This window comes from Notechis scutatus, chromosome 2 (genome assembly GCF_049901735.1).
Source record: "Notechis scutatus isolate UNSWTSFEM ecotype Mainland chromosome 2, rNotScu1.2, whole genome shotgun sequence".
Classification (NCBI taxonomy): Eukaryota; Metazoa; Chordata; class Lepidosauria; order Squamata; family Elapidae; genus Notechis; species Notechis scutatus.
Window position 1 is genome coordinate 67075254 of NC_142010.1, and position 72089 is coordinate 67147342.

The window sequence follows — 72089 nt, forward strand, 5'->3', positions numbered from 1 at the left end:
TGTACATGCACGTGCGTATATGTATAAAATTCTACCCAGGAGAATTTTTTTTGAATTCTTTTTCCCTTTAAAAAGATGAAATAACAACATTTTTTAAAATAAAATTGAATGAAAACTAATAGAAAAAAAAATCAGCACTCACACAACAGTGGTTAATTTTTTTTTCTGGAACACTATTGCAGAAACTCAGTTTTTTTTCTTGCAAGGCCACAAGGACAGCAATAGTGTTGAAATAGGTTTATTTTTCTTTTTCTGTCTCTTCATCCATCTTCACAACCACCTAAGTCACTAATGTAACTTTTCTAGGGTTAAGAATCTTCAGAATCTGAGACTAGTATTTTTTTTTGAAGATGATCCAGGACCATGAGGCCTAAGGGAGATATTTTCCCAAATCACTAAGAAAATGGTGTTTCTGAATTGTGTTTGACATTAGCAGTAAAGAACTGCAGTTACATAGTACTATTATTTAACACGACTAAGAGCTCTTGGAATCATTTCTATTTTCAAAATACATTTAAGTCCTATTTGCCGTTTTGTGACCCATCATTTCTAAAGCATTATTATAATGCTTTACTTCATTGCAAAACAACTTCATATTTTTTTTTTAAAAAAATAGAAATTTGTGTAAGGGAGAAAGAAAACCCAAGCACAGCAAATTGTAGAATATCTGAGATTTGTTCCAACTTCCAAACATTTTATGTACAATATTTTTTCAGACTACATAGGTGAGTGGAAATGCTTTGAGACATAGCAGCAGAAGTCTCTCGAAAGGAAGAAAAGGTGAAATAAATAATTATAAAAAGCCCTTCTACTGTTTCTGGACTCATCAAAGCTTCAGATGGCCTGATCATCTCAAATTTTTCTCACTTATGGGACAATTTAGGGGCAGCTTTACCCAAGAATGTAAAACTGAGAAACTGGATTTAAAAATTTGCGTTGCATTGTCACACGTCTACAAGGCAGTTTTAATGCCTAATGACTAGTATGTCTAAACTGCTGCCCAGTCAAACATCATGTCACTCTCACTCCCCACACCTTCCTTGGGATTGTTCATTCCAGTCTCATTTAGATTAGGTAGGGATAGTCACAACCTTTGAAACTGCTTTGAAACTGCACACCAGATAAACTGCTTATGCCTCCCTCTCTCTTTCTCTCTCTCTTTCCTCCCCCCCCACCCACCAGCAAAATTTATTGCCCACCCAATTCCAGTGCACTTGGGAGTATTCCAGACTTGGTCCTCACATCTCAGCCCAATCCAGCTTGCTATATTACTTTCACATCAGCACCTGCACCTTTAAGTTCGCTTTTCTACAGAATAACAAACAAAAGAATGATCAGGGCATTTTTTTTTGGAAAGGCAGATAATTCCATGTTTACTGATAGGCTGAGAATGGTATGAACATTCTGAGTGCCACACAAATTGCTTGAAAATGAGCCAAGTGGCATCAGACCCTTTTTTTTCTTCCAGAATTACAGTTGAGCTTTTGGGGGCTAGCAACTCCCATCCCCAACCGGATTGACATAGGAATCAAATGTTGGTGGAAGATAATCTGTTTAGCAGGAAGAGTGGGAGACATAATGTACAATTCAAAGCAGGGCAGCTGGTTTTCTTCACATACCAAATGAGTAATCATGATCGATTACTAATCAAAGATCCAATATCTGCATGCTTTCCAGAACAAGAGAGTATCCCCATAACGTTGGCTCACAGCAAGGATCTCCTTTGGACTGCTCTTTCTCTAGAAAGGGTCTCATCTCAGGCAAGTGAAAAATCCTCTGGGGCCTTGACTAAATACAGGTGGGGGGAGGGCAATTTCTGCTGTTTGGTTCCTCTGCTTTTGCATCACCATCACTATCACCACAACAACTTGAAACTTCTTCTCGTACAAGTTTATGCCCAGAAAATCTAAGTCAGAAATGAACTCTGGGCAAGAACAGCCCTGTTTGTTCCATCGGAGGATAAATCTTGTTGGCCACCCAGGAGGGATGGACTACATTCATCAGTCAACAGTCTGTTAATAAATACATCAGGGGTCGCTTTGTTTTTCTGGAGACAGAGCACACACCGTGGCTACTTAAGCACAGTTATGCTTGGATAAGGAAGGGAGAGGAAAGAGGGCCAACGTCTCCCTCCAGGGTTTAGACAGGATACATTGTGAGAGGCATCCAAGTGCTCTCCTTGTCAGGAGCCGACAGAATATCAGTGGAAAAGCTCCAGAAATAAAGGACACTTAGAGATCCCTAGGTAACAGTTTGGTAGCCATTGGATCCTTGCAGAAAATAACTTTGTTTCCCGGTGAACTCTGCCTGTTTTTTTTTTTTCTCACTGGTCAAGGATGTTCAGGATGTGGCCTCTAGTGCACTTGGTCCCCTGGAGGCTGCTACCTTCGTCTTTGGTTGTGTATTATGGACAGGCCAAGAGTGCAGAGCTTCCCCCATTTCCCCCAGGTTCTGTTGCTCTCTGTCAAGAGTTTGAAGAGTAGCAGCTCTGCTACTAGAAAGGGTCTCAGGCTAGTGGGGAAAAAATCACACCAACATTACCAGTCCCCCTACAAACTACAGGAGAAGCAGCAATCAGGAGTATGGGGCTGGTCTGCCAGGATGTCCTTTCCACCCAACCACAGAAGCCGTAAAAGATCCTCCTCTTTCTCTTCTGCCATCCCTACTCCCATACTCCCACCCTGCTTCCCTGGCCCTTCCCAGCACAGAGGTTTGTATAAGTGGGTCTTATGCAAAGTCACCAGATATCTGTGCTCCGAGGAGCCCTTTCTGCCCGGGGCACTTCATGCGTTCTTCGGCTGCGGGCTTTCCGTTTTTCCTCCAGGTGTTTCCATTTCTGACTTTTAGATTTGATGTTAAATAAAGGGGGCAATGGAGGGGGCTTTTTCTTGGGCTGGTGGCTCTTGTGGCTCCACAGTTGCTCGCACACCTGGTCCATGGTGCTGAGATTGGGGTGGTCCACCAATTGTAAGAAGTCCTGATACCAAAGTTTGCGATGGAAAGGTTGCGTGGATTCTTCTTCCCGAGAGAGGGAGAGAGAGTCAGCCTGCTGGGCATGGATCACTTCAAGCTGGAGGTGCAGCAGGCCCTGGGTAAAGCCGTGCTCCGTTGCGTGGCAATAATAGAAGCCGGCATCTTTGCGTTGCACGCTGCGCAACAGGATTCCCCGCTCCATCCTGATGACCCGACTATCCAGCAATACCTGGAGGTTAATGAAAGACAGACAAATGAAACTGGAATGAACGATCCAAAAACCAGAGGAATTTTAAGTCTCACTGTGAGATCGTCTTGTTACTGAAATCTGTCCAAAAAGATCCTTTCAGGACATTGATATGATTGGAGTGCCTGCCAGAGAGAGAGAGGAAAGCATCTCCTCTAATGTTGCTCCAAAATCATGGAATGGATTCCTTCTAATAATGCAAGTCCTTCCACTCATTTTACTTCTAGAAGAGATGACGATAGGCCTCTTAATTTTTGGGTGTTCCATTTTTAATGCCTTAAAGAATGATTCCAGGGGACTTTATTATTGTATTAGCAATAGCAATAGCACTTAGACTTATATACACAGTGCTTTACAGCCCTCTCTAAGTGGTTTACAGAGTCACCCCCAACAATCTGGGTCCTCATTCTACCCACCTCAGAAGAATGAAAGGCTGAGTGAACCTTCAGCCTGGTGGGATTTGAACTGCCAAATTGCAGTCAGCTGGCAGTCAGCAGAAGTAGCCTGCAGCACTGCATTCTAACCACTGCATCACTGCAGCTCATATTGTTTAATTTTAGATTTGCTCTGCCTTGATCATTTTTTTTAGCAAAAACAGTACATGTATTTAGAAGGCTGAAGCCATATCAACAACTTAATCTGAATTTCTTAGCCTTGTTTCACATTTATTCCAGTAAAAGTGGGATCATCACTAGCATTCAAGATGCAATTCAAGGTTCTTCGCTGTCCCCTTTAAACCCCTAAATGGCTGAGGCCCTAGATATCTCTCAGTTGGTCTGCTTTGGGTTAATTCTATTCATCTAGTAAGATCAGGTGGAGAAGGCTTGCTGAGGATTCCCCCCCCCCCCATGGAAGGAATGGCACCTGCAGAGATCCAACAGCTAAACCTTCATGGCGATAGTCTTCTTTTTATGGAAACAGCTTTCCTTTGGATATCCAGACCACTCCCTCCTTGTTATTTTCTTTTTTAAAAAAAGACTTCTATAAAACATGACTGGCTAAGAAGGCTTTGAATATAAACTATACTATACTACCCTGAAAGTGGTGTAGCCAATTCAGTTCCATGTTTTTGGATCATTTTGTAATGATTTCCCACCTGTTTCTCTCTGTATGGCCTTGATGTAAGCTAGTCGTTATGAATGGAGTGTCATACAAGTTGGGATACATGAATGAAAGGTTGAATAAATAAAACACACTATAACTTATACAGATAGTCCTTGACTCACAACAGTTCATTTAGTGATGGTTCAAAGTTACAATGGCACCAGTGGTGGGATTCAGTTTTTTTTTACTACTGGTTTTGTGGGGGTAGCTTGGTGGGCGTGGCAAGGGAAGGATACTATAAAATCTCCATTCCCACCTCACTCCAGGGGAAGGATATTGCAAAACCCCATTCCCTCCCCACCCCATTAACCAGCTTTTCAGCTCTGCAACAAAAGAAGACCCAGCCAATCAGCTGGGATTCGGGAGGCAGAGAATAGATGGGGGCGGGGCCAGTCAGAGGTGGTATTTGCCGGTTCTATGAACTACTCAAAATTTCCACTACAGGTTCTCCAGAACTGGTCAGAACCTGCTGAATACCACCTCTGGATGGCACTGAAAAAAGTGACCGATGCCTGTTTTTCACAGTGATAACCTTTACAGCACCTCCTTGATCATGTGATCAAAATTCAGACGCTTGGCAACTGGTTCATACTTATGACTGTTGCTGTGTCCCAAGGCCATGTGATCACCCTTTGGGACCTTCTGACAAGCAAAGTCAATGGGGAAGCCAGATTCACTTAACCACCAGGTTACCAACCTGTCAACTGCAACGATTCACTTAACAACAAAGGCAAGAAAGGTCACAAAAATGCGGCAAAACTCACTTAAGAAATATCTCACTTAACAACAGAAATTTTGGGCTCAGTTGTGGTTATAAGTCAAGGGCTACCTGTAGTGCTTTATAGACTAAGCCAATTATCCAAAAATAGCTAACGAGGACATCCTCTATATTGCTTCAATTGTAGCTGGTTGATGCTATCAGTATGCTTTTTGTCATTAGCAGAAAAATGTGTGCACTCAGCAGTTAGGTTTTACCTCCTTCTGGGGGTCACTTCTAGTCTTTTGATAAGTCCACACAATCTTGGCCTGCAATGATTTTGGCAGACACTCTAGGAAAGTGCTGCTGCCTTCCACTCCATAGATTTTCCTTTCCGGTACACTGGTTTTCTGCGGATCTGTACAAAATCAGAATAACAAGGAGAATAAAAAACCAAATTGTCTATCAGTTAAATGATGAGGAGCCCATATGCACATGGGGCCCAGTCCAATAGCAAAGCCAACCATCAGGAAAGAAGCATAAAAACATTGTTGAAACTAATGAGAAAAGAGAATGGTTCCTTGAAGCACCTGTGAGGGCAGGATATGTGGGTCTAGAAAAAAAAACAACCTATGCAAAATCTATGTGAAAGAAGTTATTTCTGCCTAGAAGGATTGATGGATATGAACATTTAAATGACTGGAAAGGATGGATTCTGATAAGATATCCTATCAATCCTCTGCCATATTTTTCTTTTGTGTTGGGTTTTCTAAGAAGAGGGAAGATACTGGATTTAGGCAAGCATTTGGAAAACGGTTTAAGTAAATTTTCAGATTTTTATCCTTGATTTCACACCTTATAGGTCTGGTAAATGTATAATTGTTGGATTCTCTCTTTTTTTTCCATGTGATTGTTGGATTGTGTGTGGGTAGAGAGGCAAGACAGAAAAGAATAAAACCAAGAACTGTCCCAATTCATTAGTTACAAATTGTGAGAGATTGGGGAGAGAAGCTATTTATGGACAAAAAACAAACAAACATAGATGGTTGTAGGGCATCACACCCTTTGGTCCCACCTCTTTCTATCAAAATCTGATAGAATCTGATAGAACAGCTCCAGATTTTGGATGAGAGAGAGAGAGACAGGTGGGGATGTGCTGTGCTTCATAAGAATATTATCTCACTCACCAAAACACCTGTTTGCACTAGGCAAATTACAAGGACCTTAACTTGGAGTTAATTCCATAAAATAGTCTTGGTATACTGTTGGTTTACTTTCTGCTCTGCTGCCAAATATCCTTAATGGCTAAGGCATTGATAGCAATCCTCGGAATTTCAACACTCATTCAGTGAGATTGATTTATATTTCTAAACCAGAATTTCATAGCTTTCATGGCTGCCATGTATCTACCGCTGGACCCCATGATCAAGATTAGATCTAATCCAATAACATCATTGCCCTCCTGCAGGGATGGGGAGTCAATTAAAATGATCCTGCCATTTAGAGTTACAGAACTAAATTGATTCTTTAAAGGGTTTCTGTAAGTCAGAGTCCAGAGATGCTGTTCAGACCCTTGTCTTATGGAATGGGGAAAGAGAATGGGCCACTGATATTCTCTGGCACTGCAGAGACCAGGCTTCAGTGTAGTTTTCTTGGAACTTACGTACAATAAACATGATTCAAATAGATTGAAAGTGATAAAGGGCTCACTGTGCAGCCAACCATTGAGGCATTTATTAATTTGTATTTGTGGTGATGGCTGTGAAGATGAATTTATTTGCTGCTTCCATTACAGCTTCCACTATATGTCCAGATTCAACTTTTTATGGCAGACAAGAGCTTACTATTATGGGGCTCAGATAATCCAATGTCAGAGCCCTGTTCACCTATGAAGGATAAATTTAAACCATTTTTCATTTTAATGCAATATCATCTAAGCTGACACCAGCCAGATTTTAAAATAAATGAAGAAGCTGTACAAAATCAGAAAATGTGGAGACAGCTGGGCCATAGAATTGCTGAGAATCAGTCCCGATTGAATGGATAGCATCCTTATCATCCTCATCTCGACTTCTCAAAACTGTATATTAAGTTAAAAAAGATAGTCGCCTTCAAAGAGAATTCAATTTCTGGGAGCAACTTTGAGACATTTCTGTAACTTTTGATATGCCAATGTTTTGTTGTTACTATCTTCCAGGATAGTAAAGACAGAAAAGAATAAAACCAAGAACTGTCCTGATTCATTAGTTACAAATTGTGAGAGATTGGGGAGAGAAGCTATTTATGGACAAAAAAAACCAAACATAGATGGTTGTAGGGCATCACACCCTTTGGTCCCACCTCTTTCTATCAAAATCTGATAGAATCTGATAGAACATCTCCAGATTTTGGATGAGAGAGAGAGAGACAGGTGGAGATGTGCTGTGCTTCATTTCCAAGTCTAGTCAACAACCCTGGAATTTCCATCCAACCAACCACTGATCATATTTCACCTTCCTTAACTTTTCAAGATCAAGCTTCTTGTACAATATAAATATATCAAGAATTTTAGCACTCTTTTGATTCATGCATTGAATGAATGTTGGATAGATGTTGACATCTATCGTAAGTAGGCCCGATTTTCTGAATATTGATGCAGTTTGAAACATTTAAAAGTAAACAAATATTCATATGTTGTACAGGTAGTCCTCAACTTACAATTCATTTAATGACCTTCAAAGTTACAATGGCACTGAAAAAAGTGACTTATGACCATTTTTCACGCTTATGCAGCATCTCCATGATCATGTGATCAAAATTCAGGTGCTTGGCAACTGACTCATACTTATGACCGTTGCTGTTTCCCAGGGTCATGTGATCACCCTTTGGGACCTTCTGACAAGCAAAGTCAATGGGGAAGCCAGATTCACTTAACCACCCTGTTATCAACTTATTATCAACTGTGATGATTCACTTAACAACTGCAGTGAGAAAGGTCATAACATGGGATAAAACTCAATAAACAAATGTCTCACTTAACATAAATTTTGGGCTCAATTGTGGTCATAAGTTGAGGGCTACCTGTATTAAAGAAAGTGCAAATCTGATGTGTTGCACTAGGATTAATAACTGGCAAAATATATTCATTGGAAGAATAGTACATAATTTAGATATGCATTTCTTGGGTGGGAAATGAATGCAGAAATAGCTGGGAAAAGGCAACAGTGAAATTAAATGTCCTCCTTGCTCACAGCTCTAATGTAAGTACATCAAGAACTTTAGTACTCTTTTGATTCATGTGCTGAAGTTTAAATATTTGTGCATGGATATGTAACATGCTATGCTGAATCAAAGGGCCCATATATATGTTTTGGTTTAATGCAATCCCTTGGCTCTCATACCATGTAAAGACAACAGGTTGCCCACAAAACAGTGAGCACAAAAGCCCCGAGCTTGTTTCAGCCCAGATTTGTTCAATTGGGTGAGCAGATTTAAGAGCACTCACATCTAGAACACAAGATACTGGGATCTCCATTCCTCACATCCTGCCGTCGGAATCGCCTGTTGGGAGAAAGCACGAAAAGATTTGCCAGGTCTGCATAACCACCCTTCACTGATTACATCCAGGAACCATGCAAATAGGATTGGCCCAGTGGTGGGGTTCAAATAATTTAACAACCAGTTCTCTGCCCTAATGATTTCTTCCAACAACCAGTTCACCAAACTGCTCAGAAAGTTAACAACCGGTTCTCCTGAAGTGGTGCGGACTGGCTGAATCCCACCACTGGATTGGCCCCCAAAGGTTACAGGGCCTAATCTATAGGCTGATCCTTGGCCATACCGTTTGGTATTCTGCAGGTATCGAGTGCAGGTGGTGCCATCCCAGGCACAATAGGGGTCCCTCGCTAGGCAACATTCTGCGCAAGCTTTGCCATACATCTCACAACGGTGCAAGGGCAGTTGTGAAATGGAAGTCCTTGATCCCAGGTACAGTTGTTGCTGTTGGAAGACAAAGTCACAGAGTTTCCTTAGGGGCCACTAATATCTGGATGGAAAATAACCTCCTGCTTCTAATGGGTTACTGTTTTGAGAAGCTGTTTATGAGGCCTCACCTAGGCTGCCAGGCACCACTTTAAGGAATGTACTGTAATAAGTGTGAGAAGTAAAAAAAAAAAAAGAAGAAGAAGAAATAATTATTCCTGTAAAAGAAAAATGTAAATGGATCAATATATTTCTCTTCTATATGTTTCTCTTCTATATAACCGTAAAAACCCTGGTGAAACATTAACACAGACAGAAGTGCTGATGAGATGAAATCTATTCAGCATAAGTTCTATTAAGCAGAAGTCCATTTGAGGATAGTTGTCATGCTGACCCAGAAGAGAAGCTAGTTAGTGTAAACAGAGCAGGATGTAGCAACTGCTGAACAAATGATAAGTAATGATTGATTGCTAAACATGTCACTGTGGCTAGATTGTGAACCCAGGCATAATTTTAAAAATCATCCTAGAATCATCTGATATTAATTTCAACAATTTTAGCCAATGGGGCAGAAGACAAAAGTGGGAGGTGGTGGGTTTTGATGTGTATAAAAATATGTCAAATGACATATGACATATGTCAATATGTCAATTAAATATGTTTAATTGCCTTGGTGCCTCTACCCAGAAGAGGACTGAGTGCCATCAAGTCAATAAATCCTGGCTTTGTTCACAGTGTCTTCTGTCTGTTGATTTAGCTGAGACTTTGGAATCCCACATAAGTGAGAGGAAAATGGAGAATGGATATGATCGGAACTTTCTACATCACAAACGAGGTATCTAGCAGGGATCCATAACCTGTATAGATACGTAGGCAGCAAACAGGAAATTGAGCAAACTACTACTTTCCAAACATGAACATTTTGCTTATTTTGTTCATGGGCATCTCAAGGAAAAGACATGTGAATGCAATATGATGTTCTGAAAGAGTTGTGAAATAAATAATAATAATAATAATAATAATAATAATAATAATAATAATAATAATAATAAGAATCATCATCATCATCATCATCATCATCATCATCATCATCAAAAAATCTCCTGGAAAGAAGAAATGCATACATATAATCATCCCTATTTTGATCATCTTCCACTACCAGTTTCTCTCCCCACCTGTAATTATTTACTTTAATTATTTATGAATCAATGCACTCAATGCAGAAGTTTGCCTCCTGGTTTGCATAAGATCGCTTCCCCAAAATTTTCCCCCCTGTTGCGCTACATACCCGCTTGGATGAGATCTGCATGCTGGTAATAGGAGAGGAATCCTGTCAAGGAGAAATGGAAATAATTATGAGGGTGCTGAACTGCTAATTTAAAAAGCTACTACCTTTCAGGTAACTGCTAGTAAGGGGTAGGAGGAGTAACGTTGAGGAACAACAGGGTTGTAGTTACAAGCAAACAAGACAACAGTCAGCAGATAAAAGAAATCTGAGTCCAGGGCAGACTGAGAATTGAGAAAGTGTCTAGACAGGACTCTTCCTACTTCTTAGGAAATTAAATGGAGGGAAGAGGTAAGCACATCCAGACTTGCAAGAATATGTTACTGCAATCTTATACTAAAAGGAGTATTCTTCTGTATGTTGACTTTGGTTTCTTTGTCTGGTCTATGTTGAAAGGGTGACACAGCCTTAGTTTCTCTGGTGGAGCCTTGCACTATCTCAGCCTGAAGCTGGAAAAGTAGAAGCACCTAAGATGGCTAGGACAGTGCCTGACTTAACCCAGTCATCCCAATCTCGATACTTGCGGTTCTGGTGGTAACACATGGTCACATCAACTGGTAGGGTTGTGCAGTGTTTTGAATTGCAGAGGTAAAATATTCTGCGGTCACAAGAATTTGAAAATAACATTCATCATTACTTTTGCCAGGATGGTTTGGCTGCTCTCTACTGTTGCAGCCTGATCCTGGGAAAATAACTTTTTGGTTGAAGGAATTGCAACTAGATGCTAATATGAGTATGAGGCACTCTGTGTCAGGCATTATGCGCCATCCAGTGTTTAGACTCCTAGCAGCTAGATAGGGAGAGATGGAGACAGAGGCAGAGGCAGAGGTACAGCTGCGGTGGTGGTTAGAGTGCAGGTACTGCAGGCTACTTCTGCTGACTGCCAGCTGCCTGCAATTTGGCAGATCGAATTTCACCAGGCTGAAGGTGGACTCAGCCTTCCATCCTTCTGAGGTCAATAAAATGAAGACCCAGATTGTTGGGGGTAATATGCTACCTCTATAATCCAGTTAGAGAGGGTTGTAAAGCACTTTGAAGCTATATATAAGTCTAAATGCTATTCCTATTGCTACAGACAGAGATAGGCAGATAGGCAGGCAGCACATTCTAAAGCAACTTTCAAACCCAATACACTGCACATTCAGATTACTTTAACCAAAGTCATCCTGGGAAATGCAGAGTCCTGACTCCTTTGCTCTAGGAAGTGCTCAATAACCAATGAGGCCTTGCATCAGGAAAGTCCTAGTAAGGGTAAATGGTATTCCTATGGCTCAGCCAACTTAGGTTTAATAATTGAGATTGAAGTTAAATTTAAACTCTAGGACAGGGGTGTCAAACTCGTGTCATCACGGCGGCATCACATGCCGTATCGGGACTTTTTCCCCCTTCACTAAACCAGGCAGGGGCAGGGCTAGTAGGAGATACATCCGGCCCATGGGCTGTGAGTTTGACACTCCTGCTCTAGGAGATTAAATGATTGGATCAACATTTTTGGTGTTCTCTCAACATATTAATAATTTTCATTAGTCCAATCAAGTATCCTTCTGATATCATCCTCTGAACTACAAACTAACTAATAATAGTTTAGCTTATCAGAGAAAATAAGCAGCTGAATTAATTCCATCAACCATGGGAGAAGCATCTATGGTAATTGAATTATTTGAATAAAGTCTACAATTCAATATTGTTACAATTCAATATTGTTTTAGAAAGTAGCTATTCTTGCCTTAGGTCAAACTAGCTGACTTCAGTTGTCCAAACTCACCTTGAATACCTGAAGTTCCTCCAGCAGCAATTCTTCCCTATTTTGCCATGAGTCCTTTGGCACAGTGACAACCTTCAAGACTGTGCCAATGTCTGTCAAGCAAAGGGAAAGCATAACCATTTTGCACAGAAAAGAGATTACCGTATATGCAGGTGAGTTGGCTAAACTGTTTTTCCTCCATAGCTAAAGAGAAGACTTGGAAGTTTCAAGCCATGCAAATCAATTTACATACAAAACGCAAATATGTGGGTGGTTGTTCAGCATCAATGGAGCGCATCTGATTGGGAAAACAACTTTAATATACACTGCTCAAAAAAAATAAAGGGAACACTTAAACAACACAATTTAACTCCAAGTCAATCACACTTCTGTGAAATCAAACTGTCCACTTAGGTAGCAACACTGACTGACAATCAATTTCACATGCTGTTGTGCAAATGGAAGAGACAACAGGTGGAAAGCATAGGCAGTTAGCAAGACATCCCCAATAAAGGAGTGGTTCTGCAGGTGGTGACCACAGACCACTTCTCAGTTCCTATGCTTTCTGGCTCATGGTTTGGTCACTTTTGAATGCTGGCGGTGCTTTCACCCTAGTGGTAGCATGAGACGGAGTCTATAACCCACACAAGTGGCTCAGGCCACGCAGCTCATCCAGGATGCCACATCAATGCGAGCTGTGGCAAGAAGGTTTGCTGTGTCTGTCAGCGTAGTGTCCAGAGCATGGAGGTGCTACCAGGAGACAGGCCAGTACATCAGGAGGAGGAGGCCGTAGGAGGGCAACAACCCAGCATCAGGACCGCTACCTCCACCTTTGTGCAAGGAGGGACAGGAGGAGCACTGCCAGAACCCTGCAAAATGACCTCCAGCGGGCCACAAATGTGCATGTGGCTGCTCAAACGGTCAGAAACAGACTCCATGAGGGGGGTATGAGGGCCTGACATCCACAGGTGGGGGTTGTGCTTACAGCCCAACACCATGCAGTACGTTTGGCATTTGCTAGAGAACACCAAGATTGGCAAATTCACCACTGGTGCCCTGTGCTCTTCACAGATGAAAGCAGGTTCACATTGAGCAAATGTGACAGACGTAACAGGGTCTGGAGATGCCGTGGAGAATGTTCTGCTGCCTGAAACATCCTCCAGCATGACCGGTTCGGCAGTGGGTCAGTAATGGTGTGGGGTGGCATTTCTTTAGGGGGCCGCACAGCCCTCCATGTGCTCGCTAGAGGTAGCCTGACTGTCATTAGGTACTGAGATGAGATCCTCAGACCCCTTGTGAGACCATATGCTGGTGCGGTTGGCCCTGGGTTCCTCCTAATGCAAGACAATGCTAGACCTCATGTGGCTGGAGTGTGTCAGCAGTTCCTGCAAGACGAAGGCATTGATGCTATGGACTGGCCTGCCTGTTCCCCAGACCTGAATCCAATTGAGCACATCTGGGACATCATGTCTCGCTCCATCCACCAATGCCACGTTGCACCACAGACTGTCCAGGAGCTGGAGGATGCTTTAGTCCAGGTGTGGGAGGAGATCCCTTAGGAGACCATCCGCCACCTCATCAGGAGCATGCCCAGGCATTGTAGGGAGGTCATACAGGAACGTGGAGGCCACACACACTACTGAGCCTCATTTTGACTTGTTTGAAGGACATTACATCAAAGTTGGGTCAGCCTGTAGTGTTTTTTTTTCACTTTAATTTTGAGTGTAACTCCAAATCCAGACCTCCATGGATTGCTAACTTTGATTTCCATTGATAATTTTTGTGTGATTTTGTTGTCAGCACATTCAGCTATGTAATGAACAAAATATTTAATAAGAATATTTCATTCATTCAGATCTAGGATGTCTTATTTTTGTGTTCCCTTTATTTTTTTGAGCAGTGTACTTAGCTACTATTTCCATCAATATCTATTGATTTACTAATATCACAACATCAAAGAACCAGTGAGAAGTTGGACCATCAGCCTGGGGCATGAATGATTATAATGCAAGAAGTCAGGAACATATTTCCTGGTGCATTTACAAATAAAACTGCTATTGCAACTATTAAGGGGTCCAGTTTGATCAGGATTTCAATGTGGATGAGATATGTTTTTTTTCCTATGCTATAGTTTTCATCTCCAATAACCTTTTCCAGTATCTTGCCATCTACATGGCTAGAACTTGAGTTCATACAGTTCCGAGTTAGTAAGGATTTGGTTCCAATCCTTAATATACCATGGAGGCCAAACATCATTTTACGCTTCATTTATACCAGAATAATGGGATGATTGCCTGTGTCTGAATCCCAAGTAAAAGTATGTTTCCTGGGGTCATGGTTGTGCTGGTTGTGTTTATGGCTGCTTTGGTCATATATGTTTTCAAAGTAATGTATTATACATATGCAAATATATAGCATTAAAAGAAGGAACTGCAGGTAGTGGCTGAAGAGAGAGTGAAATCATGCTTAAAATGGCCTTTGGGCAGGGTGCTAGGAGCTGTGTTTCAAAGTGGGAAGACCCAAAAAAGTGAAGCAGATGAGGAGGAAAAAAAACAACACAATAAATGCTTTTGTTTAAACAACATTCAATTCATTAAAACAACTAATAGGTATTATCTGCATGAATTTAAGGACTTCTTTCTTCTGGCATTACATTAAAATTACAATTGAGAGGCAACTTGTGTTTGCCTATGCATCTCTGCTCTATATTTGGTTCTGCCACAATCAATAGGCTTCTTCAAAGCTATGAGCCAACTCTGAAGAAGGACTCAAGCACTTTACCTTTGAACAAGGGACATCCCCTAGCATGCAGTTTTGGGGGAGCCAACAGAAACTTGGCCTGAACATCAATGTTTACTCATCAGAAGAGGAGGGAAGCAGACATACCTGTGCCAATGAAGAGGACATCGTAATGTCCATCGGCAGCTGCCACTCGGTCTACTGCAATGCGAGTGAAGATGTGGTCCGTATTGGTTTGCAGGAAGACAGGCCTTTGGCCATGGGGCAGTACTGGATTATACATTAATGGGTGGTTACGAGCAAATTGGATCACATCATCAGGGTAATCCTTGGTGGAACTAAAGGTGCCAAAGGTTTTGCTGGGACACTAGAAGTTCATAGAGAAGGAAAGTAAAGAGAGGCAATGTCCCAAACATTGAAAAATGGTCTACTCATAAATGCCTCCTACAACAGCCCTCCATTCCCCCCACTTGGCTTTCATTCTGTCTTTTGCTTTCTTTCCATTTCAATAAAATCACAGAATAATTTTCCATTCCATGCAGCTCAGTTGCTGTCCCTCCCTTCTGATCTTTCTTCATTGTCTGCCAAACCTCAAGAATCTCCTAGACCTAGAACAAAAGCAAAACTCTGCAAGTACAGATCTCTTCCCTTCCTGGGTGCGAGTCAGTTATCACTGAATAATTATCTCAATCTCTAGAGTTTTCATGGGTAGAAACTCTTTTTTTTTTTTTTTCATATTTCAAGATCTCCAAATCCAATGTACGTACCGTTCCTGGGCGGGGATAAGGGACACGGCCTTGATAGGAAACCCATTGATAGTTAGACCCCTCCTTGTGAGCAAAAGGACCAAGGAAAGCTCTGCGGATGTCATTCATGTGATACACGCAGACAGCAGAACCTTTGAAAACTGTGCTGTAATCAGAAGAAAAAGAAACATTACAGGAAGGGTAAAGAAATGAAACTGGGAAGGAATGCACATCCCACTGCCATCTGGTAATGTGGATGGTAGAACCTGTCTAATTTTTGCTCAAAAGGCACTGGGGGAGCATATTTGCCTGTTTAAAAATATTGTTGGGGGTGGATGGGTGGAGAAGAAATGTTAAAAAGCAATGGAAGATTATAAATATTATATTATAATTATATTATATTATTATGCCGTGTCATGTCATAGCAGAATAACTTTCATTTTATTGTCACTTTAAATGTACACTAATCAGCATACATTAAAATGAAATTTGGTTGCATACAGCTTTCAAAAGGTTGCGCTCTCCAATATACACTACATAAACATGACAAAATAAATAAATGAATAAACAAATAAATAAATAAATAAATAGAGAATTATGCATATACCCATTTTGACACAGAGAAACAACACAATCTAGCCCGGATGTATACATGTACATGGTGAGAAACACGAATCTTATGAGTTTCCCAGACAGATGGCATAGGAAACAAAGCTGTTACAGAACCTGGTAGTCCTGCTAGAAATATTACAACACCTCCTCCCAGAAGGAAACAACAGAAACAGACCATAAAGTGGATAATGTGGGGTTTCTAACAATGCTTTGAGCTCAAAGCATATAGTGCTTATAAGCAATATAAGTCTGTCCTTACTACTCTCTGCATGGATTGTTATGTTATGTTATGTCATATTTATTATATTATATTATGTCTTTGGTTGACGGATTGAGGGTCGTGTGAAAAAGCAAAGTAGATACTAGAAGCCTGAACTCTGCCCACTGCTGATGTAACAAAAACTGTTTTCTTTTTACCTGGAAGTGGTGAAAACTGCATACAACAATGGGTTACGCTTATCCCTGGTTGGCAACAAGAAGACATCACCTGGGTTCAACAAGAAGGAAAGAAATCATCAGCTTGCAGCTTGGCATCTGACAAATCACTTCTGTCCAAAGGAGAGAATGACTTTCTTTCAACCCAGGCATCAAAACATTCATCAAGGAAGAGATAAAGCAAGCCTCCATTCCTGTTCATCTTGCTCCTTGGAAGATCCTAAACCATTCCAACCTTCCACCACAGACGATCACTTACGAAGATGGTCAAAATGGGTGTCACTCCCATCGATGCAGGGTACTGCACACACCAGCCGAGCCTTCAGGAATGTGGTCCATTTGTTCACCAGGCTTCTCTGCCCACCCATATCATTCTAAAGGGAGAAAAAGAGACCTATCAAAAAAGCTAGTTGGAGAGCACAGAGAATGAGGCACACAGAGGCCAACTGATACAGGGATCGTCAAAGAGCTCAGAATTTTAAATGCAAATGGGCTCCGTTGGACACAGAACTTAATGCATACCTAAAAACGGGGGTGAGAGGTTGTCCCGAAGGTTCCTTTGGGGCTTCAAAATTTTTAGCAAAGAGTTCTCTGCCCAGTTGCTGGGTGGGCATGGCCATGGTGGGCATGTCCTAGTTGGCCTCCTGCACCACAGTGTGGGGGGCGTTTTTGCCCTCCCAGGCTCTGGAGGCTTTCCTCAAGCTTCCGGGAGGGTGAAAATAGCTTCCCCGGGTTCCGGAGGCTCTCTGGAAGCTGAAAATGGGCCCATTTCTGGCCTTCCCAAACTTCCAGGAGGCTTGTTTTTTGCCCTCCCTGAGCCTCCCACGTGCCCTGCACTTCCCTGCATCCAAAATGGGCCACGTGGGGACTCCGGGGAGGGGAGGGGTGGGTGGGGCCAGCCAGGAGTGGGATTTGGTGGTTGTCTGAACTGCACAGAATCTTAGTTAGGGGCAGCCCACCCCTGCCTTTATCCAAAAGGCAACTGGACCTTATTGTTTTTCTTAGAGAATGGTTCACTTTTCATCCAAGAAACTTCTTCAGTTCTTCAGAAGCTTCTTGGATGAGAAGCGAAATGTTTTCTAAGGAAAAAACAACAACCAGGAAAGTCGAGTGGCCTTTTGGGACAACCATGACCTGGATGATTGAGAAGTTCTATGAACACAGGTGAGAAATTGGTTTTTACTGCTTTCAAGAATTGCTGTGCTGGAATCCTTTTTGGATACTTCAACAGCCTGTTGTTGCTGTAGAATGTCTAAGAAACATTCACTCTAGGGCAGGGGTCCTCACCCTTTCAGTAAAGCCAAGGCCAACTCCTAGCCATCTATCTTCATCAGACTTGTCTAACTGCCAAGCCTCCTGACCATCCTCATCTTGGGACTGGAGCCGATACAACAGTCTGTTGTGGTTTTCTGGCAGCAGATGCGGACAGCTGAGGTCTCTGAGAGTGAGGACTCAGATGAGGGGCCTGTGTATGATGCAGGGATGGGGCCAGGACTATTGGAGAGTGGAGTGCTGCCTTCGGAGCATGTGGAGTCTGTCAGCAGTGATGCAGAGGACCCCGAGGAGCCTGTGCCCAGTGCAGCAGCACGGGCGACTCGGAGTAAAGCTGCGAGGTGATGGCCCCTCCCATAAGGGATAAAAGCCAGCCCTCAGGGGTTGGGTTCTTTGCAGGAAGCAAAGAAGTTCTTTCAACTCCAAGTTCTTGTGGAAGTCCTTCTGTCCTCTTCTGGTTTGTTTTCAGAGACTTTTGGTTCTGGATATTTCCCTGCAATTAATCTTGTGCTCTTGGCAGCCTTTCACAACTTTGAAAGGGCTTGCTCTTATCTGGGACAATTAGTTTTAATGACTCTTTGCTGTGAATGAACAGAATTCACAGAGACGCATTAAAAAAGGTTTGCCTTTATATATACTTTGTGTTTATTTGATTTGAATGAGGCTTGAGTCAGAACACAGTCTTACCCGGCAAATTTGCCCAATGCGTGCAAAACTCTGTTTGCCCAGGCCTTGGGATCCTTCCACTGCTGTTTCCCGGAAGAAAAAGAAGATCTTATCATCATCAGGGTTTTCACTCTCTGGGATCCAGAAGACATCAACGAACTTGGGTTCTTGAGTCAAAGAAATGGAAGAGAATGTTAATGCAGGACAAAGTAACATAGGCCATTATTTTTAAGTTTTCAAATGGCTGCCTTGGAGAGGGGATAGCAAAACAAGGTAAGAAATAGGCAATGTTGCAGGGACAACTTGCTTCCTAGATTCTGGTTTTCCTTCTATTTAAGATGAAATCTTAGCAGTGAGGTATTTTCCTCTGCCACCTGTGCCAAAGGTTCTTTAGGGACAAGTTAAGCATGACATGGGAGATCAGCTTTCTCAAAGATCAGAAGACATGATGTCTCCTTCAGGTTAAGCTCAACTTCTGCTAAATTTATGGATGTGCCCATGTGGTTTTTATTGCAAGAATATAGAAATCGCCTTTTTCTGGTTGAGGTTTTTTTTAGAGCCTGGGATCCCCTAACAGTCACCATCCAGGTATGAATCAGATCTGACCCTCCTTCATTTTCAGGACCAACCAAAGTCAGCTAGATCCTGAGACATGGAGAACTAAACCTGGAGGCATTCGTACACAAACTTCATTTTAAGGCTAAAAGCCTTCCCCATACAGGTAAGAAAATCTCACGAGGCTGTGATTCTGGGACAGTCCACAGGTGTGGTTAAAAAAAATAAAGAGTCAATATTGAGGCTATGGCAGTGTGGCTGAAGTTCCACCTGTTTATTATGTGCTGCACATAAAAAATAGGCTACATTTTGATGACACTGTCACAGCCAACTTCTTGACTTTTTTTGTCCAAACTCTAAGGATATTCCCTCTAAGGATATTTCATCATTAAATTCAGTTGTTCTCTGTTGTCCTTGAAAAAAAAGTGAGAAGAAAGCCAACTAGTTGGTCCAGGATATTTAGAAGAGAGGAAAATCACAGGATAGCCTTCCCCAATAATTCTTCCTTGATGTATTGGGATTTATATTCCCAGTTTCCCAGCCAATGTGATCATCCAGGTTGCTACTTCCCTAAACTTGAAAACAGCAACGTAGAACTGCCGATTAATGAATTCAGTGAAACAAAACCGAAAACACACATCCTACAGAGCATTCCAATGCCTTTTCCTTCCACTTTCTCTTTCAAGTTTATCCTTTTGAAATCTCAGGCTGTAATCGTGACAAGCTCTGATCGCTAGGTGGCAGCTTCCACTCATAAATTATGAAACAACAAGTGAGCAACTTGATTTGCCAAGAGTTGTAATAATGAATTCTGGATTCCCTGGCACTTTAAAGGGCATTCTTTCTTTCACCCTCCACCCCCCCCCCCACACCTAATTGCTCCCTTTCCACACTATGAGGAAGTATGGAAAGTGTGGAAGTGGAAGTATGACTCACTTCCCACCTGATAGGTCCCCTTCTTACAAACCCTCCACTGACCGTTGAGCCACCGAGAATCATGCTGCTCGGTGCGGACGGAAGGCCTCGATCCCAGGCTGCGGAAGATGGTGAAGTCTCGGCCCATCAGATCAGTAGCCACACCAGAATAAAGCTCTTCACCTGCCCAGCACAAAAGGAGAGACGTTTCAAAAGCTTTCTGGCTTCCTCATCTCCATTGACCTCTCGGAGACTGTTCCAAATCTTCTTTGTGTGGTCCCTGAGAAAGATCTCGGTGACTGGGGAGAGGGCACTGCTCAAAGATGAATGAACTACCATCCCAGCAGCTGCATGTTTGGCACAGAGTGTCAGCTGATCTCATCTGTTCCCAGGGCAGAGGAAAGATGAGGCTTTCAAAGGATCCCACGTGACATCTTACATGGGTCTTGTTTTCGTGTCTCGCCTTTATTTGGGTGCTAGGTCACTGTTTGGGGGCCTCTCCCGTTACCTGCAAGAACTGAAGCCGCGGTGTGATTTGGGTCATAGGGACTTTTGCCTTTGCCATCCTCCAGGCTCTTGAAATCCAGCTTAAAGACAGAGTCCTAGAGAAAGGAGCCAACATGTCCATCAAGAGAAGCTTGGCGCTCCTGTGATTCTCTTGCTTAGATTTTAGTCTCTGTAACCTTCGTTTATAAACCTTTAGGCATCACTCACCTCCACACGTTGCCCCACTTCTACAAAGCCACAGATGGGGTGAAAAGCCCCAGTGCCACAGGCGTATAGGTGTGTGCGATTGTAGAGATGCAGGATCTTAACAAAATTCATACACTCGGCCTGAAAAGCAAAAGCAGAGCCCTTTAATGAGCAAGCCTAATAAATGACTCAAACTAGAGAAGAAGAAAAAAAAAACTGCTGAAAGAGAAGGAAGGAGAATAGCTGGAAGGCAGTGATCAAGTAACAGGAAAGCTTGCAAAAAGCAGAGAACGTTTTTCCAATCAAATGCTTCTTTTCAGGGGCCAAAAAGAGCAGCTTGCAAAACTGGGAACGGAGAAACAAGAGGCCAGAGGAAGATGTGAAACATCGTTTGCTGGCGTTTGCTGTCTTGGTGCATTCTTTACTTATGGATACCCTCCCCTGACATTGCTGGAATGCCAGCACATGTGGGGGGCCTTCCTTCACTTTCGTTGACATCAAATGAGATGGAATAGCGGTGCTGTGAAGCCCATGACTCCTTGGGATGACAGCATATCTTGCTGCCTGTTTTTCCCAACAGGGGGCACTGTAGAGAGAGCAGCATAAACTTCATGCAAGAGAAAGTCAAAGAAACTTGGGGATTGAAAGGGGGGGATTTCGTACCTGTCACGAGCAGACACCGAGGGAACTGCCACAAGGTCTACTTCCTCCCCCCCCTACAGGCTCTGTCAGGAGGTAAACATCTGTCTGACTTAGTGTTAAGCAGGATTTACTCATTAAAAAGTGTCAGATTATTTAAATGTCTGGAATAACTCAGGCAGAAGGGCAACCTTTCCTTCCCAAGAAATGGGTCATAAATAGAAGTGGGTGGGTGGTGGGTGGGGGGAATGATAAGCTGACTGTGGGGAAAGGAGAAGATATCCAGGGCCTCATTCAGCACCACCAGGCACTCAAGAACGTGCCTTCCAGCAGTGTTGCTTAACCTTGACAACTTCAAGATGTGTGCACTTCAATTCCCAGAGTTCCCCAGCCGACATAATGGCTGGAGAATTCTGGGAGTTGCAATCCACACATCTTAAAAATGTTCAAGGTTGAGAAAGGCTCAAAACTATTGTCTCCCAGTAGTTCTTGAAAGGTAACAGAAAACAAGCCACCAAAGCTGAAGAGAGCTGAATGGAACAGGCCAAAAGGAGCCACTTCACATGCAGCCATTAGTCAGTTACAAAGCAAACAAGTGCCATGGCAAGGTCTTGCAAGCAGAGATGAAGGGGAAGCGGGGAGGAGGAGGAGGAGGAGGAGGAGGAGGAAGAAAGAAGAGTCCCCATAAATTCAACACAAGGCTCAGGGAAGGAGGGGATCAAAGCTGAGGCCAAGTTCATGCTAAAGCCCTACCACTGGCTCAGTAGTTCAGCTTTTGAAACAGACAAACCTTAAAACCAGAAAAAAATGTATTAAGAGAATGCATACAAACAGGAGATGTTTATGACTGTATTTCATATTCTTTGGCTTCTAGTGTTTTCCTTCTAATTTCACGTGCTTCTAATTTCTTTCACACGTAATTGCCTCCCATTATCCATCAATAATCTGAATTAAAAAAACGTTCCTTCCCTCCCCATCCCCATATGTCTGCTTTACAATATTATAAGGAATACTTGCCATAAAGGAAAGAAATGATTTGAAACGATTAGCAAGGCATTACTAATAAAAGAAGGCATCTGCGCTGAGTTATGGAGAGGAACACAACAAAAAGATTCAGCAATGTCCAGGATCATTGCAATGATGGTTGCTAGAAGCGGAGAAACTAATTAGAACTAGAGAAACTAACATATCTATATCTGTATCTCGCTCTCCCTCCCAACTCCCCATTTGTGTGTGTGTGTGTGTGTGTGTGTGTGTGTGTGTTTGAATCAGCATTGCCTCCTAACCAACTGCCTGGACAAGTTCCTGCAGTATTTTGGCAATATTTTTGGAAGTGGTTTATCACTCCCTGTTTTCTAGGGCTGAGAGAGAACGACTGGCCCAAGGATACTCAACTGAGCTTCATGCCTAAAGCAGAACCAGAACTCGTGGATTCTTGGTTTCTAGCCTGGTTCCTTAACCACAATACCAAACTGGCTTGTATCTATATCGACAGTTCCAGCAATGAGGACAAGAAGAAAGAGAAGGAGAAAGTATAAACTTTAGAAAAGGAAAAGAATGTTTCTTGGGAAAACACTGTCAGGTTTCATGAAAGTATTTGACGGCAGCTTCATCTAAACCAGGGGTGTCCAACCTTGGCAACTTTAAGCCTGGAGGACTTCAACTCCCAGAATTCCCCAGCGGGAATTCTGGGAGTTGAAGTCCTCCAGGCTTAAAGTTGCCAAGGTTGGACACCCCTGATCTAAACCTATGGTTAATTGGGACCACTCAGTTCTTCGTGCCGTCTTCTTCCCCTCTGTAGAACCCCCATAACCCGTAATTGTAATCTCAATCCAAAGTCTCTATGTGCCATTTTGCATTTATGTTTTTTTAGCAGGCAAGATGTCCCCTTCTGGAAAAATCCTGGATCTTCTTCCTCAGCCTTCTCTCTGAGGCTAAAGTCACTTGCACTGGTGAGCCAGCAGCCAAGGGAAACCCAAAGCCAAGAACAATGACTATGCTCAATGGACAGAAAACGGTTGGCCTCCCATGCCTAGCTGCTGGTAATAGGAAAGGGAAATGAGTCAGATGCCATGGTGACAGATCATTGCATTAGGCACGGGCCACATGTTCCGGTCTTGCTGTCTCATCAGCTCTCTCAAAGCCTGGACATGTGCCAGTGAATTTCTGAGGAATTTTTCTCCTGGCCATATTACACCACTAGTACATCACTCACATGACAATGTGGCAAATGGCCCTCAAGGCAAGCAGCTGGTAGAACAGGGCTGGGAAGTATACTTCCTTTATGCCGTGAAAAATGAATTGAGTCAGTTTGCAAGTTAAATCCAGACTGTGGATCAATGGTAGACTACATGCCCTGCATGTAAGCAACCAGGTGTAGCTCTTTAAAAGTTTGTCTTAGCCATTTGTTGAGCAAATTGGACCACCAGTGTTCTGATAGAAGCTGGCCATAATTGGGTACACACCAACTCCCACAGAGAAACCACATAGCATTAACTAATCAGCAGCCATAAGCATGATCTAATCAAGAGCAAGACCATGGCTGTTCTGGATCACATTGTCACTTCTGCTGCAAAATACATCTCAGTGTGTCAGGACTGTTACTTTCACCAAATGCTTCTGGACCTTGAACCTAGTTGCTTAAATTAAATTAATTTCCTCTCTTAATTGATATTGATATTGATGAGAGCCATAGCCAGATCTTGTAGCTAATACTTCGGTCATATTTCATCTAGTCTGAATGAAGTGTTAGCGCTGAATTTAAGCAAACTTCAGTCATAAAGAAAGTTACGTTTTAAACAGATCAGGTCTTTTCTCCACCTCTTTCAAGATCATTTCAAAACTGTGAATAAATCTGTACACAGGGAACAGCACTCATATTCCTTAGTTAATCATACGGGGATTGGGAGTTTTGCTCTATTGAGTGATAAATGTTCTGCTTCTTAATCATCCCACCACAAAACAGAACAGCTCTGTGACTTACTTCCATTCTCATGATAGAACAGAGACAAACTGGGCTACTGTTTTTAATTGGAAGAAAACCCATTTGGTAGGATCTTCCCCTTTATATGTGTGATGGTCTAATACAGAACCATCACTGATTAGGAAGCATGTTCCTATGAACAGGACACAGCAGGGAAGTGTTTGCTTTGTCTAAAATGGCATGGCTGTCAAAACTTAAATGTACTAATTAATTACAACAGGGGACATGCTAAGAATCTCTCTCATTCTTTCTCTCTCTGTGTCTCTTTATTATACACAAACACAGATGGATCCCAACCATTTGTCTCCACAACCTACTGTGGAGATTTTAAGTAAACAGGTCTGAGGTTGTCACATCCTGTCATCACTTTTGAGTAGCCCAAGAAGACAAATAACCCCTTCTCCTTTTGCAGGATGACCAAACAGATTAACTGTGGGGAGCTATTGAGGGTAGGGGGTGGGATTCCAGCTCAGAAAGAGGCACCTCTCCTCCATCAATAGCAGCCTCATTTTTCTGGCCACCTGCCTCCCCCTCCCCCTCCCCACAAGCCTCCTTGCTATCTGCTGGGCTCAGTGGAGTAGAAGAGCAGTCCTTCCAGCAGGATTAGTTGGATTCCTATCTGGAATGAAACCTGTGGAAAAAGGAGGAGCAGAAAGAGGTGTTTCTGCACCACATGCCTTTTCCGTTCTGTTCTGGAATGGTGCCATGGCAACTCGTTTGAGTTTTAAGCAGGAATAATATGACTTGGGACAACTCTTGTGCTGGCCCTATGCCCAGATGACTTAAGTCTAATCTCCCCTTGCTGGGATTTTGTTTCTAGGTCTATTTCCTTCATTCAGAATAAAAGTTGTAACTCAATGGAAGAACACCACTTGTATCATAGGCAAAAAGTCCGAGAAATTTAGTCCCACTGGGACAACTGTAAAAGCCCTGTTTGAAGCTACTGATCTGTTGCTGATATTTTTACTCCACTAAATGGGCCATATTCCTTCTTTGCTTTATACATAGTAAGACCACTGCCATTGTACAATACACCAAATCTTAAATACTTGTTAGCAAAATACAATTACTCTAGTTCCATAACATGACATACCGAAACAAATAAACCACATTATGACAGAACAGGATGGCTTGCTTCCTACAGGATGGTAAGATATGGCCGACTTGCCATCATATTTTAAACTACAAACTACCGAGTCCTTTTAATATAGGCCATGTGTATTAAGAGAAGCCAATAACTGTATTATTGATGCTTCATACATTCCTCTGGAGTCAGTCTTGCTCGATCTTGGTGTTGCTTAACATGCAAATAATTAACTATTGCCTATGAAGTTATCATGACCACATCACCATTGCCTGCACTTGGCCAAAGGGCCAACAGAGTTCACCGCAGCATGCCATGCTGTACTGTTCAAACAGAGAAAATGCCCCAGCACTTCAACGGAAAGAAAGAGCACTTGGGAAAAATTGGTCTCTCTTTTTCAACAGCCATTTTAGAAATTAGGGAAGCCAACTGAACATATCCACAATCTTGGTCTTGAAGCTTTTAGGTCCTACATCTCTCTTACTCATGCCTTTATAACTACATTATTTAGATTATTGTGAAATAATTTCCATGAGACTGGCCTTAAAGATGACAAAAGAGCTCTGTTGGTAACAACATAGCAGCAAGGATGTTGGTGTGAGATAGTTAAGTGACTAACATCTATTAAAAAAATAATTCTCTGGTTGCTGCACTGGTTATCAATAAGCTTTCAAGTTGAATTTTCAAGTTCCAGATGCTGCTTTTGATTTATACACCCCTCTGAGGCTTGACCACTGGGTGCTTCAGAGACAGTCTGCTCCTGTAGATTCAGCCCAGCTCATGTGAGCTCAGAGGTGATCTTTTTCTATAAAGATTCCCATTTTATGATACACAGTGCTCATGATGGTAAATTTCAGAGCTGAATAAAGTGTGAGATCTTATTGGGTGGGCAAATTTACTATATGTTTTGATGAAGTATGTATTTATTGGGGATGGGGGAATGAACCTGATTTGAAGAAATTCCATCTCACTTAGCTTCTTTTTTGTAGACTTGACTTCATGCTGCTCCTTTTTTGCATAACCTCTATGAGTTATAACCAGGGTGTTGAGCCCCTTCTTGCTCAGTCTGACACTTATCAAGGCATAAATCTGAAGGTGTCCTGGTTCATCTCCACTCCTGCCAAAACAGTGGGAACCTTTTTCTTATCTCCTGGAAGGTCAGGGTGGGTCAAAGCAAAAGAAGAATCTCTAAGTGCACAAACCAGTCCTCCAAAGTGACCCTTACAGCCCTTATGGGGCCTCATGGGGCTAGGGCAGAATGCCACCAGTTGACAGATTGGGAAGAGAGAAAACATTTTACAGGTAAGAAAATCCACTTCTATAAGACCCTCAAAGGCATTCTACAAAAATGAAAGGTCTCGGGTGAATCAGGATCCTCCAGGCTCAAGTTTTTAGTTATTTACTTTTATTTTTATTTATTTATTTTGTCAAGCATGTATTAGATAACAGATATAAGTATAAACATGATTGTGATTACATGAAATGGGTACAAATAAAAGGAAACATTAGGACAGGGATGGTAGGCACATTGGTGCGCTTATGCATGACTCTTACAGACCTCTTAGGAATGGGGTGAGGTCAACAGTAGACAGTCTAAGGTTAAAGTTTTGGTGGTTTGGGGAAGAAACTACGGAGTCAGGTAGTGTATTCCAGGCATTGACCACTGTGTTGCTGAAGTCGTATTTCCTGCAATCAAGTTTGGTGCTCCTGTATTATTGTGGTTAACTTAAGTTAACTTAGAGCCCATTAATACAATGAAAGTATTCGTGGCTCTCTGTTCATTCACTCTGGAAGCATCTGATTTGCGTCACATCTCCTAGTGCTTCTTAGCCTTTTCACTTTATGCCTTGGATGTTTGTTTGGCTGTATGCCTTCGTTTAGGGTCAAAGACCAGGTATGACAAAATATAAATTCCCAAAAGATGATGATGATACAAAGAAGTAAGAACAGTAAAACAGTAAAGTAAAATAAAGCAACAATAAAATAAAAACCAGTGGCATGTATAGCTTAATTAATATATTTTCCCCCAATGGTCACTTACATTGATATCTTTGCCTGCCCAGTTGCATTCCTCCCTCCATTCCACAGGCGCGGGCCAATAAATCTGTGAGAGCAAAAATGGAGAAAATTAATGGCAAAACCAACCAATGACACTCCAAAGGGGGTAATCTTCTAGTCCAGTCATTCATTACAGCATTGTCAAATGCTACTAAAGCCCTGGTACTAAAAGCATTCATGGGAATTCTGGTGTTTTTTCCTTAGTCCGGATCCACAATTTCCCTGCTGTTTATGTCCTAGTGCTATCAGGAAGTAGGCAGAATGCTGTAAAAGTAATGGTGGACTGATGCACTGCAAGACTGAGATCACCACGAATGCTTTGCCTAGTGCAGCTCATCCAAATTAATGTTATTGAGTTTTACATTTAAGAGTCAATGTGTGTAAGTTGGGCAGTTATAGTAAACAAGCAAGCAAGCAAGCAATCCATTGGCTGTCCTTCAGACCATAACTCTTTGTGAAAACAAAAAAATAAGTATAAAGCCACTGCAAAAAGAATCTGACAAAAAAGCAATGAGAGCCTCAGTTCTTATTTTTAAAAAAATTAAACAGCAAATGTGCAGAAACTGAGCAGTGAATGAACTAATCTCTTGAAGCAGAGATTTCCCCAAACTGAAGTGCTGCCACGGAAAACTGGTGCTTCAGGAGAAAGGGGTCAAAGATGGTTTGGCTGTATTGCATCCTCAAAGCTCTTCTCCTGCTGGGCCAGTATGCAGTTTCCATCAATAGTCCAGGATAGAGACTATCAGCACACTCCCCCACCATCCCATTTCATTAAGCTGGGAACCTTCCCAGAGATATTTTGTGAGGTTCATCCTCATGAGGAGGAGAATGTCTCCTTCCTCAGGGAAGAGAAGCTGCAATAAATTCCAGACCAGAGCGGGCCATTGGAGAACCAACATTTTAAAATGTCTGAATCATGTTGTTCTTTATTCTTAGTAAAAGAGCTGTTATTCCACCACATTCTCAAACCCAAGCAGTTTTCAGCATGTAGTCGATCCTTGGTAATCTCCAAATACATTTTATTTATCACAGTTATTTGCTGCCCATCTCACAGATAGTGGGACCTGTATAAATTGGGCCAAATATCCTCCACTAGCTTTTGTGGGATAGTCATTCCTTCCTCTTTAACAAAAGGGAAGGGAAGGAATATTTGGGTAGAGTAACCACTACATTGTGTCTTTCCATGGCAACACAGCCATTGGTTAGACTGATAGGGGCGGCAGAGCTTATAATTGAATATCCCTGGAGCAGCCAGGTTGAGGTACAGGTCTGGTGCAGTACATAGGCTTCTTACCTTCCTGTCATGCTTGCTAATGTTGTCCAGGCTCAAGGATGCCATGTAGTTTTTGCCTCCCACAAAAAGCCGACCCCTCTCTTCATCCAGGAGCAGTGCATCGTAGCAACAAGAGCGTTCCAACTCATAGGTGCGCAGCCCATGTCGCATCTTCAGGTCTGGAGAAAATATAGAAGATGGCCTGTTACCCAACTACAAAAAGATGCAATTTTATTTATGTTCTGCAGGCGAGAATGAAGAGAATCAGATGAAGCCAACCAAGTGTGGTGCAAGCTGAATAAATGAAAAGAACAAAATATGGATGGTTTAATGCTTTTTCTTTATGGCTATTCATATATGTTGTATGCAGGGAACAGAGAGTCATACTTGCTTCAGACTGTTGTGGGTGACTAGCTCCCTTTGTGCATTCTAAGAGTCCTTCTGATGAATAATTTTGTATAAATGATTCTGGTTATCATGTTCACGTGACCTATGAAAAATGTAGGAGTGCCATTCTGCTGCTTGTCCATTGAGTACATGTGGAATAATAAGAAATTATTTCTTCAAAGATAAAAACAGACTTAAGAAAATGACTTGATGGTTATCACTGTGATGTGTCTATATCAGAATGAAACTATGCATAAAAATACAGTGACTGAACAGAACTAAGTGGTTTCTTTTCCCTTGGAATTCCTTGGAAAAAATTATATGATTTATTGGTTTGTTTGTTTCTTTGAAATCATCGACACCTGCAGCATCTATTTCCTATTATCTTTTACACCATTGGAATATAATTCATAATCATGATAAAAAAACTACACCAAACTAATCTATGTATTTTGAGAACCACATCTCCAACCATTTTTTTTTTTAAAACATGCACTGATGTCTAGCAGACATGAGTTTTATTGAATTAACTATAATTTTAAATCTATGGAACTGGGATAAAGATGTTCCCAAATGGTTCTGTATTGACATTCATGTACTAGACCTCAAGTTTGTTATTCTATGCTTTAATAACTTATAATTAATATAACTAATTAATATATTGTAATGGCTGTTTATTATTACCAATTATGATTTTATTTTTTATAAAGTACACTTTAAATTCTCTAATACTTTAGAGAATTCCAACACATGGCTGATGGCTCATTTATAGAATGCTATAATTAAAAGTGACACATTATATTTCTGCTGCAGATCTTCAAACATAAAAAACCCTATCATCTGATCCCATTAATTAATCTATCATATACAATCATCCAAGAATTTCAATAAAAGGATTGGCTTTCTATTTTCACTTTTGCATTCTTCCCATAATGTTAATTTAGCAAGATCATGGGGATCAAATCAGACTTGGTATGCCAGAAGCTAACACAAGGATGAATCCATTTTTTCTGAATATCAATCTTCACATAAGAAGTGTTAATATGTTGATACACACATGTTCACATTAGAGAGAGAGAGAACAAGAGAGCAAGAGAGCAAGAGAGACAGATAGATTTTAATAAGGTCGAATTTGATCTCTGACAAAATCTCGAATTTGATCTCAAAATTGTCCAGAGAAGTTCTCCAAAACTTCAGTCCTATTTCAAATTAGTTAATATTGTATCAAGAAGTCTCAAAAACCATCCATTAATTGATATGGAAGATTGAAGTTTGTCAGTGAAGATGTAACCTTAATTTGAAATATCTATCCCTAAATCTAACTGATCATTTGAGTACTCTACTCTACTGTACAAAGTGCAGTACGATATGTTCTCCTGCCCTGAAAAAGACAAACTGAATCTCCCCACTGACAAATTGCACAAACTTAAGTTTCCAAAGAGTAAAACTGAGAGAGGACAGTCTGTTGTATATCGTTCTCTGCTAAAATTCCCATTAGTCTTCACTAATATTTTTGGAAATAAATAATGCATTTTCAGAGTTCCTAACCAAAAAAATGAACAAAATTACAAATAACTATTGCCAATATCAAAAGGTTTTTCTGCATCCAAGCCTCTAGATATAAATATTAGATGCCCTTGGTCAAGTCAGTGCCATCATCTGGTCTCTGAGCCCTATTCACTCCTCTGGTTTCCCCCATACACATACACACACACTACTCATGTCTTAGATTAACATTTAATCCTTGAACATTCCTGTCACTTTGCTACATTCAACCCAGCAATCATAAGCATCTAAATGGGAAAGTCCTACAGCCTGAACTGGTAAAGGCCCTTGGGCTGTAAAGATGTTAGGAAGATAAACCTTTAAACCTGTCTTCTTTCTGACAAACACAAATGGCTTACCTATTGCACCCATTTATAGGGATTTTTGCACATTTAAAATGGCCTGTTGCTTATTAGCCTGGAAACTATGTCTTCCATGTAAAACAAGCAAGCAGCCTATTTTTTTTTACCCAACAATCCAACAAACATGCCAAAAAATCCCCCCCCCCTTTTTTTGCACTGGGAACTCTCTTGGACATAAGGGGTATCTCTATCTGTCTCTCTCTCTGTGTGTGCATGTGTATGTGTTGAAAAATGCAAGTAATGGCATGTCTGAATCCAAGATTCATCTCGCATACACAACTCAGCTGTTTGTGATTAACCTGCTCCAACCTAGAGCCATTCAAGCCATTGGCAGAGAGCTGGCTGTGGGGGAAACTTCTATTATAATCTGATTGCCCCCCATCCCAAATCCAATTTCTGCCTGTATCAAATCCCACCCTAACACCCCTCTTTTCAGCCTGTTCTTTGATTGGTCCCACCAACTTTAATAGGCTACCAGTCTCAACCAGCGTGACATTAATCTCCCAGCACAACAGGCATCTGCTCAGAGAAAGGACTCTTTCTTTACACCCAGAGCCTAATCTGCCTTCAGCAGCGGGAACAAATCAGGCATTGTGAGGAAGTGAAAGAAAGTGAGTGGCAGGGGAGCAGTCCACCCGCTAATGAGCTGTTGCCGATCTCAACTGCAAGGGATGATGAGAAATCACAGCCGGATCAGCTGCACCAACTTATTTATTTCATTAAATTTATATCCTGCCTTTTTTTTTTCCCCAGCAGCAAAAAGCTGCTTACGTTACACTCCCAGCTGTGTAGTTTTTCCTTCCAATAACTCAATGAAATAGTCCAGTTTACTCCATTAGGCTATGGCCTCCGGCTTAATCTACTTCAGTTTGGATTGAAGATTAAACTGGATGCCAAAGCCATCCAGCAGCTCTGATCTGTCTGAGACCCAACTAAAGGACCAGCAGAAACAAGTGCTCCCCTCTGAGAAGTGCAATGCCAAATTAGCCAATCTAACCTGACTTTGGGTCAACTTAAAAAAAAAAACACCATAAAGTTTCTGGAATAAAACAAAAATGAGGACTATCCTCCAAACTCTGTTGAAATAGGACAAGTGCCTGCTTCAAATCAGTGCTTCACCTTTAAAAAGCTCATCTGCTCGCACTTCTACCCATGTGTGAAGTCCTCCTCCACCTCCCATATGGACATTTCTTCCCATCCAGCAATTCGTAGTTCTCACAGCTGAGTGAGACCTCAATTCCCTGGACAGATCATGCCCATTCAGTGAAGGAAAGTTGCTGTATGTTTCACGGAGGTAGGAATACTGCCCAGTTTCACTAATCCAAGAATAAGGTTATTCCAGATTCTTGTTAACAGATTTCCTTGTCCAAACACAGGTCAGGCATTTTTTTTAATCCTAATTACAGCCTAAAGAATTGGGACACAATTTGTGTGTCCCAGGTGAACAGCAGAGGAAAAATGGCAAATGAATCTTCACAAGATGCAAAATCTCCGTACATAGATTAGTAGCTGACACAGATCCTATTTTGCATAAAGATCAGCTCTGTCTCCACTTACTGTTTCATGGGTCATCTCAAGAAGACTTTCCCCTTAACATCATTCACACAAGAGTATTGCTCTATCAGAATACAAGAGATTCTACAGAACCCAACTTGGTTTCCATTCAAGAAAAACTCTCCCGCCTTCCCACCTCTTACTCCCATCCTTACCATGGAAGGAGAGCTTCACACGGGGACTGGTAGTGGTAACTGTAGTCCCTTTCCCAGCCAGCAGCAGAAGGAAGGCCAATGCCTGGATCATAGTAGCTGCTGCCTCTTCTTCTCTGGACTTGGGTGGCTGAAAGATGGAAAAGCAAGAGTGAGACTGTGCTCGCCAAGTCAGGTTACAGTAGTTCCTCCTAGGAGGATAAATGGGAGAAGGACAAAGTGACAGGAGCAATGAAGAGGGAAATACATAGCTTGCTTTAGAAGGGGAAACTAATCTATTCCCAGTTAGATTTACTTATTTTTGCTAAGCAGTGTAAGGAGTAACCCAGAAGCAATGCTAGTAGCTTGAAGAGTGCAGTAACTTAGATCCAAATGTAATCTTGTTGATTTGAATGCAGAGCAGTATAACAAATGGGTGTTGGATTTAAACTCAGGGACTATTGAGGTTCATTGCAGGAGCTTGAATCAAATCAAATCAAATTGAAAATTAAAATGAGAAAAATGGAACTAAGGAATATCTATCTATCTATCTATCTATCTATCTATCTATCTATCTATCTATCTATCTATCTATCTATCTATCTATCTATCTATCTTGACTACCTTGGTTTCTTCTTCAGTTTCTAATTTTCCTCTCTAGGGATACCAATGGAGGAATTTTAGTGCAATAACAGAGTCAATGTTTTATTATTTACTACCTTCAGAAGACATACTTGCTTCTCAGGAGCCGCATGCAGTTCTAAGATGCATTTTAGCAGATTCAAGGGATCACCTGATGGAACTTTATTTGAGGAGCACAAGACATAAGGTGCAATTGTTTTCTTTGGATTAGATACATGCAAAATGGTATCTTCCAGAAATTTTGAACTACGTTCCCCACAGTCTCTTGTAACTGACCATGGTTGGAGCTAGCAAAAACTGGAATCCAAAACTTCTGAATGACACACAATTGTCTATCCTTGGCCATGCTGCAAGCCCAATACTTCACAGAACTCCTTTGATTCAAGTTCTAGTCCGTTCTTCTGTATCTTTTTGTTTCAATCACTGCTGCTATATTTTCTATCTTCTACACATAGAGATTAACTCTTCTGTTTTGTATGTAATTTTCATCCTACTTCAGAAAGCCTGAATAAGTCAGATGGTATAGAGGGTAGCCACAACTACAACGGCAGGTCCATTTACAGGTGCTGCTCTTCCTAACGCTGAGTCATGATTTTCTTTTCATCTGGTTATTTTCTTCCCATTTTGAAAAGGTGCTGTGGAATCTTCAGCATCCTCCAGGAAAGTCCCTTAAAGCCTAAAACTATAGTAGATATCCTGTTGGGACAATCTGTTTCAGAATGTCCCCATCTCTTGCTATCTTGAGATCCAGCACTAAATGTAGCCTCCTCCAAGCCTCCTGAAGTCTTTCATTTCCTTCTCTGTCAGATACCAGAAAGTTACAGATGAGTGCATAATCTGTTGTGGTCATGTACACAAGGGTTACAGAGTAAGGCACAATTAATATTTCAGTTTTAAATATATCAGGCTAAAACTTGGCAGAATTATTTGCTTTCCATAGCAGACCAGAAAAAATAAGTACTGCCAAGACCATTTTAAACTTATTTTGCACTATCCATTTTCTAGATTATCCTTCTACGGTATCTGTGTTATGCAAATCTGCAACCACAGAGATTTATTCTCTAGAAAGTAGAGCAATATTTTAAAATCATAACTATTTTGGGCCGGTCTGAGGAATGTTTTTATTCACATACATAGAATAACTGAGCTGTAATTAAATATATGGAATGTGTAGTAGCTGCAGGCTAACATGACTGCAATATGTATTTGTAAGGATATTAAAAACTTATCCAGGTATAACAGGATCAGCTAATCCATTGCCATATAGATGTTTCTGACCTACGGTATCTAGCATTCCCAGACAATCTAATCAATTATTCTTGGGTAAGATCAACTAGAGCAGTGGTGGCTAATCTTTTTGGGCTCCTGTGCCAAAAACTGTGCGCGCTTGCACGCTCGCGCTCGCAGGCCAGCACCCAGAAGGTAATGCACACACCCCCTTGCCCCCTATGCATGCACGTGCAATCCCCACCCCCTACCCCCGCCGCCCCCTTATCTGCACTGCACCTCACAGATGATTTTCGGCGGGTTTGAGACCTTTCTCGGCCTCCCAAAGGCTTGAGGAAGGCTTCCGCAGGCTTTGCAGGCCGAAAACTAGCTCCATTTCGTCACTTCTGGTATTTTCAGAAAAACAGGAAGTGATGAAACGGGGCTAGTTTTCGGCCTGCAAAGCCTGCAGAAGCCTGCAGAAGTCTTCCTCAAGCCTTTGGGAGGCCGAAAAAGGCCTCAAACCCATCAAAAATCAGCTGTGAGGCGCATGCATGCGCAGTGAGGTAAGTTTGCCTGCAGCTCGCGTGCTGGCACAAATGGCCCTGCTTGCCACCTGTGGCACGCATGCCATAGGTTCGCCATCACGGAACTAGAGTGTTATTTAGTATTTACAAACAGGAGAACTGGATTCTCTTTCCACTTTGCTTCAAGTCACTCTGTCAGAAAATCCAGCAGTGAAAGTGAAACAAAAGCTTATGAATAGAGGGATTTTCTACTCATGTAAATCGGACACAAGCTAATAATGCTTCAAAGACTATTCAGAATTCACTCTCAGACTCTAATAAGCCTCCATAGAAATCCTGCAAAAATTACATGTGGCTGTTGTTAAATTAATGAAGGTATAGTTCTGCATGTTTACCATCTCCACGTTGATATTGCAGAAAGAACAATAAGAAAAAAGAGAAAGTGCATGGATAATGGAACAGTTCACAAGCAAGGATACATTTTGAGTTAGATGCAAGAGCAGAAGAAAGATGGAGGGAGGACACCACTATAATTTGTCTATTTATGTATTTATTAAAAAGTGCCTCCAAATGGCTTGCAGTTTATTTAATGCATTTATTTATGGGGGAAATTACACCAGTAGTTTACACATAAAACTTAGTAAAATCATAAAGACCATTAAAAAGCAAAACTATTGTACCATAAAAAAGTCAAAATGACAGTCACTCGATTCCAAAGGCCCTCAAAGGCCTTTCACTTCACTTTAGAAGATTCCTGGTCTATACTGGAGGAAAATCATGAATTGCACTTCGAAATAAAATTCTAGTCCAATGCTAAAACAACCAGCTTTATTATGTCTTGTTTTTGTGATCTGTTTAGAAAAGCAGAGGTCATTATCACTTCACATGTATTGTCAAGCCAGGAGGAACCTGCCAAGTAACCAAAATCCACAAGCAGTGCTGCAATTTTAAAGTCAGACATCATAGTTATGATGACGTCAAAGGAAATTATGTCTAGATCCATAAACAAAGTAGAGCGATGTTTAGAGAACGAAGGGGAGAAAAATAAACAAGAGAAGCAGGAGAAAAGGAGGAGGGAGAAGAATTGTGTAAAAAGTCAAGGCTCATGGGAACAGCTGTCAATTGTAGAGTGTGACCCTCCCCATCAGATGTCAGGAATAATTTGGAGGGAGTTTGCACATTCTTTTTAAACCTGATTTGCCCAGGCAAAGTTGAAGCATCATCCACCTTCCCTCTGGGCTTGATTCCCTGCTGGGTGAACCAGCTATGGCCTTGGCCAAGCAAAGGGCAAGCAATTTTTGACAGACCTGCTGCTTTGCCTACACCCGCATGCTGAGGACACTGTCAACTCCTGCCATGCTCTATATAAATGACCTTTGCGATCACCTTATAAGCAATTTCATCCTCTTTGTGGATGACGTAAAACTATTCAACCCCACCGACAATGATACTGTCCTTCAAATTGATTATGTGTCTGAATAGCCAAACAATTGGCAACTCCAAATCTTGATCAGCAAATGCTCTGTCCTACACATTGGTAAAAAATCAGTACACCAAATACAAACTAGGGGGATATGACCTCGTTGATGATCCTCACTCTGTCAAGGACCTTGGAGTACTCATATCAAATGACCTAAGCGCCAGAGCTCATTGTAACAAAATTGCCAAAAAGGCATTAAGAGTTGTAAATCTAATCTTACAAAGCTTCTCCTCCGGAAATATTGAATCGCTAACTAGAGCATATAAAACTTTTGCTGGACCAATACTCGAACGCAGCTCATCAGTCTGGAATCTGCACTTATATTAGACATTAATACAATTGAGTGAGTCCAGAAGTATTTCACGAGAAGAGTACTACACTCCTCTGCTCGCAACAGAATACCCTACACCAGGGGTCCCCAACCACCAGTCCGCGGACCGGTACCGGTCCGTGGAACAAGTCCTACCGGGCCGCTGGCTTGCTGGGCGCCGCCATCTTGTTTTGATGAAAAAGTGCTTCCGGTGAGCTTTTCCGGGTAGAAAGCTCACCGGAAGCACTTTTCATCAAAACAAGATGGCGGCGCTCATGCTCGTGAGCTTTTCTGGGTAGAAATGGCTTTCTACCCGGAAAAGCTCACGAGCATGGCGCCGCCATCTTGTTTTGATGAAAAAGTGCTTCCGGTGAGCTCACCGGAAGCACTTTTCATCAAAACAAGATGGCGGCGCCAGCTGATGTCGGTACCGGGCCGCGCCATAAAAAGGTTGGGGATACCGGGCCGCGGCGTAAAAAAGGTTGGGGATACCGGGCCGCGCCATAAAAAAGGTTGGGGATACCGGGCCGCGGCGTAAAAAAGGTTGGGGATCACTGCCCTACACCATCAGGCTTGAGATTTTGGGCTTGGACAACCTTGAACTACGCCACCTACGGTTGGACTTGAACACACAAAATTATCTACTACAATGTCCTACCAGTCAATGACTACTTCAACTTCAATCGCAACAATACAAGAACACGCGACAGATACAAACTCAATGTAAACCGCTTCAAACTCGATTGCAGAAAGTACGACTTCAGCAACAGAGAGGTCAATGCCTGGAATGCACTACCTGACTGTTGTTACATCCTCAAACCCCCACTCCTTTAACCTCAAACTATCCACAATTACCTCACCCCATTCCTAAGAGGTCTGTAAGGGGCGTGCATAAGTGCACCATCGTGCCTACCGTCCCTGTCCTATTGTCCCCATTTATTCGTACCTATTTCCTGTGTTCTTACTCATTTTATACTTATACTTATTATCTTGTAAGTGATTGACAAATCAAATAAATAAATAAAATAAAAATGCTTTGCTCCACACTTTTCCTGGGCAGGCCTGTGGTGGGCCTTCCACAAAGCAGAGCTATTTAAAAAAAACACACGCACAAAAAGATAAAAGATGGCAGCCATGATGAAGGACTCAAAAACTCCATCACACATTTAAAGAAAGGTAGAGCTTCAATCACACTGTCATAGACATCTTGCCTTTTGTTTTAACTGTACCCTGCAGAGATCTTGCCACCCAAGCTGAGACCTCTCCAATATACAGAATTATTTAAAACTTATTTATATATAAAAAACAAGATATTTGTTTCCTGCCTGATCTTCACTGCAGTGAAATGATTAGATTTATTTATGGGAGTTCCTACATTTTTATTTATTTCAACCCTATTTTGCATTGTTCCTGGATAAATCTTTATTAAGTTTAAGATCCACTGAGCTACATAATTGAGAAAAAGCCCTGTTGCCAGCTAAACATCAGTTTTGGGATCAAGTGCCATATCTTCAGATACAAGTTAATCACTGTGTGATTATGGAATGTGTAGTATGTTTCACTATGTGATTAACGTATGAAACATTTAGAAAGCCTATCTTGTGGTTCACATTTTATACTAAACGACAAGAGAGTTTATGTTTTGTTTAAAATTATCTCTGTTCTTAGAATTTGATTTAGCGTGATTTTCAAGACCATTTTTTCCTACATTAGGCAGAATATGGAACTTGCTAGGGCACTTGACACCCATAGATAAGCAGCAGGACCTGAAGCTTATGAACATCCAATTTTGCTAAGGCTCAGTATAAAGTCCATTTAAAGATCTGATTGTTAGATTAACAGAGTTGGAAGGGACCTTGTAAGTCATCTAGTCCAACCCTGTCCCTGTTTCTCCCTGTCCAACCTGACATTCTCAAGACACTGGATCAGAACTTCTGCCATATATCCAAGGAGGACCAGGGTGGAGATACAAAACTTGGGGGTGGGAGAATCAACTGCATGTTGATGATGCCTCTCTTTGACCCGTAAATAATGTCTCTTGGGGCTTAATATAGATATTAAATCGGACAGATGAAAGAACCAAACTCATTCCATAATAGAGTATTTAAGGGTCCAGTCTCTCCTTCTCAGGAAACACAAACGATTGCCGCATTTTAGGAAGGTACGGAACCACCACATGAGAGTTGGCGGTACCATACAGCTGATACCTCCAACCTTTGGAGGAGGTTCAAAAGTATATTGTGTTAAGGCTCATGAGAGGTCCAGACAGGCAAAGAAGCTGCACTTCCACTTTTAAGCCTTGCGTATACTGTATGAATATGCATGTAAATTGGATGAAAAAATGAAACTGACCCTTTTTGCCTGAGCTCTGGAAGAAATTACCAGGTGCTCAATGTGAGGTCAATGAGGAACAAAAGATAGATTGATACGGTAACAGAAAGTGTTAGTTGTAGGGCTTCCATGTATGTAGTCTAATGATGCCTGCCTTGCCTCAAATGCAAAGCCAATTCCATTAATAGCTGCCTTTAAGCTACCTTTCTTTGTAGCCTCTAAATGAATCATATTCTTATTGCATATTTCTTAATCACCAATCTCCCTCGTATTCTGAAAGCAACCCATGTGTTGATTGAAAAGTTGGTTATAGCACATTAGTATAGTTCCGTAGTGGCAAACCTATGGCAGCAGGCCACAGGTGGCACGCAGAGCCCTCTCTATGGGCATGTGCACCGTCGCCCCAGCTCAGTTGCACTGTGCATGCGCGTACACCTCCCACTGGCCTTCAGGTCTCTGCTGTGTATGTGTGGGGGCAGAGTGCATGCACGCAGGCTGGGCATGGGGGGGAGGCCACACATGTGTGGGGGCATGCACAGGCATGCGGGAGGGAGGGCATGCATGTGGGGGTGGGTACCCATGCGGGCGGAGGCGTGCACATGCATGCTCCTGCATGCATGTGGGGGGGCGCCTTGCATTTTGGATATGCATGTGTGTACATGCTTTGGGCACTTGGGGCCCAAAAGGTTTGCCATCACTGGTATAGTTGCTACTTTGGCTTGCCTGCATAACTCATCTGGATGCAGGGGTGGGATTCAAAAAATGTAACAACCGGTTCAGTGGGCGTGGCTTAGTTGGTGGGCATGGCTTGGTGGTCATATTGTTGGCTGGGCGTGGCCAACTCAGTATCACTCACATCGAGGCATGCATCTCCGCACCTGGCCTCGCCTGACTTTGGGGATGCTGCAACAGTCGTAAGTGTGAAAAATGGTCATAAGTTACTTTTTTCAGTGCCATTGTAACTTTTAAATGGGTATTCCACACAAGCAAAGTACCAGCAAAGGAGGGGGAAAAAACTCCAGATAAATTCCTGAGACAGGAAGTCTAGTTCTGCCAAGAATGTAATAAGGGTTAACAGAGAGGCAGTTTCTGTAAGCAACACCAGAATGTTTCCTTCCTGCCTTCCTTACAGGATTAGGCCAGTAATTTCTTCTAACAACCAGTTCTCCAAACTGCTTAGAATGTTAACAACCGGTTCTAGAGAATAGGTGCGAACTGGTAGAATCCCATCCCTGTCTGGATGCAATCTACAGCCAAGTTCTGGCTTGATTCTTTTCTTAGGTAATCCCAGTATCTGGGGTTGCAAAATGCCTACCCTCTGTCATATAATCAGTAAATGCCCTCCTTGGTATAGATGCCAAAAGCACAACTACAGAATTCCCTTCCGTGTGCCAAAGGAAATGCTGCCATCCAAGCTCCCAGCAAAGACAGTGAATTCAGCTCCTTTCTTCCTACATCTTTATTTACTTCAACCCTATTTTGCATTGTTCCTGGAGGAATCTTCACCCAGCCCCTTCTTTTCATGCTGAGAAGGCCACCTTTGAGCCCATTCGTCTGTGGCAATTATTTCCTTGCCTCTCTGGCCATTAAGCAATGCCAGCTTCCTCTCGAAATTATAGAGATGCCGGGTAAGCCCAGCTGTAATGCAGGAGGATTTTCTTGTATCTCTTCAATGGCTGAAATGTCAACTAATGAACCTTGCCAAGAGATCAGGTGAACACACAGTTGCCTTTTCTGGGAGCTTGTTAAGCCATGGAGAACAAAGAAATAAAGAGAGACTAACACTCCCCTCACTTTTATGGCTTGATTAACTTTAGAAAAATTTGTATCTGTTAAAAAGGATGTGTGCACCTGCAAATTGATTGCAGGCCCTGTAGATTTTTGCAGATATCTTTTTGGATAACATGCAAAGTGTTCTTTGATCTTACAGTGAACACCTGTAAATAAATATTGCAATGTAGAAGGTATCTGTCAGAATTTCATTTTGTTCCACCCTATTCACCTTCCTTGGATGTTCATTTACATTCTTATCTGTAGTCAACATTCCATGTACCCAAACCATGCTCCATTCTTATAAAGCTGCTTTTATTTCCCCTTTCTTACATATAGTACCCCGCATATGTTTTTTTTTTCCTTTAAAATTGTTGATTCTCTTTCTCCTTTTCATTTTGGCAATGTAAGAAGTACAGGAATCCTGTGACCATATATGCAATAGGAGAGCTAGGCACCAAGCTTGAAACTGGGAGAGGGGAGGTCTAGTTCTGGATTTAGAAAGCCAACTGGCTGACCTCATGCCAATCATTTTCTCTTAGCTATAGGAAGAATGCAATGGCAAAACCATTTCCAAAAATCCTGCCAAGAAAACAGGGGCTTCTCCAGATAATCGCCAGGAGTCAACACTCACTCAAAAGTGTGCACACACACCTACATCCACATATAAGGATGAGTAAATGTTTAGACAGAATCTGATAACTCCTTTCTGCACACTGCCTTTTCCAGGCTCACAAATTCTTTGCTATCCTCATCAAGGTCAACACATTTGAGTGGCAGCCCATATGGGCCGTATGATGTGATCACTGGAGACGAGAGTCCTCCTCCAAATAAAGGCTTTATTACAACTTATTAAAATGGTGGTGGTGGTGAAACACTCCCTTTGTTGAGCAAGAGTGAGCTATGTGACCATGCAGGATTACAGAGCATTGTAAGGCTTCCAGGTATGAAGTCTAATTATGTCTGCCTTGCCCCAATTGCAAATGCAATGCCAATTCCATTAGTAGCTGCCTTTCTGCTATCTTGCTTTGTTGCCTCTAGATTAATCATATTCATATGAGTGTGCAGAGCAAGTGCATTCTCTCATAGATTTAGAACACTTACACTTTGGGCTGCAAAAGGCAGGAGCGTTTGATTAGAAAGATGGGTGAGATTCTTGAAGATGATAATTCATTGTTTTAGGTTCATGCCAATGGTATAAAAGATAGTCTACAGTGTTCTTTATAGTCATTGTGAGCAGAAGATCATAAGTATTTTTTTTAACTACCATGTTTTAAAAAGACTGGATGGATTTGCTTTTCGTCTAGCAAGGGATCACTATTTTATGAAGATGCAAAGGATACCAGCAACCCAGAATGCAGCACAGGAAGAGATTAGTTACACCTTTCCAAATAAAAACTCTTACAACGTTCTATCTCTTTTGCTAAACATAAAGCTTACTGAAGGAGTGGAAAAGGACATTTCTTATCATGATATCCTTGGCTCAAGGAACAGAAGATAAGCCATGCTTATTTAATAACTTTTGTCCAATAAACTGATATTGATCAGTTGATTGAAAATTGATAAGTTCACATATCATGACTGGGTTCACATAATAATCCAAGATACCAGAATCAAACAAACTGCATAATGGGCTTAGAAAGTATTGATCTAGTCAGTGAGATGTAAATAGGATTCATGAAAGCTTCTTTCACATTAGATTAACTATTGTATTTCAGTGACACTGCATCCCATTAGTGGGCGGTTAGTGGTTGCATCAGCACCCATCCTACAGAGCCAACCCACCATCACACTGTCTGATTTTGCTAACTTTCTACTGAGGAAATAATTGTATCCCTGCTCATTATCCCAGTTTGGGTCTGAGCTGTTCCCATTTTTTTCAAGACATAGATTGGCTCTTGCATTCAGTTGTGCTTTGGGGTTTCTTTCCGTTTGCTTTAGAGCATCAATCTAACCAGGAGGGTCATAAGGAATGTCTGATGCCCTAGCACAATATGAACCCTTCAAAATGTGATTTATTCAGCAAATCTTAATCCGTGATCAAGAGACAGATTGGTTTTAAGGCATCAGGCTAGAGTTCAAGTTCTGCCTTGGGCACAAAGCCAGCTGGGTGACTCTGGGCTAGTCATTTTCTCTCAACCCTAGAGAAGAGGCAAATCACTTCTGAAAAAGCTTGACAGCTGCAGGACTTGTCCAGGCAGTCTCCGACAATCCGATATGATTGAATAGAAAAAGAAAAAAATATGACTTATTGCAGCATGTAAACTGATCACACTGAACTAGCCCACTAATTGTTTCACTCTTTTTTGTCTTCTAACACAAATGCCATTTCCTCTTTGACCTGCTCTCCTGCTACTCATCCAGAAATAAATACACTATGGCAGTGCCTGGAAGGGACACTGTATTCAGAGATAGGTAGCAGAGTGGTGAGAATTTCACAGATAAATGTATAAGCCAATTTCATAAATGGATTTTTCCAGACCTTCTGAACCACACAGCAAATAAAATCTCAAAGCAGAGCATACTGTGCCATGTGAGTCCAGCTGTGCCTTAGCAGTACTGTAACTTTTCAGTGACTTCAGATCCCAGAGAAATTACCCGAGCCAGAACCATTGTCTAAAAGTCTATAAACCTATGCCTTCGCACTTTGGGCTACATAAAAACAGTGGCAAGAAAACAAGCTTTAAGTAAAAATATATTCTGCTATTACATTAGGAAGAAACTGATCCTGGGAGGAAGAACTCTGCTCTTTCCTTTCCTTTCCTTCTTTCCTTTCCTTTCCTTTCCTTTCCTTTCCTTTCCTTTCCTTTCCTTTCCCTTCCTTTCCTTTCCCTTCCCTTCCTTTCCTTTCCTTTCCTTTCCGTCCTTTCCCTTCCTTCCCTTCCTTTCCTTTCCTTCCCTTCCCTTCCTTTCCCCCTCCCTTCCCTTCCCTTCCCTTCCTTTCCTTTCCTTTCCTTCTCCTTCCTTCCCCTCCTCCTTTCCTTTCCTTTCCCTTCCCTCCCTTCCTTTCCTTTCCTTCCCTCCCTTCCTTCCTTTCCTTTCCTTTCCTTTCCTTTCCTTCCCTTCCCTCCCTTTCCTTCCTTCCCTTCCCTTCCTTTCCTTCCCCTCCTTTCCTTTCCTTTCCTTTCCTTCCCTTCCCTTCCCTTCCTTTCCCCTTCCTTTCCCTTCCCTTCCTTTCCCTTCCCTTCCTTTCCCTTCCTTTCCTTTCCTTTCCTTTCCCTTCCTTTCCTTCCTTCCCTTCCTTTCCCTTCCCTCCCTTCCCTTCCTTCCCTTCCCCTCCCCTCCTTTCCTTTCCCTTCCTTTCCCTTCCCTCCCTTTCCTTCCTTCCCTTCCCTTCCCTTCCCTTCCCCTCCTTTCCTTTCCTTTCCCTTCCCTTCCTTCCCTTCCTTTCCCCTGCCTTTCCCTTCCCTTCCTTTCCCTTCCTTCCTTTCCCTTCCTTTCCTTTCCTTTCCTTCCTTTCCTTCCCTTCCCTTCCTTTCCCTTCCCTCCCTTCCCTTCCCCTCCCCTCCTTTCCTTTCCTTTCCTTCCCTTCCTTCCCTTCCTTTCCCCTTCCTTTCCTTCCCTTCCTTTCCCTTCCCTTCCTTTCCCTTCCTTTCCTTTCCTTTCCTTTCCTTCCTTTCCCTTCCCTCCCTTCCCTTCCTTCCCTTCCTCCCCTCCTTTCCTTTCCCTTCCTTTCCCTTCCCTCCCTTCCCTTCCCCTCCCCTCCTTTGCTTTCCTTTCCTTTCCTTTCCCTTCCCTCCCTTTCCCTTCCCTTCCCTCCCTTCCCTTCCTTTCCTTTCCTTTCCTTTCCTTTCCCTTCCCTTCCCTTCCTCCCTTCCTTTCCCTTCCTTCCCTCCCTTCCTTCCCTTCCTTCCTTTCCTTTCCTTTCCTTTCCTTTCCCTTCCCTTCCCTTCCCTCCCTTCCCTTCCCCTCCCCTCCTTTACTTTCCTTTCCCCTCCTTTCCTTTCCTTTCCCTTCCCTTCCTTTCCCTTCCTTTCCCTTCCCTTCCTTTCCCTTCCTTTCCTTTCCTTTCCCTTCCTTTCCTTCCTTCCCTTCCTTTCCTTCCCTCCCTTCCCTTCCTTCCCTTCCTTTCCCTTCCCTCCTTCCCTTCCTTTCCTTTCCCTTCCTTTCCCTTCCCTTCCCTTCCCTTCCTTTCCCTACCCTTCCCTTCCCTCCCTTTCCTTCCCTTCCCTTCCCTTCCCTTCCTTTCCTTTCCTTTCCTTTTCCTTTCCTTTCCTTTCCTTTCCTTTCCTTTCCTTTCCTTTCCTTTCCTTTCCCTTCCCTACCCTTCCTTCCCTTCCCTTCCCTTCCTTTCCCTTCCCTTCCCTTCCCTTCCTTTCCTTTCCTTCCCTTCCTTTCCTCTTTCTTTCTTTCTTTCTTTCTTTCTTTCTTTCTTTCTTTCTTTCTTTCTTTCTTTCTTTCTTTCTTTCTTTCTTTCTTTCTTTCTTTCTTTCTTTCTTTCTTTCGTAAGACTGCTGTGACTATTGTATCAGGATTATCCTTTGCCAGAGTCAGGATAATAGTGCTTTGCCTTTTCAATCTAAGGGTAGCTCCAAAAAGCCCTACAGATGGAAAGGGAGCAGGCAGCTTCCTCTACTAGCTACAGTCCCCTCCAATGTATTAAAGAGCTTGAAATCACTACTTAAGTAGATTTAATTGCAGTCACTTTTCCTTTGACAACTGGATGCACTAATTTGAGAAGCAAATCAGGCGGTACAATACAAATATATGAATTGTTACTGGGTGCCAAAGTGAGTGACCAGCTTTCCAGTGTAATAGGCAAACAACAGTTTCTAAATTGTTATGAAATGTGAAACAGGAACTTCACGGCCATCCTTGCTTAGGCACTAAGAACTGAATGGCTGTTCAGAAAGGCTTGAAGAAGATGGGCCAGTAGCAGGAGGTGAAATCTCAGAATTCAGTGGTTAAATTCTAATTTAGCACACACTTACACGGAACAAACTAAGTTCTGAAGAGGCCTCCATTAGCAGTCAAGGAGAAGGGTTTCATTGTTCTACCTTGCTGCTTCCCACAAAATTCAGAGAAATACATTAACTTTTTCTGGATTTGTAAGGGTTGCAAAATTCACCTTTTTCTTAGTTCTTTGATACAAAATGTTGCCTTCAGAAGAATTGTCCTCTTGATTTCATAGGAGGAGAAAAAGATATTTACTACTATATTAAAACTTGATGTACTTGCCGCTGAGAAAAAATATGAAGAACAAGTATGACGAACTACTGATTGTAGTTTGGGGGGGGGGAGATGATTTTTTTCTTAGAACAAAATTATCTTTGGCTCCTCCTTTCCAAATATTAAAGTTGCCCCTTCCTTTGCAAGGCTCAGGAGCTAATTTGAAAACTGTCCCTGGCTGCCTTCACAGATGGGACTATGTGAACCCAGAACTGCTTTGCTGGTAATCATGCCAGATGGTATATCTCTGTATGTGCATACCCAGGCAGATATCCTAAAGCAAAGCCCCTGGCTGAGGAACTTGAAGTCCACAAATCTTAAAGTTGCCAAGGTTGGAGACCCCTGTCCTAAAGCATCTTTAAAAGCCTTGCGATGAATGCAGCCACTTGATGTGCTTTGCAAAAAGTGGCTTCCTTTGGGCTTGTACATTTGCAAAGTCTCTTTTCATTGCTTTGCACAGCCCTAGACATTCAGACTCCATTGGGAGGATGGGGTGGTTGGTATCTTTCCATGACAGTAGTGGTACCCATTTTAAAACAGGAACATTTCTCAAGTACCATATTGCACTTCCTGGCCTATACAATCTACTTTCATAAATGTGTGGATCAAGTTGCCGTATTTCTTCTTAACTTTGTGAACATCTCTATCAAACTGGGAGGTTTTCCCCCCCCTAACCCCCACATCAGTTTATTTGAAATTGGAATTGAGCAATTTTGCACTGCTCAAGCGTGTGGGCATTCTGTTCTGCCGTAGGGAGGTATTCTTGTCTCCCTCCTTCCTGAGCCCAAGCCCCCCACATACAAAAAAAACCCCTAAGCAACCTGTTGCTTTGCAGTCAGTCGCCCCACAGAAGAAAAGGAGAATCAGGCCAAACTCCAACCGCTTCCTCTCTGTCTTGTTTATTAGATAGGCAGAAAAAGCTGTAGGATTCTGCCAATTAAAGCTACTTGACCTGTTTTTTGAATGGAAATTCCTGGATCCTGTCCACATTATTTACTACTTCTTTTTCCTCCTCCAGTCTATTATTGCGGCATGAAAACACGCTTAGAAATATTTGACAAAGCACACTTTCCCTATAGAAGACAATAAAGCTCACTTTCAAAATGCAATAAAGTGCTGAGGGCTTGGACATTTTTCCCTTTCTTTTTCTTGCTTTGCAAACTGTCATCCATCTCCTAGCTTCTCATCATAACAACATGGGTGTGAATTTTTGAAGCCAAGCAGTAGAGTAATGGTTTTATTCCCCCCCACACCTTTTTTTTTTTTTTTTTTGCATCATCTGTTTCTCCAAAAGCTTTGGCAGTCAGAGGAGAGGGAGCAATGACCTTCTGAGAGCTCTCTTTGTGATCTCAGTATGTCATTTTGATGTTAGGAGCGGCAAAAACAATTGCAATTCAGTTCAAATTGTCTGGGGTGGACCGGGGAGCAAACTGGGGCTAGTGAGGAATTGCTCAAGGGAATGGCGGCATGCAAAATCTTTTCTCAAACTATTTGCAATTCTTAATCTCAAAGAATAAATATAGAAATTCTGACAATCAGATACAATTTGGTGAAAACGTTTTGATGATGCCGTCTTCATGAGGGGTTTATTTAACTTTAGACAATTTTTATTTTATTTTTCAACTGCTGTAGTTCTAGTAAGGATGGCAATCTATTTCTCGGACAGTATACTTCTATAATAATCAGTGCTCAAAATTACTGCTAGCTCATATTTCTAATGGCCATCACTGCGCTCTAGAGGTCACAACAAGAACATTACCGTGTGACCACTGTCTCCCTTGAGAACGGAGTTCTGAATTAAAGCCCCACTCTCAAGGGAGACAATGGCCATATGATTGATGATATTCTTCCCTAGACAGGCACTCTTCAGATGCATTTAGGACTCTATTCTTCAGAAGGTCTCGCAAGATTTCGAGTGTAGCCTTTGATCATGCTAGTTGGCCTTGCAGGCCCAACTTCTCTGGAGAGTGCCAGCTTGGGGAAGACTGCAACATATTGTTTCCGGTAGGTATTTAGGAAAATTGAATCCATGGTCCAAACAGGTTCCAATATTCTCAGAGGGTTGGGTTTTCTTCATTTTTATCCGGTTTTGGCTGGGAGATGCTTGGGGAGAAGATGAGTTTCTGATTGCTCTTGCAACCGTTCAATTTCTGAGTCCTGAAGGTTGAAACCTTCCTAGACACAGAGGTGGTATTCAGCAGGTTCTGACCAGTTCTAGAGAACCCGCAGCGGAAATTTTGAGTAGTTCAGAGAATTAGCAAATACCACCCCTGACTGGAGATTTTACAGTGTCCTTTCCCTGCCATGCCCACCAAGCCACGCTCACAGAACTGGTAGTAAAAAAAATTGAATCCCACCACTGCCTAGACAGGACTGTTTTTGAAAGAGGCAGCCTTTTAATATTTGAAATAATCGGTTGGATCAATGTTTTAAAATTCAAGGTGGTAACATCAATCAGGCAAAACCACCATCTTTATCACCATCATTATCTCTGGGATTTCTTCCAGGATGGAAGTGGCAACCTTAGAGGTGGAGCCTCAGAGGTGTCCTTCATCTTATATGGATCTTTGGTTATTCGGGTTTTCTCCCGCGTAAAATTGGAAGTATTTTGGCGACGTTTCGACGAAATCTCATTCGTCATCTTCAGGCTTGTGTCTTCGGCTTTGTGCTTCTTGGAGTAATGTGAGCTTGCATCTGTTTTTTCTTTTAACTGCCATTGGGAGTGCAGCTTGACTGGGTGGGGGCTTGGCTTGGCAAAACTCCCACTGGCAGTTAAAAGAAAAAACAGCTGCAAGCTCACATTACTCCAAGAAGCACAAAGCCGAAGACACAAGCCGGAAGATGACGAATGAGATTTCGTCGAAATGTCGCCAAAATACTTCCAATTTTACACGGGAGAAAACCTGAATAATCAAAGATCCACATACAAATACCCGCAAAAACCTCAGAAAACAAGTATATGTGTATATGTATATTTACATTATATGTAAAATACATTTAATGTATGAGTTGCCTGGAACCCTCCAAACTAAAATGTGAGCTTTAGTGGATTCGTAATTCACATATTGTATAGAAGTGATTTCAGTGTATTTGAGAACCCTAGGAAAAATCCCTCAGCTTTAAGGGTAGTGTATAAAATTTTAAATTAAAATAACTCTTTGGGACTTGATCACACTTTCCCAACAGAGGGGGGAAAAATGCACTGACTTTTGAAGAAAGTGAAAACTCAAGGGAAGGGTCATTTATCTAGAAAGGCTCCATTTGAATTAAAAAATAATCTGACTGCTGAACCGAATGGCTAATTTTTCTCCAAGGACTTCGCTCCTCAGACCATATGGCACTCTGAGGTTTCTTCTGCAGATTCTGCAGTTCTTTTCTTTAACAGCAAAAAGATAACTCTGGTGTCACTCTGGATAAAAGCCCAACAAATTCATTGTTTTCTTACTGGCCGAGAGTCCGCTGATAACAGAATCCTTGACGGGATTGCTGCTACTGAGAATGTCCTCCAGCTTGGTTTGAGAGGAACATGCACTGTTCCTTTAAAAGAAAGATTCATAGTCACGGTGCTGCCAGAGAAAGATGCAATGCCAGAAAAACTGCTGGAAGCCTGTTTATTACTGTACATGGACTGGGTGACAAGCTGAACAGACGTAAGGCGTACGCACTCCTGAATGCTGGGCCTCTTTCCTCACTACAGAGGAGAAGGAGATTGAACAGATGGGAAAAGGAGAAGCATAAAGTTCTATTAGAGCATAAAGCTCTCTTTTACAGGGGAAAGGTGGTGGCTCCAATGAACTGGCCCATATAAGGACTTAAGTGGAGATACACCATGTGAGACCTCAGCAGGTGGCAGCATCTAGCTGACCTTGACCAATTTTGGAAGTTGCGCAAGCTCAGCCTTGGATAGTAGGTGGATGGGGCCAACCTTGGAATCTCAGGGCTGTTAGGCTGGATTGCACAGTTGAAAAAGCTTCCCGAAACACATAAATTATCGTCGTAAAACAGAGATTGTGAATTCTAGGTTTCCCTTAGGCATAGAAGGAGTATTTGGTATACTTGCCACTTAGAAAGTAATAAAGGTGGGATTGAGAGTATCTTGGTGACATTTCGATGAGGTCCCACTTGCCATCTTCAGGCTGGTGCTTTTGGCTTCATCAAGATACTCTCAATCTTACACGGGGAAGACCCAAACATGCCAAAACCTGCATACCTGTACTATTGCCAAGAAAATTGAAACTGTCTGGATGCACTGCCCAGTGGTGGACACTGGAAACAAATGGGTGGTTCCCTGAATGAGTAATGCAAGATGTAACCTTTATGTAGACTCAACTTCACTATGATAATAAGCCAAATAACAGAATTAACTATCTCCTAATCTTAACCTGCAATGCAAAAGAAAAAAGAAATCATAACCACACCAGTTAGCATGAACTGGATTAATATATTCAGATGCCAGGAAGCTAAGACCTCAATATATATCTTATTTGATGGTGAGAATTTTCTTGAGGAAAGCAGTTGTTTGAATAACCCAAACCTGATTTTTTGAAAATTAAAAAATAAACAAACAGATATATAATGTTTCATGTTTCTAGATAGTCCAAACCTGGCTGTTTGAATACTGTTGTCCAAGGCCTATCTTTATTCTTTCAAATGCCTTTCAACTCTCTTAAGAGTACTTGCATCTGTCTCCAATGGAGAAGACAAATCTCAGCTGGAGTCTTGTGCTTACTTTGCAGTACTCTATTTTTAGAAAAATGCAAAGAAATGCAAAGATACAATTAGAGAAGGAAGTGAAGGCTGTCAGGTTTATTGGAAATATGTCCCTTGAGCAAAAGTTAAAAGACCTGGATATATGTGACCCAGAGGCCGGATGGGCATGGTCTAATCATAAAAACAGAAACAATTGGGTTTCTTTTTTCTTCTTTTGTACTTTCTCAGGAGACCTTCAAGTAATGACTATCCAGTCATCTGTTGGAGATGCTTTTGTCCTGAATGTTTTGCATCAAACAGTGAGTTGAACTAGAACTAGATGACCTTTAAGATCCCTCCAGTTCTATGATTCTACCTTTCCTCCCACAATTCTAGATACCAGTTACACCTGAAAACGACACCTGCAAAACAGGAGAGCTATTATAGAAGCTGGTATTGACTCAGGCATGTCAGCCCATATCAATTTTAAATCTCAGATCCTTACTCTATGGCATAAGATACAAAATTAAATGCAGAAGGGAAGGAAGGAAGCAAATACTATGTTCCTCCAACCCCCACCCCATCCCAAAATAATATGCCCTGTCCCACAAAAGCCTGGCCTCCTTCACTCAGGCTGGCTTCAGTGGCTTTGCAGAGAGAAATGCTGATGCTGGGGATATTCTTCTGGTTTCCAAAAAAAAAACACCAAGATTCCTAAACAGCGAATGCAGATTAAATCCCTGCCCTCCCCATCTCTTCCTCAGAAAAATGGGAGCCAGTAGTTGATGAAGCATCACCTGGAAGAGGAGACCTGGCTGCTCCTCTTCAATTCTAAGATTTGGTCCCCCTTTTCTGGGTCTCCAGACATATCTGGGTCTCTGGGTCTCTGACATATCTCCTCATTTCAAAGCGGGCAGGCCATTCAATGCCAGCATTTGGATCCTCCAGGATTTTTGCCACAAATATTTACAAGTAATAAGTTATCCTGGGAATATGCCTTCCAACTTCACCCTCAACATGCAAGGTTTTATACCCTTTCCCCAGGACCATCTAAGAACTCGAATTAATAGGTCTTTATCCAGGACCTCCACTCCCCAAGCACTAGGATGGGGAAGGAAGGGAGGAGAGATGGGGAAGAACCACGTGACTTTAACATTCCTTTCCCTTGAATAGTCCACGGTCCAGGTTTCTTTTCCCAGCACCTTGTTTCTCCCTCAGGTTTGCCAAAGGCAAGGGAGTAACCGCTTTTAGCCCACTCTAAACCCTACTACCCTGGGGAAATAGCGCCACCGTGTCCCCTGCTTTCAGCCTTCAGACGTGCAATAGCAGGAACCAAGATTTAGATGGGCAAAGCGGTGCCTACTCGGAATAGCGGCTCCTCGGGAATTCTGGGAGTTGCAATTCAGACATAGCTGGAGGTTTTTTAGGCAGGTTTAGCCCGCGGTTAGTGCTAGGGGAGAGGAGATATTTTTTTGTCGCTGGGCAACCAACACAAAGTGAGGGGCACTTTCCCCCTCTCTTCCTGGCTCCCCGGCAAACCCCACTTCCTGGCTCCCCTCCGATAGAGAGAGGGGAGGGGAGAGGGAGAGGGAGGGAGGTTGTCTCCACCTTGAGGAAAGAAACGGTTTGAAGGCGGCCAGCGCTGCGCCCCCCCCCGGCTCAGAGATCAGCGCGGTTCGCTGGTTGGCAACAACATCCCATTTCCAAAACGGCCCAAAGAGACAAGGAAGTGGAACCCACCTGATCCCGCAGCCCTGCCGGCCGCTCAGCGCCACTTCCGAATCCGAAGGGGAGCAGGTCAGCCGAGAAAGAAAGATCCCACCAACTCCTTGTGGTGTTGCCTTTCCTCAGCCCGGCTGACTGACCGGCCGGCTGCGAAGCTGAAGCGCGAAGGGCTGGCCAACCTTCCCTCCTTTCTGCGCTCCCCACCCCACCCCACCCGCCCCTCGCTTGCCTCAGCCTGCCTCTTTTCCAACCCGGCAAAAGCGAAAGGGGAGGAACTGGCTTAAGCGGCGGGTCCGAAGTAGCTCCTGCAGACGTCAAGCGCCGAAGAGTCCCTGGCTGGGTGGAGCTCACTTCAGCGCCTGGAGGGAGCCAGCAGAGGCGTAGGGCAGGAGCGGAGCGCAGGGCCCTGGCCCCAAAACGGAGTCCGGGTCCTCTTCCGAGGCCACTTTTCAGACTCAGTTGAACCTAAAAGGACCCGTCCGAACCGCGCCGGGGTTTGAACTGGGATCCATCGTAGCGCTGGCCGGCTTCAAACCGTTTCTTGCCTAGAGAACACACCGTCTCTCTCTCTCTCTCTCTCTCCCTCCATCTCTCTTTCTCTCTCTGACGGGCTGAAGAAAGTGGTGTCTGCTGAGGAAGAGAGGGGAAAAGTGCTTCCCCCTTGTCGGTTACCCAGAAACAAAATACTTTCCCCCTCCATCCCTCCCTCCCTTTATTTTACCATTTTAATCAGTTTGATTTTCTAGTCTGGTAGATAAACCGGACTGGAAAAACCAAAGTCATAAAGATTTGTGTGTGTGTGTGTGTGTGTGTGTGTGTTTATGAGATTCTGTTACTATGACTATATTATGAAGGTAGCATTAGCATCTATCACTTTGGTTTTCTAGCCTGGTTTATTTTATCTAGTCTGGTTTTATTTCGCCTGGGTTTCGTTCGAGGCGAAGTACCGATACATCAAGCTTCCCCCCACCCAACCCAAGTCTCCCCGCGATTCTCCTCACACCGGCTGCCTTTTGGTTTGCGGTTAGAACAGCCTATAAGCGCGGTCCGTTGTTCTTTGGCAGCCCCCGCGTGGCTCCCCGCGTTTCGAAGTAGGTGAAATTATGCTAGCAGAGCATCTGGTTCAAGGTTTCTGAAACTTGGCAAAACGGTTACGGTTTGGGGGGGGGGGGTCAACTCCCAGAATTCCCAGCTGGGAACTGAGATCCACCCATCTTAAAAGTTTCCAACTTTGAGAAACACTGACTTAGGCTAAAAGTTCATTGAACTCCTAGTGCAGCGTTTCTTTCTCAACCTCCACACTATAAAGATGGAAACGATCCTAAAGATTAAACCCAGCCTTGAAATTTTCGGGACAATGCTGCTCTCAAAGGTGTATCCCTCCAGATAGGCGGATCCCCAATTCTCTCATCAATCCAGGTGAACAGAGCCTGTGCTGGCTGGGAATGGAAAGAATAAGTCTGCTGGTGTGAATTACCTGCCAGGGAAGACTTGGGTCTACCCTGGGTAGCTGCTGAACGGCTATTTTGAAGTTCCTCCAGCCAAGTCACAGGTGATGTTGCAATGTGTTCTGGTCCTCTTCCACCAGGAATACTGATGTCATGGGCGCTAAGAGTTAGCTTGAAGAAGGGAGGGAGGGAGAGGGAGGGAGGGAGAGCCTCAGCCAAGACAATGATCAGCAATTTGAGTCCAAAGAGGAAATGTAATTTGAGAAAGCATCTCAGGCTTGACCTTCCCTAGTTCTCAGGAAGATAAAGAGAAGGAAGGTAGGGGAAAGAATATTCTGACTTGTGAGATTCTGTCGCTATAACCATACTATGAGTCTCAGAGGAGCCTCAGTGGTGCAGTAGAGTGCAGTACTGCAGGCTACTTCTGCTGACTGCCAGCTGACTGCAATTTGGGTCTCACCAGGCTCAAGGTTGACTCAGCCTTCCATCCTTCCAAGATGGATAAAAATGAGGACCCAGATTGTTGGGGGCAATATGCTGACTCTGTAAACCACTTAGAGAGGGCTGTACAGCACTGTGAAGTGGTATATAAGTCTAAGTGCTATTGCTATTATAAAAAAAATAGTATTAGTGTTAATCACTTTGGGTTTCTGGTCTGGTTTACCTTAAGGGCTTGACAACTGAAAAGGACTTAGATTAAATTGATTCTATAAGATGGCCTTGGAAGGGGACAGGGGCTTTATGTATGCATGCAGATTCGTGCTCTGGCATTCTTCTGTTCTTTGGGAAATCACAGTATAGGAAGTCCTCGACTTATGACCACAATTGAGCCCAAAATTTCTGTTGTTAGGTGAGACATTTGTTAAGTGAGTTTTGCTCCATTTTACAACCTTTCTTGCCACAGTTGTTAAGTGCATGTGATAAGTTACTAACCCGATTGTTAAGTGAATCTGGCTACCCCACTGATTTTGCTTAGCAAAGTGATCACATGGCCCTGGGACATTGCAATGGTCATAAATATGAACCAGTTGCCCAGCATCTGAATTTTGATCACATGATTGTGGGGATGCTGCAAAGGTTGTAACTTTGAAAAACGGTCATAAGTCAATTCTTTCACTGCCGTTGTAACTTTGAATGGTTACTAAATGAACTGTTGTAAGTCGAGGGCTACCTGTAATGCATAAGCCTCAAATACCCAAAATTTTGAAAGAGGAAAAGAGAGTTGTAGGCATTGACATGATGTTCTCTGCCAGGGCCTGGCATCATGCTTAAGCTCTATCTGCAGTGTGGGTAGGACGGATGACTTAGCCCACCTATTTTTGCTTTGGCATTCCCTGTAAAGGCAGCCCTCCTCCTTTCTTACATTTGTGGTCCCCCTCCCCATGGCTGGCAGCTGGCCAAGAAGACGATGCACCCACCCAAGCAATATGACTCTCAGAGGGGCCTCCTTTTGCTCAAAGCTCTATGACCCCAGTATTTGCGATTTCCATTGTCCATTCTTGGGACTCCTTTGTGAGCGCAATGGGGGTGGAACAAATGCTGGGGCCCTTCTGACCTTGCATTCAGCTAACAGAGGCTCAGTCTTTGGCACAGGGTGCTGAGAAAGTTCATGGCTGCTTACTGTAAGGCATTCTCTCTTCCTCCCACTCTCCCACGAGTGGGTCTTTCTTTCCTCCCCCTCTACCTCCCACCCCACGCCAGCATCCTGCAGAACAGGTTACTGACTGGTGCTCCCCTGCAGGGCTTGTAACTTTTCTTTGCTTGGTTATCAAAATACAATTGCCTAATTTATTGGGCTTTACAAGAGGAGGCTTTTCCGGAAACCAATGGGCCATATGGGCTCCTGTGTTGATCATGGGAGAAGAAATAGATTTCTGAGAGACTATTCCTAATGCATCTGTACATATGCATTAATTATCCTCTTTTTCATAGTCTTTCCAGTGGGGGAACAGATAAAACTCCTACCCCGTTGTTGTCAAAGTTGGATGCGGATCGAAAAAGAGATGTTTGCAACATGCCATCACATCCTTCTCAAAAAGTCTAGACTGAAAAACTTGTCAGACTGGAGGTGAAGGGATTAAATTGTATTCTTTCAAATCAGTTTCAGTTATTTAATATCAGTTCATCTAATAACATTTTCTGCTGGGGTAGCTTTATTAATTTGTCACAGCAAAACTAACAAAGAGTCTTTTGTAACAGTAAATTGCTGTCTTTCAAGAATATGTTCTTTGGTTTAAACCAAATATGGTTTCTTCCACCTCCATGTAATCTCTCTGCTCCTGCCTTCAGCTTAGAATGCATCCTAACTTTAGAGAGCTGGGATAATATAGTGGTTAGTGCTGAAATAAGTCTGAGAATATTTATGTTTTCAAGTCATGCTTCAACTGCCACCTGTTAAGTCTATGTCACAAGGTGCTTGTGGTGAAAAGAATATACGCTGTTCTTGAGGTTTTTTTGAGGAAGGGGAGACAAATAAACAATCCTAGTTAGAAGATAACATAGCAGTATGTCCTGCATTTTTAATGTCACTTTCTCAGTTGAGTGGTACAAACTATTTTGAGTTTGGCCCTGTTAGGATTACTGGTTTGACCACTTCCTTAAAGTTTGATCCATTCTGTCTGTTACTGGAATCTTGAAGTAATTGCAGATCTGGCAATATCAGGCATTAAACAGGAGACTTGGAAAACAAATCAATTGTGCAATTATGTGTGTTGTGCGTGTGGGTATGTTAGGCAGCCCTGGTAAGATTCAAAAGAACAAATTAATATCACCATCATCTTTGATTCATCTCAAGCCTTCCCAAACTTTGTGTTATTGTGACACCTAAAAATCTCATGATGACAATTTTATTTTATTCCCAGCCCACCAAGGTGATTGTGCTCATTCAAATTCAACAGTTCCAGTTTAGATGCTGTCTTTTTCCCTTTCTTCCTGAGACAAGCCTTGCTATACAAATGGCACCGCATTGTTCAAGTGAAAGTTCACCCCCTTTGGCTTCCTTCCCTCCGTCTCTCAGCCTGCCATCTGTGAACATTTTGAGCCAGGTAGGGGCAGGTAGATGAGACACCTGGTTTCCATAGAAGCAGAGGGTTTCTTTGGAAATCAATAAGGAAACCCATTAAGCTCAGTTTATTCCCGAATAAGCAAACATAGGATTGCATCAGGGCTTGTGGGGCAAGGAAACAATGGATGAAACTAATCAAGGAGAGAAGAAATTAAGAAGAAACTTCCTCAAAGTGAGAACAATTAACCAGTGGAACAACTTGTCTCCAAAAGTTGTGGGTGCTTCATCACTGGAAGTTTTTAAGAAGAGACTGAACCAAACTTGGCAACTTTAAGACTTGTGGACTTCAACTCTCAGAATTATCCAGCCAGACACCTCTGGACTGAACAGTCACTTGTCTGAAATGCAACAGAGTCTTCTACTTGAGCAGAGGATTGGATTAGAAGACCTCCAAGGTTAACCTTCCAGTTCTATTCTGACTAGGAGATTGTGCCTGCCCATTCTGCCATTCTGAAGATGGGATGAACTGCTGGTGCCTATCTTCTATGGAATGCAAATTGCTCTCTTCCAAGCAAGCAGTCATTGTGAATGGCACTGTTCAAAAAGTGATGTTGCTCATGTGCAGCCCTGCAGCATGGAGCATGTTTCTATTGCTGATGCCCATCCTCTGTGGACTTCAGTGAGGTTTCCTTCAAGTATTCCTTACAGAATCCGGGAGGGGGAAATCCAACTCTTTACTCACGAACACAACATACAGAAAGTCAAGATTCAGATGGGTGTGTGTTTCATGGGTTCTCTGTTTGGACAAGGGTTTGGTGCTGTTGCAGGAGAATGATATAGTAGAGCTGGTACGGGTAGCCTTCACCTCACAACCACAACTGGAACCAGAATTTCCCTCGCTGAGCAAGGTTAAATGAGTTGCACCTGATTGTCATGCCCCTGGTGGAGACTGCCTCTGAGGGAGAGGAGGAACAATCGGCAGGGAGCGGAAGTGTGTCTCCGGAGGTTGTGGAGGAGGCTGGGGAAGGGCAGAGGTCGGCTGAGCAGTCAGAGAAGGACCCAGGCCCACCTCCTCTCCATTCTAGGGCACGCAGGGAGGAGAGGATAGGGGAGATATGTGGTCTACTCAGGAGGAGAGGGCCTTGATCCTCTTCATGGGCTGCAGCTGTGACAACTGAATAAGAGGACAGACCTGTGTATGGACGGATGCTGGAAACAAAGCGTTGAAATATCTCCAGTTTATGGTTCCTCTCTGAGTTTGGCGTCCTTCCCAGTGTGTGTTCTGTTATGTGTGGACCTTATCTTGCCTGGTTTGTGTTGCTTTTTTCCTCCTCCTTGTAACTGTTTGTGTGGGAGTTTTTTGTCTTCCGTCAAGGATATTCGGAACTTGGAAGCAAAGTGAAGGAATAAAAGGGGCTTCACCTATTTTCTGTGACTGTGTTTGTTTTGTATCCCGCCCTGGGTCATCACACCTTTTTGCCACTATTAAGCAAATCATTGCAGTTGTTAATTGAATCACATGGTCATTTAATGAATCCTGTTTCCCCCACTGACATGGTTGGTTGGAAGCCGCTTGGGAAGGTCATAAATGGCAATGAAATGATCCAGAAAATTCTAATAAATATATACTTGGGCTGTAATGTGACTGTGGGGATGCTGTAATGATCTTAAGTGCAAGGATTGGTCCTAAGTCACTTTTTTTTCAATCCTGTTGTAACTTTGAACAGTCACTAAATGAATGATTGTAAGTCAAGGACGGCCTGTAGTTGGGTTCCTTTTGAGGTACTCCTCCAAAACAGAGATTTGATAGGTGGCTGAGCAGCTACTCTAGTCCTCCCTAAAATCTTGCCATGTCCTAATCCCACCCCCAGCCTCAGCCCATCCTATATTCAGGAGTGCAATTGGTGGCTATTCCCCACTCTCAGCTGATGAAATTTGGTGGAAGGGAAAAAATGAAGCTAGAGGAAGCCACAAATCAACCTTCAAACTATAAAGATGGCACTGCTCTCTGGCGTCATTATTCGGCATGAGAGGCAGCACAAAGTGTGCAAGCAGGAGCTGGAGGAGAGCCCTTTAACACAATTGTGAAAATGCCTACAAAAGGCGTTTCTTCAATGAGCTTTTCTAGGGCTTACATGACCATCCCTTCTCCTCAGGTACTCCTTCCAGTCATGGAACATGAAAACTCTGCAATATTGTATCTATTTATTTAATTACTATGCAAATACTTCTGAATCTCTGAGTATGTTTGCATGTGGATATCAATACAGATATATCACGAATATCATTGGTTCTCTCTGTGTGTGTGCGCACATTGCAGAACTTGGTTCAAAAATCAGACGAAGAACCCAGAACTGAAGTAGAGCCTGAGTTCACAAATCAGACTAAATCATCATTTAGCCCTCATTAACTGAAACAATCATCATTTGCTGGCTTTTCATAACAAGCTAAGCATGTTTTCTGAAGCAATGACTGGATCATTCAAAATGTTAAAATAAAATTATGTGATGGCTTAGTGGGTTGCATCATAGCTTCTTTTATGTGGGAAAAAAAATTGCCTATACGCACACACACACACTTCTGTTAATCAGTCCAGGCTGTTTGAGAATAGTCAGTTCTTGACTATTCAGTTGTCATGCAGTTGTCATGACTGGATAACATTTATACCCTTATCCTTACTCACTTTGTTTAAACCTTTTAAAGTTAAGTAAATTAATACCCATCAACATGCACCAAGTTGGTAAATTCCAGAATTAGCTGTGCAATATGTAATTAAGTGTTTCATTTTGTCTGAATCCAAGCAACCTAATGTTATCGATTGGGAACTTTTCAAGAGTCGAATGTCGTTGTTACAAGGCAATGCTGGTTAAAAAACAAAAGGAGTCTCTTTATGAAATCAGAATAGCTCTTGCTTAGAAAATGCCCTGGTTACCAGTCTGTTTAACAGAAAGCAGCCAGCACCAGCAGAGCTGTGAAATAATTTCACATCTATATACGTCCCAGCATCAAACAAATTAAGTTAAAAGCATTTTGTGTTAAGTAGCGGTTACTGTACTATAGCAGAAAGAAAGCTACTTCTCAGAAGTTAGTAGTACATGTTTTCAAGAACTTTCTGGAATAGCAGGTTAGGCATATGTATCATTTTACATTGTAAAATGTCATATCTAAATTTAAGATTTATAGCCAAATCCTGTGAATACCATTTATTTCAGGCCTACTTTCCAATTAAAATACCATGTGATTGCAGTTTGAGACCTGTAAAATATTCTGCTATGCATACCTTTGTCGTAGCTAGCATTGCTCACAATCCAACACAGAATTAAATGGAATTAAGAATCCTGAAGACAATAGGCTTAAGTATGCTTAATTCTTTGGTGAGCAGTTTTTAGATTTACACATTTTATTTCACTTTGTTTTAGGAATTGACCACTGGTATGATCCCAAGCAGAATAAATAAACTTGGAAGATATGCTTCGGCATGGTATGTAAATTCAATTGCACATTAGAAGTGGCTGCTCATAATATGAAAACAAGCATAATTAAATAAACAGGCATGTTTTGAATTATTCTAACAGCGCACAACTTTGTTTGAGAAAATAGCATGTCAACATGGCTTTTCTGGAATTGCCAACTTTAGAAAAGTTTGTATTCAAATCTTAGGAAGTAATGAGAACAATAGAGAATATTGTGGCTCCTTAAATGTTAACAGATTAATGGCATAAATGGGTTTCTTCTTTATGGTATTACATTGTTCTGCTAGTCTTGGCTAATAGAACATGCCATTCTATGAGCATTAACCTTCCTTACAAGGTTGACATAATAAAGGAGAAATGCTTATATTTTTCTTCGTTCCTTGAATATGTGTCAAAGGTACATCATAAATGCAGATGGAGATGGGAAAACCTGCAAGGTGCACATAGAAAAAACAATTAATACAAGAATGTGAGTTTTTAAGATGCAGAAGATGGACAAATGTTATCCTGAAGCCTCACATGAAATGATATAGAAATGTTCTTTAAAATATTGCAATACCTGGCTGATTGGTGGAGAGAAAGCTGCTCATTTCCCCTCCCCTTCTACTGATCATCTGTATGCCAGATGCCTGGCTGCCCTCCAAAGAATTGAAAACAAAAATCTTTGAAGCTTCCTATTTTCCAGTCCTGTGTCCCAAAATAGCAAGGGTTGTCCAACACCAGGGCAAACTGGTGCTTTGCTTTTTCCATCCTTCTACCTCTTATCAGCAGCACCTAGAGGATGCCGACTCACAGACTGACCTCTGCACTATTTGACATCATTTGCTCTCCAGTGACACTTGAGCTTATATGTGGCCAGTGGCTGTCTGGTATAAGCTGAGCTGAGCCCAGCCCATCTGGAAAGCCTCCAGGGCAGGGAAGGCTCTCATAATATTGATATGCTGTAATTCAGGCATGTGGGTGACCTTGGCAGGGAAGAGGAGTGAAGGGAGAGATGACTTTCGCTCTATAAATAAACATAAATAGGAATAACTTGGCACTCCATGGGCATCAGGCCCTGCCAAACAGTCCGCGATGCAAGTCCTTGAGAGCTGAACTCCCATTTCGGCAATCAGTTTTAAGATACAATGGGGTTTAGAAAAGGACCTGTGGAGTGGACCTTCACATGCTGCCTCTTAATGTTTCCCCAGTTAGGGAAAAAAAAGGATCTTTTTATGGATTTGTGTGTTCTCGCACCTTTTCTCTGAGGGCTCAAGATGCAATTTCTTCTTTTTACTACCTTAACAGCAACGCTGAGGGGTAAGTTGGGCTGAGAGACAGCGACTGGCACAAAGCCGCCCATGAGTTTCAAGGGCTAAACTTTGAACTTGGTTCTCTCCAGTCCTAATCGGTGGTGGTATGCTACTGGTTTAAAAAAAAGCCTCCAATGATCAGCTGAGAGGAGAAAGGAGAAAAAAGCACAGGATCGGCCCTCCCACCCACTACGCTTTTCTCTTCTTTATCCTCTCAGCTGATTGGCGCTTCAGGCCTCAGCTGGTGTGGGAAACGTTGCGGGCAAACATTAGATCAGGGGTGTCCAACCTTGGCAACTTTAAGACTTGTGGACTTCAACTCCCAGAATTCCTCAGCCAGCTAAGCTGGCTGAGGAATTCTGGGAGTTGAAGTCCACAAGTCTTAAAGTTGCCAAGGTTGGACACCCTGCGTTAGATGCATCGCGGCCACCGAACCAATAGTGGAATAGGTAGGATCCCACTGCTGGTCCTAATCCTATATGGTAATTATCACAGCACACTGGCCTTTTTCACAACCTGAGGCTTTGGTACTGATTCTGGCTCCAAAAGATGGGAAGGGCAAGATATGCACTCGGTTGTTTTAAACTATGCTTCTCACTTTAAAGCTCTACCCAAAGCAGTGTGAAAAGTGAAAAGCAGTGCTCAAATGAAAAGATGGTGCAGCTTTTAAAAGTGGGGCAAGGTGAGGGTCAGGTACATTAACAGGATTTAAGTATAGTACTGATTTGGAAGTATAAAATAGATAAGGCAGGTGGTGTCATCTCTCCAGTACTACATCCTTGTACCAGCAGGAGGCCAAAATCCCTTCTAGCCCTTATGACTAGGCTCACCCAAGTTAAATTATGGCTTGCTTAATCATTATTTCTTGAATAAATCAAACTGGTTGAGTTGAGGCACAATACAAGCAGTTCTCGACTTACAACAGTTCATTTAGTGACCGTTCAAAGTTACAACGGCAATTTGAAATAAGTCACTCATGACTGTTTTTCACAGTTATGACCTTTGCAGCATCCCATGTTCGTGTGATCAAAATTCAGGTGCTTGGCAATTGGTTCATACTTATGACCATTGCAGCATCCGGGGTCATGTGATCATATTTTGCAAACTTCTGACAAACAGAGTCCATGGGAAAGCCAGATAAACTTAACAACCAGGTTATTAACTTATCAACTGCAATGATTCACTTAACAACTGTTACTGGCAAAAATGTTGTAAAATGGGACAAAATTCATTTAACAAAGGTCTCACTTAACCACATAAATTTTGGGCTCAACTGTGGTGGTAAGCCCAGACTGTCTGTACTAAACCATATGCCATATTTTGCACACCATAGTAGTAGGGTTCTACACAACAAAAGAATTCAAAGCCAAACCAATCTAAGTATAGTTTAATGCAGTATCTAAATTGAAGGGAAACAGATATCCCTGGTGTTCAATTTGACAACTTGCCTAGGAAGTAAGTTTTAATAACAGCTGGGGAGGGGGGTTCAGAAAAATGGGGTGAATTTGCTTTTGTAAGATAATAAATGTTCTATCTTTTGCAACAGCATATTGGAGCCATTTCTCAAGTTTTTCCCAATAAACTCTTTGGAAGGGAAAAAGAGGAATCGATATGAGATGTGGAACCTATGTGGTGACTTATAGAAACCAGCGACTCTGTGTAGGAGATTGAGAGAACTGTGGTCTGAAGGCAAAAGAGTTTTGGACTGTCCATGAATCTGTTGATCTTTCTTCTGCACACACCATGGACAAAGCAGTTTAATCCTGTGTTTCTGTGACCTTCAAACACCACTCTGGTATCTTCTGTACTAGCATGTTTCATCTTCAGAGGACAAGTAACAAGTACAGCAGTCACTTTATCACTCTTATGTAGGGGACTCAGTGAGGTCATCTATTCAGAAGAAGGGACGTGCCAAGACTTCCCAGTGTCTGGCCGTTTGGTGGTTTGGGCCTTGGAGAATTGTTTAGCTTAAGCAGCCCCATATGAGGTGATCTCCTGTGTTTTCCTCTACGTATATGGAACCAGTAAGACTGTCTGGAGGGATGGAAATAGAGCGAGCGAGCGAGTGAGAGATTTACCATCATGGGAATGCCTCCCTGTAAAATGAGGTTCAGACCTCTGAGTGTTGAAAGGACAAAACATAGTGTGGCCTATTTTTGATACTTTAAGACAGAGGTCTCCAAACTTGGCATCTTTAAGACTTGTGGACTTCAACTTCCAGAATTCCTCAGCCAGCTTTGCTGGCTGAGGAATTCTGGGAGTTGAAGTCCACAAGTCTTAAAGTTGCTAAGTGAGGACCCCTACTTTAAGACAAAAGTATTCCAAGAGATAACACCTCTGGCTCTCTGGTAGTAACCAAAGCTTAGAAAATAGAAGTTCCCTCAAGAACTTCACCACCCCTCACTTACCACCATCCCCAACCCCAAGTCCAAATGTGTCTGAGATCCTTAAACGGGGAGAGATTTCTCACAAAGCTTATTGTGCTTGATCATTCTATAGGACTGTTTAAGCAGAGAAAATTGAGGGACAGCAGCCTCTTTCACAACAGTGTGAGGCAGGTAGAGTATCCTGGGCTCATTTATGTGGCACAATGAATTCGTAAATCACACTCGGCTACAAAGTGCAAGCGAGACCAGTGAACAGATCAAGCAGCACAGGAGAGTTTGAGACTTTGATCTCTTGTTAATATCTTGCTTGCGATTGTTAATGTCTTGCTTGCAATTGAGTATGATGTATACCCAGTGAAACATGATTCCTTTAGAATACCCTGGCTTTTGGGTAGCTGTCCCTGCTGAGGTTTTCAACCAATCCACTGAGCACAGTCCAAGAGCAGCTAAAAAGGCACAATGCCAGGATAGTATAAAGAAATCACACTTACAAACCATGAAATGGTAAATGCTTCACAATTCCTTTGTATACTTAACAATTTCACATGAATACTTATTTTGCTTCAGGCTTCACCAAATCAAAGGTTTACTACCAAGGCTTATCACAAAAACAAACAAGTGCAATATGTGAACACTGTAAGTAAATTTTTAATAGCAGTATAGAAATAAAACTGTATTAATGGTAACCCTGGAAAAGTCAGTGATAGGAAGAAAAAAAGAGAAGTTTTGAATTCAGAGTCCTAACTTTATTATGTAGTTTTTATATTTTGACTCTGTGACAACCATTTTTTACTTAATAAATCCAATTTACTCTCAAGAATATGCTCTTCCATTCAGTACCCAAAATCAACCTTTCTTTTTAAATGACAAGAATATAGAAGGAACTACATTTGGTTTTAAATAATACTGAATTATTACTATTTCTATTTCATTCTCATAGATTAGAATTGCACTAAATTGTGCAGTACCTCTAAGCTTTCCTGTGCTAATTGAGGTTCTGTGATAAAACTGCCCCTAATTTAATCTGAATTGATTCGAACTTGCCGATAATATTCTACTCAAGCAATCTGTAAGATTTCCTTTGAAATGCAATGACAACTTTTGAGATCTGCAATAGAATTCCAGGGGAGTCTGACACGCACCGTTTGTTTCTGACTGTTTTCAGTGTCAGCTTTCTGTCCATTTGTTCTTTTGCACAGAAAATAAGCGATTGAACAGAGTGGCTTGAAAATGCAAAAGGACTTGGCTAAAGGCACCCCCTTGAACTTCCTTCACATCTCTGCTGAACCATGAATCTCTCTCCCCACCCTTTTTTTTTCCAAACACATTCCTTAAGAAAGGTCAGAAGTAAACAAATTGGTAGATACTGTATTTCTTTTCATTTCTCCAGGGAAAAGACCCAGATTCACTGCCAACTTAATTGCCATGAGGTTTATTTACATGATGATAATTATCTGTAATGACCTAAAATACTGTTATTGCATTATGACCGTAGTAAGCATGCAAAACCTTTCCACAATCAGAGTCTCTCCATTTCTACCCACTTCAGAAAATGTAGATGTTTTACCATCTTAACTGATATGGTCCCGAGTATAAGGTCCTGGAAACAGGATATGGACTAGATCAGGGGTCTCCAACCTTGGCTACTTTAAGATTTGTGGACTTCAATTGAATTGAAGTCCACAAGTCTTAAAGTTGCCAAGGTTGGAGACCCCTGGACTAGATGAATAAGTGTCTATGGAGATTCTCAGTCATCCAGGTCATGGTTGTCCCAAAGATGCATTTTTAAAGGTAACTGGATTTTGTTTTTTCCTGAGGACATTTCGCTGAAAGGAGTTCCAGGGAGGTTCCACAACTGTTTGCACTACTCAGGTGACCCTGAGTGCACAAATAAACCTCCAAGTGGCCTCAACAACTCTCAGAAAGAGTGCTAATGACCAGATGACTGCAGGAAATATAAACCCTTCCATCCCTCACCATTCAGTCAGAACTAAAGAAGCTTCTTGGATGAGAAGTGAAAGGTCTCCAAGATAAAACAAAATCCAGTTGCCTTTGAAAAAGCACCTTTGAGACTAGCTGGATAACTAGGCTGATACTGAGCCAACCAAAGCTGAGTTCAGCCTGCAGTTTTTCCTACTTCTGCTGAACAAATGAGCTTCTCTTTCCACCAACCTGTTTTAAGCCTTGTCTTAAATATGCAGGAGGACCTTCTCTCAGCTAGGCCCAAGATAGACTAATAACAACAGTCAAAGCCATAAAAAAACTTTACAGGTATCTATCAGTTCCTTGAATTAGGCTTGGAAGGATACCACAACCAGTGCAATCCCCCCAAATTAGGGATTATTTCTGGTTAATAGTGGCACCTACATTCTAGTATAACCTGGAAATAAGGAGAAACTTTTTGACAGTGAGAACAATCAACCAATGGAACAGTTTGCCCTCAGAAGTTGTGGGAGCGCCATCACTTGAGACTTTCAGAAAGAGATTGGACTGCCATCTGTCAGAAATGGTGTAGGGTCTCCCGCTTGGACTAGATGACCTACAAGAGTCAACTCTGATTATCTGTTAGTGAAGCTGCAGACTTTGAAACTGTTCATTGGACAATCTTTCTCTGATTGACCTTCTTGGATCATATTACAGATTCTGGAATTAAGGGGGGGCAAAGAGGGAGGATAAGTTGAAATTTTTCAGAAGTAACCTGGAACCCATTAAGGCCGTCATTCATTTTCTAGTACATTCCTGCCCTTTGGAATCTCGAAGACTATGGCAGGGAAAAATAACACGGTGTGCACAGCTGAGCAATAACATGGAGGAGAAATTTACACTGGTACTCATTAACCAGAATTGGCTCGTGAAGATTCATATTAGAAATCTGCCTATCTCAAGACAACTGAATGGAAAAAAGATTAAATAATGGCATGTTAGCATGGATTTATACCAGGTTTTTGTTATTTTAATTTTTTATATTTTAACTGGTTGAATTTTCTAGTTTTTAAAATGATTGTCTATGTTTTTCAGTTTTTGTTGGGAGTTTGCCAGAGTTGGCTAGAAGATGGGTGGCTACATAAATGTTACAAGTGAACAAATGTTGTTTTTTAATGACCTGGTATTCCCTTAATTGAGGGTAGATTTGGGGTGACTGAATGGAGCTGAGCATTTAGTGACTGGATGCCCTTCCTGACAATTATGTGGAGCTCACAGCAGATATGTTCTCTTTGCGCACTGAGAGAAACCTTTGCCACTACCTAGGATTGAACTCTCAACCTTCCGAATGGGAGGCAAATGTCTTCACCACTAGGCCACCACACTGCTCCAAAATATTATAAAGAAATGAGAAATTCTTCCTCAAAGAAGCATTCTTTCAGATAAGTACTGAGCCTGAATAAGTACTGTTTCATTAGCCTGAGCGAAATGTAAATAACAATCCTGAGAGCACTGGATGGATGTCATAAATACCAGATTGTAAAACACTTGCACTGGAAAGGTACCTTCCAAATCCGAAGTCTGATAATTACTCTGTGGCCAATCTGGTTTGACTCCTTTATAATAGGCAAGGTTGCCTTAAAGAGATGGGGGGATGTACCCAATAGATGAAAAAATGGAATCAATTGAAAGCCAATACAGGACAATGTAAAAAGCATTAGAGCCTCTTTGTCATCCAGCACAAAATCAAGGATTCCTTACTTCAGACTGTCCTGCTTTAGTTATTAGGTTATATTCACAGCCGGGATGAGAATCCAAAGTCCAAGATTTTTGGCTAGAACTGCCTTCCATGCCACATATGGGGAAGTCTCTCCAGTAACTATTGTGTACCACTGATCACATCTGAAGGAGATTAAACCGCTTAATTTCACACAAATCCACTTTCTATAGACTTTCAGCTATGCACACAGCTACACAGAGTGAGTGTATGGGCAAGGCTTCCTAGCTGTGTTAGCTTCATATGTGGAAACATTCTTAATTCTCTGAACTCTGAGCTCCAGATATTATTGCTTCTTTTCCTGCTTGGCTTTCATCAGCTTTGTAGATTCCAAGTAGGATGAGGCATTAGCAGCATTCAAGGCACGTACTGATCCTTGCAAAAAATGTACAGAGAATGGTTAGTGGTGACGTACACAGATGGAGTTCCACGTACATGTGCCATGGCCTAGCAAAGGGTGGGTGGGTGGGGATTTAATCCATAGAGATTTAAAGTCACCTTCCACCACTTTTCTCTTGGCACTAAGCAAGGCAGGATGCAATTTGCTGAAAATGGGCTCTTTAAGCTACCCAGCTTTTTTAAAATCAGGATTATTCAACACATTTTGATTTCATAGGTAGAAGAAGGGGAAATGGAGGAGTTGTAGTGTTGCAAGCAAACTCTGCCTACAGCCAGGAGTTTGATCCTGACAGGGCTCAAACTTCTTCTGAGGTCAGTAAAATGAAGACCCAGATTGTTGGGGGTAATGTGCTGACTCTGTAAGCCACTCAGAGAGGGCTGTAAAGCACTATGAAGCAGTATATAAGTCTAAGTGCTAATGCTAAATGGAGCATTGGAAGTGACTGAAATTAAAAAAAAAAGTAGCAAGGTGGATGGAGGACAATGATTAGACCTAGTGAGCCAAAGGGGAGTTAAGGAGAGAGGAATGCAAAGGAGGGTGATTCTGTGCCAACAAGCCTGGATTTCTGTTGATTTAATTTCTTGCTTGTTTCCTAGGAATGCAAGTTGGCCCTCCTACAAGCTCTGGCCTGTTGCAGCCTTGCCTGAAAAATCCTGGTTTATACATTAACATTAGCTCCTTTTGGAACCTTCCCTGTTAATTGTGTGCCTGACCTTATTAAGTAAGGCATCCCGAGGATGTATTTTATAAAGAAAGAGTTTACTTTTCTGAAAACTCTGTCCTCTGCATGCCCATATATGAGTGCTGACTCAAAAGGAGCAGAAACATTCTGATTTCACATATTATGCTACACACTATAAAGTATTTGTTTGACTTGAGCTTAGCATTATATTTGAGCCAGCCATTGTGGTTTATGGTTTATGTCATCGAGAGGAATCCACTTATCTAAGTGTTGACCAAAAGGAGGAAATGTATTTTGCGATATGTTGCAAACCTTGCCTCATGCTGCAATGTACATAGCTGTTTCTCCATTGGCAATCTCGTGTTTATATTCCTTTTTTTAAAAAGATATAAATGTTTATTAAAACTTTTTATGAGAAAGATAAAATCTAATGCAAATTAATATTTAAAAAAAGGAATTTAAAATGAGGAGAGCGGTCGAGTGGTTAAGGCGTCAGGGTAGAAAGCAAGAGACTATAAGTTCAAGTCCATCTTAGGCACAAAAGCCATATTTCCTGGCAAGACTTTCTAAAAATTGTCATTGTCTACTCCATAGGCCTGAGAAGGTGTGGCTGGTCTAGAGTCACCCAACTAGGCTTTGTACCTAGGGCAGGACTAGAACTCACTGTCTCAGGGCATCTAGCCTGGTGCCTTAATCACTGCCCCAAACTGCAGGACAATTTAAGATAAATTGGCTGGTAAATCCTCCTATCTCTATTCCCCGTTTGTCTAGCCACACCATAAAGTGAGAAAGAAAAACCATCAATTTCTCTTCTTGACATGTAGCACAGCACACTTGGGTGTAAATAAAACAAAGAACAAATAAATAAAAATAAGAAAGGGAAAAGAGAAAGAAAAAAGTGCAAGAAAAAGCAAAGAAAAATAGAAAAGAAAAAGATACAAAAAGGGACTTCTGATATTCTTCATAGCAGTTATTCTTCATAGCAGTTATAAGTACAATTGCTCCCTCTAAATTTACATCATGATACTGTTGTTTCTATAATCCTAATCATCAGAGCGTTAAATAACAAGCTCATGCTTTCATTTTGACACCCATAAGTTTCCAGTTACCAACAAATGTAGATAATGTCTTTTCTCTAATCAAAGGATTTAATTTATCTCAGCAAAATCTGTCAATTTCACCAGCCATTCATCCACAGCCAAGAAACCATTGGAAACCAGATCGGCGGCAAATATATTTTATAATTAATAAATAAAAAAATAGTGCATAATCTTGAATCTTTCAATTTCTGTGCGTATAATAATCTCACTGCAATAATCCTACATTGAAATGATGTCAGCCCCCCCATTTTTTTTTTAAAAAAGAACATATGGTGATTCTTCCAAGCAGATTCTTCTTTATTTTTTTTATGGTTGTGTAAAGGAGCATAGAAAATATATTAAGTAAAACCAGACACAAGATAGCAAACATAGCTTGCGTCAGTGTGTGAACTCTGCCAGACTATGATTTAAGCCCCATATTTATGTCCCTGCAGGATTTGGTCCACCTATTGCACTTGGCTCATATTGACAATCTGTTTTCTGTTCAGCAACAGCAGCAACAACATCAACATCTTTGGAACTACAATTCTGTTAGTAGCTGAACAAAGTGAAAATTCAATGGTTGCAGTTTTCATTAACACAGACGTGGTGACAGCAGAAAAATCACCTCCTATACATTTCTCCAGTCATGTACTTGTGACACAGAACCGTTCCTCTTTTTGGCATGCTAAAAACATAATAAACATAATAAACATAGGATCAGACTGAAGGCCTTTCTTGTGTGGTATTCCCACATTTGTCAACCAGTTGGCCCTGGGAATCCTGCAAGCCTGGAGCCGAAAAGCACCCTAGTGCTTGTGTTCCCCAGGAGACTTTCTGAAATTACTGGTCCCAGGTAGTCTTTATCCTCCAAGGGTTCATCTAATCCTCTTCTTAAATTGACTGAAGACTGACACTTGAAATAGCAAATTCTGCAAACCAGCTGCCCAGTGAAGCACTATGGTGCCATCAGTCACAACATTAAAGCCATGCGGGTTGAAGGATGAAAATTATCCGCTTGAGTGAAATTGCAGCCTTCTGGAAGAGCCCTTGCAGGAGTGGCGGGATGTAAAAGAGACCACTGTATGTGAGTTTTATTTCTTCCCAGTTTGATGTTTTATTTGGGATGGAGGGCAGAACGGGAACTTCACTGCTGATCTGTTGCGGATGTGACTTCACTGTTACATCAGACTGCGTGGTCCGAGGTCACTGTCTCAAGGCAAGAGCTGCCATTCTTGCTTACTTGGTTGATGGCAAATACTCTAGGATAGTTTTTTTTTAAACTAGGCTCCTCTAAGAGGTGTAGTCTTCAGCTCCCAGAGTTCCAGTGGGATATGTCTATGGGCTTATTTTTATTTGTATGATATCTATTCTGTCTCTTTTTGCATAGGATTTGTCTGTCTGTCTGTCTGTCTGTCTATCTATCTATCTATCTATCTATCTATCTATCTATCTATCTATCATCTATCCACCCACCCTCCCACCCATCCATCCATCCAATCCAGTGGCGGGATTCAATTTTTTTTTACTGCCTTTAATACTATAAAATCTCCAGTCAGAGGTGGGATTTGCTGGTTCTCCGAACTACTCAAAATTTCCACTACCGGTTCTCCAGAACTGGTCAGAACCTGCTGAATACCATCTCTGATCCAACCATCCAATTTCTTAATCACCCATCCCCTCAGAGTTTGCATTGCAAGGTCTAAATCCAGTTTCTCTAGGAGTCATATAGGGTATGATGAGCATTACACAATGCACTAAAATAGGAATCATTTGCAAGCCACATGGATGGATTTAGCCAGAGCTGAGGGTGAACTCAGCCTTATTCATGCCTTTTAAAAAGTAATTGCTTCCATCTGAGTTTGGCTTGCTTGCATCTATCTAGTGTATACATGTCACATATTTCCAAATAGAAAGCAAAGGAAATTAAAGCTCGAGATTCAGAGCTCCTTCTTATGTCCCTTGTTAATGTGTGCATTCTTCTAATCCTTGAGTCAGTAGAACGGTATGCTGGCATACACTGTGGTGCCTTGACAGTTAAAATTACATTTGTAAGTGGTTCTGTTCACAGAACTTGTATGTGTGTGAGACTCCAAGTCAGTGTTGACTCCTGGCA

General features: G+C 42.1%; 1 protein-coding gene across 2 annotated transcripts; it reads right to left on the bottom strand.

Moving 5' to 3' along the window:
- Positions 1-1342: 1342 nt before the first annotated feature.
- On the bottom strand, positions 1343-54078 carry SEMA3B (semaphorin 3B). Of its 2 annotated transcripts, none has more exons than XM_087954983.1 (18): positions 53986-54078; positions 32684-32810; positions 28702-28859; positions 27391-27453; positions 20665-20784; positions 20459-20552; positions 20014-20133; positions 18502-18647; positions 16802-16916; positions 16525-16594; positions 15517-15661; positions 14897-15116; positions 12032-12123; positions 10270-10311; positions 8842-8999; positions 8506-8561; positions 5300-5439; positions 1343-3202 (listed from the first exon to the last, which is right to left on the bottom strand). In XM_087954983.1, the coding sequence occupies exons 2-18, from the start codon at positions 32772-32774 to the stop codon at positions 2738-2740; spliced, it is 2295 nt and encodes a 764-aa protein (XP_087811109.1). In that variant the 5' UTR covers positions 32775-32810; positions 53986-54078; the 3' UTR covers positions 1343-2737. The 2 variants fall into 2 exon arrangements, with proteins under 2 accessions (XP_087811109.1, XP_087811110.1); XM_087954984.1 differs by lacking the exon at positions 53986-54078 and adding an exon at positions 52524-52940.
- Between the last annotated feature and the right edge of the window lie 18011 nt (positions 54079-72089).

What these genes read in the sequence shown, in the direction of transcription:
- SEMA3B (XM_087954983.1), bottom strand. Translation starts at nt 32,774, where the DNA reads ATGATCCAGGCATTGGCCTTCCTTCTGCTGCTGGCTGGGAAAGGGACT. An exon ending in TGTGAAGCTCTCCTTCCATG is followed by an intron (nt 28,860 to 32,683) that starts GTAAGGATGGGA and finishes TATTTTCTCCAG; the next exon opens with ACCTGAAGATGCGACATGGG. An exon ending in GCAGTTTTCACCACTTCCAG is followed by an intron (nt 15,662 to 16,524) that starts GTAAAAAGAAAA and finishes TTCTGATTACAG; the next exon opens with CACAGTTTTCAAAGGTTCTG.